At 48.5% G+C, this 71106-nt stretch overlaps 2 protein-coding genes and 1 non-coding gene across 5 annotated transcripts; 1 reads left to right on the top strand and 2 right to left on the bottom strand.

The window, feature by feature from the left end:
* Nucleotides 1–32506: 32506 nt before the first annotated feature.
* Nucleotides 32507–49257, bottom strand: LOC140351122 (uncharacterized). Of its 2 annotated transcripts, XM_072436823.1 has the most exons (10): nucleotides 48966–49255; nucleotides 44891–44988; nucleotides 44080–44677; nucleotides 41906–42100; nucleotides 41462–41768; nucleotides 39552–39625; nucleotides 37907–37988; nucleotides 37711–37820; nucleotides 33584–34170; nucleotides 32507–33541 (listed from the first exon to the last, which is right to left on the bottom strand). In XM_072436823.1, the coding sequence occupies exons 1-10, from the start codon at nucleotides 49173–49175 to the stop codon at nucleotides 33352–33354; spliced, it is 2451 nt and encodes an 816-aa protein (XP_072292924.1). In that variant the 5' UTR covers nucleotides 49176–49255; the 3' UTR covers nucleotides 32507–33351. The 2 variants fall into 2 exon arrangements, with proteins under 2 accessions (XP_072292924.1, XP_072292925.1); XM_072436824.1 differs by lacking the exon at nucleotides 32507–33541 and having other exon boundaries at nucleotides 34002–34183; nucleotides 48966–49257.
* Nucleotides 49258–52553: 3296 nt separating this feature from the next.
* On the bottom strand, nucleotides 52554–68683 carry fam98a (family with sequence similarity 98 member A). 2 transcript variants are annotated; one of them, XM_072436825.1, is made up of 9 exons: nucleotides 68549–68683; nucleotides 65814–65962; nucleotides 62150–62284; nucleotides 59057–59247; nucleotides 58083–58163; nucleotides 57027–57143; nucleotides 55703–55870; nucleotides 54846–55235; nucleotides 52554–54342 (listed from the first exon to the last, which is right to left on the bottom strand). In XM_072436825.1, the coding sequence occupies exons 1-9, from the start codon at nucleotides 68584–68586 to the stop codon at nucleotides 53998–54000; spliced, it is 1614 nt and encodes a 537-aa protein (XP_072292926.1). In that variant the 5' UTR covers nucleotides 68587–68683; the 3' UTR covers nucleotides 52554–53997. The 2 variants fall into 2 exon arrangements, with proteins under 2 accessions (XP_072292926.1, XP_072292927.1); XM_072436826.1 differs by having other exon boundaries at nucleotides 52554–54339.
* Nucleotides 68684–69224: 541 nt separating this feature from the next.
* trnai-uau (transfer RNA isoleucine (anticodon UAU)) lies at nucleotides 69225–69317 on the top strand. The gene is given in 2 exon segments: nucleotides 69225–69262; nucleotides 69282–69317. It is a non-coding gene; the product is annotated as a tRNA-Ile (tRNA).
* Nucleotides 69318–71106: the final 1789 nt, after the last annotated feature.

Here is a 71106-nt window from a genome sequence, read left to right as displayed (position 1 = left end):
AGGAAGAAGACGCATTAGTCGACCACAAACGAGAGTTTCACAAGCTCCAAATCAGAGCCAAGAAACTCCATGAATTTACTTTAGAACAAACTCTAATACATCTAATGTCTAATACATCTAATGTCTAATACATCTAATGTCTAATATGTCTAATGTCTAATGTCTAATATGTCTAATGTCTAATATATCTAATGTCTAATATATCTAATGTCTAATGTCTAATACATCTAATGTCTAATACATCTAATGTCTAATATGTCTAATGTCTAATATGTCTAATGTCTAATATATCTAATGTCTAATATATCTAATGTCTAATATATCTAATGTCTAATGTCTAATATATCTAATGTCTAATACATCTAATGTCTAATATATCTAATGTCTAATGTCTAATATATCTAATGTCTAATATATCTAATGTCTAATGTCTAATATATCTAATGTCTAATACATCTAATGTCTAATACATCTAATGTCTAATATATCTAATGTCTAATACATCTAATGTCTAATATATCTAATGTCTAATATATCTAATGTCTAATACATCTAATGTCTAATGTCTAATACATCTAATGTCTAATACATCTAATGTCTAATATGTCTAATGTCTAATATGTCTAATGTCTAATATATCTAATGTCTAATATATCTAATGTCTAATATATCTAATGTCTAATGTCTAATATATCTAATGTCTAATACATCTAATGTCTAATATATCTAATGTCTAATGTCTAATATGTCTAATGTCTAATATGTCTAATGTCTAATATGTCTAATGTCTAATATATCTAATGTCTAATATATCTAATGTCTAATATATCTAATGTCTAATGTCTAATATATCTAATGTCTAATACATCTAATGTCTAATACATCTAATGTCTAATACATCTAATGTCTAATACATCTAATGTCTAATATGTCTAATGTCTAATGTCTAATACATCTAATGTCTAATACATCTAATGTCTAATATGTCTAATGTCTAATATGTCTAATGTCTAATATATCTAATGTCTAATATATCTAATGTCTAATATATCTAATGTCTAATGTCTAATATATCTAATGTCTAATACATCTAATGTCTAATATATCTAATGTCTAATGTCTAATATATCTAATGTCTAATATATCTAATGTCTAATGTCTAATACATCTAATGTCTAATACATCTAATGTCTAATATGTCTAATGTCTAATATGTCTAATGTCTAATATATCTAATGTCTAATATATCTAATGTCTAATATATCTAATGTCTAATGTCTAATATATCTAATGTCTAATACATCTAATGTCTAATATATCTAATGTCTAATGTCTAATACATCTAATGTCTAATATATCTAATGTCTAATGTCTAATATATCTAATGTCTAATATATCTAATGTCTAATACATCTAATGTCTAATACATCTAATGTCTAATATATCTAATGTCTAATGTCTAATATATCTAATGTCTAATATATCTAATGTCTAATACATCTAATGTCTAATACATCTGATGTCTAATACATCTAATGTCTAATATATCTAATGTCTAATACATCTAATGTCTAATATATCTAATGTCTAATATATCTAATGTCTAATATATCTAATGTCTAATGTCTAATACATCTAATGTCTAATACATCTAATGTCTAATATATCTAATGTTTAATGTCTAATACATCTAATATCTAATATATCTAATGTCTAATGTCTAATACATCTAATGTCTAATATATCTAATGTCTAATATATCTAATGTCTAATATGTCTAATGTCTAATACATCTAGTGTCTAATATATCTAATGTCTAATACATCTAATGTCTAATATATCTAATGTCTAATATATCTAATGTCTAATATATCTAATGTCTAATGTCTAATACATCTAATGTCTAATACATCTAATGTCTAATACATCTAATGTCTAATATATCTAATGTCTAATGTCTAATATATCTAATGTCTAATGTCTAATATGTCTAATGTCTAATACATCTAATGTCTAATATGTCTAATGTCTAATATATCTAATGTCTAATGTCTAATATATCTAATGTCTAATGTCTAATATGTCTAATGTCTAATATATCTAATGTCTAATATATCTAATGTCTAATGTATCCAATGTCTAATGTCTAATATATCTAATGTCTAATGTCTAATATGTCTAATGTCTAATATATCTAATGTCTAATATGTCTAATGTCTAATATATCTAATGTCTAATGTCTAATATATCTAATGTCTAATGTCTAATATATCTAATGTCTAATACATCTAATGTCTAATATATCTAATGTCTAATGTCTAATATATCTAATGTCTAATATATCTAATGTCTAATGTCTAATATATCTAATGTCTAATACATCTGATGTCTAATACATCTAATGTCTAATACATCCAATGTCTGATATATCTAATGTCTAATACATCTAATGTCTAATATATCTAATGTCTAATACATCTAATGTCTAATATATCTAATGTCTAATATATCTAATGTCTAATATGTCTAATGTCTAATATATCTAGTGTCTAATATGTCTAATGTCTAATACATCTAATGTCTAATATGTCTAATGTCTAATATATCTAATGTCTAATATATCTAATGTCTAATGTCTAATATGTCTAATGTCTAATATATCTAATGTCTAATATATCTAATGTCTAATATATCTAATGTCTAATATATCTAATGTCTAATATATCTAATGTCTAATGTCTAATATATCTAATGTCTAATACATCTAATGTCTAATGTCTAATATATCTAATGTCTAATGTCTAATATATCTAATGTCTAATACATCTAATGTCTAATGTCTAATGTATCTAATGTCTAATACATCTAATGTTTAATATATCTAATGTCTAATATATCTAATGTCTAATATATCTAATGTCTAATACATCTAATGTCTAATATATCTAATGTCTAATATATCTAATGTCTAATACATCTAATGTCTAATATATCTAATGTCTAATACATCTAATGTCTAATACATCTAATGTCTAATATATCTAATGTCTAATATATCTAATGTCTAATATGTCTAATGTCTAATATATCTAATGTCTAATACATCTAATGTCTAATATATCTAATGTCTAATATATCTAATGTCTAATACATCTAATGTCTAATATATCTAATGTCTAATATATCTAATGTCTAATACATCTAATGTCTAATATATCTAATGTCTAATACATCTAATGTCTAATACATCTAATGTCTAATATATCTAATGTCTAATATATCTAATGTCTAATATGTCTAATGTCTAATATATCTAATGTCTAATACATCTAATGTCTAATATATCTAATGTCTAATATATCTAATGTCTAATATATCTAATGTCTAATACATCTAATGTCTAATATATCTAATGTCTAATGTCTAATATATCTAATGTCTAATACATCTAATGTCTAATATGTCTAATGTCTAATATATCTAATGTCTAATATATCTAATGTCTAATATATCTAATGTCTAATATATCTAATGTCTAATATGTCTAATGTCTAATATATCTAATGTCTAATGTCTAATACATCTAATGTCTAATGTCTAACCTTTAGCTCTGAACTGAACCTTTGATGGAAAATGCTTTGAGCCTCGTTATAAAATGAGATGAGCCTTTATTTGTCACACAATGGGGAAATTCCAGTGTTGTAACACAAGTAGATACAGAAGTAAAAGAACAGAAAACTTTCCGAAAACTTTCAGAAAACACTTTAAATAGAAAACCTCTTATAAAAAACCTCTTTATTCTTAATAAAAAGTAAAAAATTATAACAATAGTTAGCAGTTATATGGACGGAGAATATTGCACCAAGATGATTGACATTATCCTCTCCTTGAACCGACACCTTAACGTGGTGGAGGGGTTTGAGTGCCCGAATGATCCCGGGAGCTATGTTGTCGGGGGCTTCATGCCCCTGGTAGGGTCTCCCAAGGTAAACAGGTCCTAGGTGACGGGTCAGACAAAGATCGGTTCAGAAGCCTCTTATGACGACGACACGAACAAGGCCGTTTACGTCGCCCGGATCGGCGTCACCGGGGCCCCATCCTGGAGCCAGGCCTGGGATGGGTGCTCCATGGCGAGCGCCTGGTGGCCGGGTCTTACCCCACGGGGCCCGGCCGGGCACAGCCCGAAAGAGCGACGTGGGGCCGCTCTCCCGTGGGCCCACCACCCGCAGGAGGATCCATAAGGGGCCGGTGCAGAGAGATCTGGGCGGCAGTCGACGGCAGGGGCCTCGGCGATCAGATCTCCAGACACAGAGACTAACTCTGGGGACATGGAATGTCACCTCGCTGGGGGGGAAAGAGCCTGAGCTTGTGCGGGAGGTTGAGCGATACGACTAGATATAGTCGGCCTCACCTCCACGCACAGTTTGGGCTCTGGAACCCGTCTCCTCGAGAGGGGCTGGACGCTCCACTTCTCTGGTGTTGCCCGCGGGGAGAGGCGGCGGGCTGGTGTGGGCTTGCTGATAGCCCCTCAGCTCAGCCGCCACGTGTTGGAGTTTACCCCGGTGAACGAGAGGGTCGCGTCCCTTAGCCTTCGGGTGGGGGACAGGTCTCTCACTGTTGTGACGGCCTACGGGCCGAACAGCAGTGCAGAGTACCCGGCCTTCTTGGAGTCCTTGGGAGGGGTACTGGACAGTGCACCGACCGGGGACTCCGTTGTTCTACTGGGGGACTTCAACGCCCACGTGGGCAATGACAGTGACACCTGGAGAGGGGTGATCGGGAAGAACGGCTTCCCCGATCTGAACCCGAGCGGTGTTCAGTTATTGGACTTCTGTGCTAGCCACGGATTGTCCATAACGAACACCATGTTCAAGCACAAGGGTGTCCATCAGTGCACATGGCACCAGGACACCCTAGGCCGGAGGTCAATGATCGACTTTGTTGTCGTGTCATCAGACCTCCGGCCGCGTGTCTTGGACACTCGGGTGAAGAGAGGGGCAGAGTTGTCAACCGATCACCACCTGGTGGTGAGTTGGATCCGCTGGCGGAGGAGGAAGCCGGACAGACTTGGCAGACCCAAGCGCATTGTGAGGGTCTGTTGGGAACGTCTAGTGGAGCCCTCTGTCAGTAGGGTATTCAACTCGCACCTCCGGGATAGCTTCTCCCATGTCCCGGGGGAGGTTGGGGACATTGAGTCCGAGACCATGTTCTCCGCCTCCATTGTTGATGCGGCTGCTCGGAGTTGTGGTCGCAAGGTCTCCGGTGCCTGTCGTGGCGGCAACCCCCGAACCCGGTGGTGGACACCGGAAGTAAGGGATGCCGTCAGACTGAAGAAGGAGGCCTATCAGGCCACTCTGGCTTGTAGGTCTCCGGAGGTCATCGACGGGTATCGGCAGGCCAAGCGAGCCGCGGCTCGTGCTGTCGTGGAGGCAAAAACCCGGGCCTGGGAGGAGTTCGGGGAGGCCATGGAGGAGGACTATCGGTCGGCACCAAAGAAATTCTGGCAAACCGTCCGGCGCCTCAGGAGGGGGAAGCAGTGTCTCACCAACACCGTTTACGGTGCGGGTGGAGGCCTGCTGACCTCAACTGGGGATGTCGTTGGACGGTGGAAGGAATACTTTGAGGATCTCCTTAATCCCTCAGTCACGTCTTCCGAAGAGGAAGTGGAGACCGGGGACTCGGTGGCTGGCTCATCCATCACCCAAGCTGAAGTCACTGAGGTTGTTCGCAAACTCCTCGGTGGCAGGGCTCCGGGGGTGGATGAGATCCGCCCTGAGTACCTAAAGTATCTGGATGTTGTAGGACTGTCTTGGTTGACACGTCTCTGCAACATCGCGTGGCGTTCGGGGACCGTGCCTCTGGACTGGCAGACCGGGGTGGTGGTCCCTCTGTTCAAGAAGGGGGACCGGAGGGTGTGTTCCAACTACAGAGGGATCACACTCCTCAGCCTCCCGGGTAAGGTCTATTCCAAGGTACTGGAGAGGAGAATCCGACCGATAGTCGAACCTCGGATTCAGGAGGAGCAGAGTGGTTTTCGTCCCGGTCGTGGAACACTGGACCAGCTCTATACCCTCCATCGGGTGCTCGAGGGCTCATGGGAGTTTGCCCAACCAGTCCACATGTGCTTTGTGGATCTGGAGAAGGCTTTCGACCGTGTCCCTCGGGGTGTCCTTTGGGGGGTGCTCCGGGAGTACGGGGTCCAGGGCCCTTTGCTCAGGGCTGTCCGGTCCCTGTATGACCGGAGCAGGAGCTGTGTTCGCATTGCCGGCAGTAAGTCAGACCTGTTCCCAGTGCATGTTGGACTCCGCCAGGGCTGCCCTTTGTCACCGGTTCTGTTCATAATTTTTATGGACAGAATTTCTAGGCGCAGTCAGGGGTCGGAGGGTGTCCGGTTTGGGGACCACAGGATCTCATCTCTGCTGTTTGCAGACAATGTTGTCCTGATGGCTCCATCAAACCCGGACCTGCAACATGCACTGGGACGGTTTGCAGCCGAGTGTGAAGCGGCTGGGATGAGAATCAGCACCTCCAAATCCGAGGCCATGGTTCTCGACCGGAAAAAGGTGGCTTGCCCTTTCCAGGTGGGTGGGGTGTCCTTGCCCCAAGTGGAGGAGTTCAAGTATCTCGGGGTCTTGTTCACGAGTGAGGGAAGGATGGAGCATGAGATCGACAGGCGGATCGGTGCAGCGGCTGCAGTGATGCAGTCGCTGCATCGGACCGTTGTGGTAAAGAGGGAGCTGAGCCGAAAGGCAAAGCTCTCGATTTACCGGTCGGTCTACGTTCCTACCCTCACCTATGGTCATGAGCTTTGGGTAATGACCGAAAGAACAAGATCGCGGATACAAGCGGTCGAAATGAGTTTCCTCCGCCGTGTGGCTGGGCGCTCCCTTAGAGATAAGGTGAGGAGCTCGGCCACACGGGGGGAGCTCGGAGTAGAGCCGCTGCTCCTCCACGTCGAGAGGAGCCAGCTGAGGTGGCTCGGGCATCTGTTCCGGATGCCTCCTGGGCGCCTCCCTCGGGAGGTGTTTCAGGCATGTCCCACCGGGAAGAGGCCCCGGGGAAGACCCAGGACACGCTGGAGAGACTATGTCTCTCGGCTGGCCTGGGAACGCCTCGGGATCCCCCCGGAGGAGTTAGAGGAAGTGTCTGGGGAGAAGGAAGTCTGGGAGTCCCTGCTCAGACTGCTGCCCCCGCGACCCGGCCCCGGATAAAGCGGCAGGATGATTGACATTATGTCAGTATTGCACATGATTATGTCAGTATTGCACATGGGTATGACAGTATTGCACATGGGTATGTCAGTATTGCACACGGGTATGTCAGTATTGTACATGGGTATGTCAGTATTGCACATGGGTATGACAGTATTGCACATGGGTATGTCAGTATTGCACATGGTTATGTCAGTATTGCACACGGGTATGTCAGTATTGTACATGGGTATGTCAGTATTCCACACGGGTAAAACAGTATTGCACATGGGTATGTCAGTATTGCACATGGGTATGTCGGTATTGCACACGGGTATGTCAGTATTGTACATGGGCATGACAGTATTGCACACGGGTATGTCAGTATTGTACATGGGCATGACAGTATTGCACATGGGTATGTCAATATTGCACACGGGTATGTCGGTATTGCACAGGGGTATGACAGTATTGCACACGGGTCGGTCAGTATTGCACATGGGTATGACAGTATTGCACATGGGTATGTCAGTATTGCACATGGGTATGACAGTATTGCACAGGGGTATGTCAGTATTGCACACAGGTATGACAGTATTGCACATGGGTAAGTCAGTGTTGCACAGGGGTATGTCAGTATTGCACACGGGTATGACAGTATTGCACCTGGGTATGACAGTATTGCACATGGGTATGAAAGTATTGCACATGGGTATGTCAGTATTGCACACGGGTATGACAGTATTACACACGGGTAAGACAGCATTGCACATGGGTATGTCGGTATTGCACAGGGGTAAGTCAGTATTGCACACAGGTATGACAGTATTGCACATGGGTAAGTCAGTATTGCACAGGGGTATGTCAGTATTGCACACAGGTATGACAGTATTGCACACGGGTATGACAGTATTGCACCTGGGTATGACAGTATTGCACATGGGTATGACAGTATTGCACATGGGTATGACAGTATTGCACATGGGTATGTCAGTATTGCACATGGGTATGTCAGTATTGCACACGGGTATGTCAGTATTGTACATGGGTATGTCAGTATTGCACATGGGTATGACAGTATTGCACATGGGTATGTCAGTATTGCACACGGGTATGACAGTATTACACACGAGTAAGACAGCATTGCACATGGGTATGTCGGTATTACACAGGGGTATGACAGTATTGCACACGGGTCGGTCAGTATTGCACATGGGTATGACAGTATTGCACATGGGTATGACAGTATTGCACATGGGTATGTCAGTATTGCACACGGGTATGACAGTATTGCACATGGGTAAGACAGTATTGCACATGGGTATGTCAGTATTGCACATGGGTATGACAGTATTGCACACGGATATGTCAGTATTGCACAGGGGTATATCAGTATTGCACACAGGTATGACAGTATTGCACATGGGTAAGTCAGTATTGCACACGGGTATGTCAGTATTGCACACAGGTATGACAGTATTGCACACAGGTATGACAGTATTGCACCTGGGTATGACAGTATTGCACATGGGTATGACAGTATTGCACATGGGTATGACAGTATTGCACACGGGCATGACACTATTGCACAGGGGTATGACAGTATTGCACATGGGTATGACAGTATTGCACAAGGGTATGACAGTATTGCACACGGATATGACAGTATTGCACATGGGTAAGACAGTATTGCACATGGGTATGTCAGTATTGCACATGGGTATGACAGTATTGCACACGAATATGTCAGTATTGCACAGGGGTATATCAGTATTGCACACAGGTATGACAGTATTGCACATGGGTGAGTCAGTATTGCACACGGGTATGTCAGTATTGCACCTGGGTATGACAGTATTGCACATGGGTATGACAGTATTGCACATGGGTATGACAGTATTGCACACAGGCATGACAGTATTGCACATGGGTAAGACAGTATTGCACATGGGTATGTCAGTATTGCACATGGGTATGACAGTATTGCACACGGATATGTCAGTATTGCACAGGGGTATGTCAGTATTGCACACAGGTATGACAGTATTGCACATGGGTAAGTCAGTATTGCAAGGGGTATGTCAGTATTGCACACAGGTGTGAGAGTATTGCACACGGGTATGACAGTATTGCACCTGTGTATGAAAGTATTGCACCTGGGTATGACAGTATTGCACACAGGTATGACAGTATTGCACACGGGTATGACAGTATTGCACCTGGGTACATCAGTATTGCACATGAGTATATCAGTATTGCAAATGGGTATGGCAGTATTGCACATGAGTATGTCAGTATGGCACACAGGTATGACAGTATTGTACACGGGTATGACAGTATTGCACCTGGGTATGACAGTATTGCACTTTGGTATGACAGTATTGCACATGGGTATGACAGTATTGAACATGGGTATGACAGTATTGCACATGGGTATGACAGTATTGCACATGGTTATGTCAGTATTGCACATGGGTATGACAGTATTGCACATGATTATGTCAGTATTGCACATGGTTATGTCAGTATTGCACATGGGTATGACAGTATTGCACATGGGAATGACAGTATTGCACATGGGTATGACAGTATTGCACATGATTATGTCAGTATTGCACATGGGTATGACAGTATTGCACACGGGTATGACAGTATTGCACACGGGTATGACAGTATTGCACATGGGTATGACAGTATTGCACATGGATATGACAGTATTGCACATGGGTATGACATTATTGCACATTGGTATGTCAGTATTGCACAAGGGTACGTCAGTATTGCACATGGGTATGACAGTATTGCACATGGGTGCGTCAGTATTGCACATGGGTATGACAGTATTGCACATGGGTATGACAGTATTGCACACGGGTATGACAGTATTGCACATGGGTACGTCAGTATTGCACATGGGTATGACATTATTGCACATTGGTATGTCAGTATTGCACAAGGGTACTTCAGTATTGCACATGACAGTATTGCACATGGGTGCGTCAGTATTGCACATGGGTATGACAGTATTGCACATGGGTATGACAGTATTGCACACGGGTATGACAGTATTGCACATGGGTACGTCAGTATTGCACATGGGTATGACAGTATTGCACATGGGTATGACAGTATTGCACACGGGTATGACAGTATTGCACATGGGTACGTCAGTATTGCACATGGGCATGACAGTATTGCACATGGGTATGACAGTATTGCACACGGGTATGACAGTATTGCACATGGGTACGTCAGTATTGCACATGGGCATGACAGTATTGCACATGGGTATGACAGTATTGCACATGGGTATGAAAGTGTTTGTTGTAGAGTGTGTTAGCAGCAGAAGGACAGACTGTGAAACGTCTCCTTCACACATCGAGGGTGGATCAGTAACTGAAGCTGCTCTTCAGAGCGGACAGAGTGTCCTGCAGGGGGCGACACTCATGGTCCAGCAGAGATGTGAGTTTAGCCAGGACCCTTCTGTCCCCCACCTCCTGCACCGAGTCCAGAGGACAGTCCAGGACGGAGCTTTGTCCAGCTTCTTCCTCTCCCTCTGTGATGACCACACCTACAGGAGCTGATGCACCACAGAGTCAGAGAAGGTCTTCAGAAGCGACCCTGTCAGGAGCGGCCCTGTCAGGAGTGGCCCTGTCAGGAGTGGCCCTGTCAGGAGTGGCCCTGTCACTCCAAAAGACCTGAGTCTCCTCAGGAGGTTGAGCCGACTCTGGCTCTTCCTGTTCAGTCTGTGTTATGAGTCCAGTTTGTGGTTCAGATGAACACCAGGTCCTTGTGTGAGTCACTCTCTCAATGTCCCGTCCCTGGATGTTCACTGGTGAGGGGGCGTGGCCTGTCCCATCCCTGGATGTTAACTGGTGAGGGGGGCGTGGCCTGTCCTTGGTCTTCCCCGCGTTGTTGAGGAGGAGGTTCCACAAAGTCCTGCTCCAGTCCTCTGTCCTCTGTCCTCCACATCATCGTCTGTGATGAGTCCCATGATGGCAGAGTGGTCAGAGAACTTCTGCAGGACACAGCTGTCCATGTCTGAGGTCTGCAGTGTAGAGGGTGAAGCTCCCTCTGACCAACTGTGTTTATTTGGTTTATAAACGCTTTATTTTATCATCAATTTTTATTTCTTTGTTGTTTTGTTGCTACTCCAGAGTGACCGCTGCACAAGAGAGTGACCGCTGCACAAAGAGAGTGACCACTGCACAAAGAGAGTGACCGCTGCACAAAGAGAGTGACCACTGCACAAAGAGAGTGACCACTGCACAAAGAGAGTGACCGCTGCACAAAGAGAGTGACCACTGCACAAAGAGAGTGACCACTGCACAAGAGAGTGACCACTGCACAAAGAGAGTGACCACTGCACAAGAGAGTGACCACTGCACAAAGAGAGTGACCACTGCACAAGAGAGTGACCGCTGCACAAGAGAGTGACCGCTGCATAAAGAGAGTGACCGCTGCATAAAGAGAGTGACCACTGCACAAAGAGAGTGACCACTGCACAAAGAGAGTGACCGCTGCACAAAGAGAGTGACCACTGCACAAAGAGAGTGACCACTGCACAAGAGAGTGACCACTGCACAAAGAGAGTGACCGCTGCACAAAGAGTGTGACCGCTGCACAAGAGAGTGACCACTGCACAAGAGAGTGACCGCTGCACAAGAGAGTGACCGCTGCATAAAGAGAGTGACCACTCAGTTTGATCTGACCACTTTGATTGTCGTAGAAATGTTAAATATTAACTCTTTATTGCTCTGAGCAAACGAGCGACAACGAGAGGTCAAAGTCTGAGCGGAGCAACGGCCAATCACGTGTGAGCAGAGGCGGGGCCTGGGGGGTGATTGACAGCTGAAGAGAGCGGCGTTTACTTGAGTACTTTTACTTCACTATATCTGTGAACTGGACTGAAAAGTAAAAGTATTAATATTCAGACATATCAACTTAAATGTAAAGGCCTTTTTTATTTGGGCTTTTTTCCCATTTGTTTAAAATCTGTGAATTTCTTGAATCCAAAATCCTCTAAATGTTTTGTCTAAAATGTGGACAAAATAAAGACGTTCAAACTGTCCATTTATCACATTTAAACGTCCCAAATATGAGACGTTTTGACCGTTTTGACACATTTCTGTAGAAAACATGACGAAAAACACAGGAACAGGAAGTGGGAGCTGACGGAGCGTTCTGATTGGCTGATCATGTGACTGTGTTTGTGGTGATCATGTGACTGTGTTTGTGGTGATCACGTGACTGTGTTTGTGGTGATCATGTGACTGTGTTTGTGGTGATCATGTGACTGTGTTTGTGGTGATCATGTGACTGTGTTTGTGGTGATCATGTGACTGTGTTTGTGGTGATCACGTGACTGTGTTTGTGGTGATCATGTGACTGTGTTTGTGGTGATCACGTGACTGTGTTTGTGGTGATCATGTGACTGTGTTTGTGGTGATCACGTGACTGTGTTTGTGGTGATCACGTGACTGTGTTTGTGGTGATCACGTGACTGTGTTTGTGGTGATCATGTGACTGTGTTTGTGGTGATCACGTGACTGTGTTTGTGGTGATCACGTGACTGTGTTTGTGGTGATCATGTGACTGTGTTTGTGGTGATCACGTGACTGTGTTTGTGGTGATCACGTGACTGTGTTTGTGGTGATCACGTGACTGTGTTTGTGGTGATCATGTGACTGTGTTTGTGGTGATCATGTGACTGTGTTTGTGGTGATCACGTGACTGTGTTTGTGGTGATCATGTGACTGTGTTTGTGGTGATCATGTGACTGTGTTTGTGGTGATCACGTGACTGTTTGTGGTGATCACGTGACTGTGTTTGTGGTGATCACGTGACTGTGTTTGTGGTGATCACGTGACTGTGTTTGTGGTGATCATGTGACTGTGTTTGTGGTGATCACGTGACTGTTTGTGGTGATCACGTGACTGTGTTTGTGGTGATCATGTGACTGTGTTTGTGGTGATCACGTGACTGTTTGTGGTGATCACGTGACTGTGTTTGTGGTGATCACGTGACTGTGTTTGTGGTGATCACGTGACTGTGTTTGTGGTGATCATGTGACTGTGTTTGTGGTGATCACGTGACTGTGTTTGTGGTGATCACGTGACTGTGTTTGTGGTGATCACGTGACTGTGTTTGTGGTGATCACGTGACTGTGTTTGTGGTGATCACGTGACTGTGTTTGTGGTGATCACGTGACTGTGTTTGTGGTGATCACGTGACTGTGTTTGTGGTGATCACGTGACTGTGTTTGTGGTGATCACGTGACTGTGTTTGTGGTGATCACGTGACTGTGTTTGTGGTGATCACGTGACTGTGTTTGTGGTGATCACGTGACTGTGTTTGTGGTGATCACGTGACTGTGTTTGTGGTGATCACGTGACTGTGTTTGTGGTGATCACGTGACTGTGTTTGTGGTGATCACGTGACTGTGTTTGTGGTGATCACGTGACTGTGTTTGTGGTGATCATGTGACTGTGTTTGTGGTGATCACGTGACTGTTTGTGGTGATCACGTGACTGTGTTTGTGGTGATCACGTGACTGTGTTTGTGGTGATCACGTGACTGTGTTTGTGGTGATCATGTGACTGTGTTTGTGGTGATCACGTGACTGTTTGTGGTGATCACGTGACTGTGTTTGTGGTGATCACGTGACTGTGTTTGTGGTGATCACGTGACTGTGTTTGTGGTGATCATGTGACTGTGTTTGTGGTGATCACGTGACTGTGTTTGTGGTGATCATGTGACTGTGTTTGTGGTGATCACGTGACTGTGTTTGTGGTGATCATGTGACTGTGTTTGTGGTGATCACGTGACTGTGTTTGTGGTGATCATGTGACTGTGTTTGTGGTGATCATGTGACTGTGTTTGTGGTGATCACGTGACTGTGTTTGTGGTGATCATGTGACTGTGTTTGTGGTGATCATGTGACTGTGTTTGTGGTGATCATGTGACTGTGTTTGTGGTGATCACGTGACTGTGTTTGTGGTGATCACGTGACTGTTTGTGGTGATCACGTGACTGTGTTTGTGGTGATCATGTGACTGTGTTTGTGGTGATCACGTGACTGTGTTTGTGGTGATCACGTGACTGTGTTTGTGGTGATCACGTGACTGTGTTTGTGGTGATCACGTGACTGTGTTTGTGGTGATCACGTGACTGTGTTTGTGGTTGTTTGTGGTGATCATGTGACTGTGTTTGTGGTGATCACGTGACTGTTTGTGGTGATCATGTGACTGTGTTTGTGGTGATCACGTGACTGTGTTTGTGGTGATCATGTGACTGTGTTTGTGGTGATCACGTGACTGTTTGTGGTGATCATGTGACTGTGTTTGTGGTGATCACGTGACTGTGTTTGTGGTGATCACGTGACTGTGTTTGTGGTGATCATGTGACTGTGTTTGTGGTGATCACGTGACTGTGTTTGTGGTGATCATGTGACTGTGTTTGTGGTGATCACGTGACTGTTTGTGGTGATCACGTGACTGTGTTTGTGGTGATCACGTGACTGTGTTTGTGGTGATCATGTGACTGTGTTTGTGGTGATCATGTGACTGTGTTTGTGGTGATCATGTGACTGTGTTTGTGGTGATCATGTGACTGTGTTTGTGGTGATCATGTGACTGTTTGTGGTGATCACGTGACTGTGTTTGTGGTGATCATGTGACTGTGTTTGTGGTGATCATGTGACTGTGTTTGTGGTGATCACGTGACTGTGTTTGTGGTGATCACGTGACTGTGTTTGTGGTGATCACGTGACTGTGTTTGTGGTGATCACGTGACTGTGTTTGTGGTGATCACGTGACTGTGTTTGTGGTGATCACGTGACTGTGTTTGTGGTGATCACGTGACTGTGTTTGTGGTGATCATGTGACTGTGTTTGTGGTGATCATGTGACTGTGTTTGTGGTGATCACGTGACTGTGTTTGTGGTGATCATGTGACTGTGTTTGTGGTGATCACGTGACTGTGTTTGTGGTGATCACGTGACTGTGTTTGTGGTGATCACGTGACTGTGTTTGTGGTGATCACGTGACTGTGTTTGTGGTGATCACGTGACTGTGTTTGTGGTGATCACGTGACTGTGTTTGTGGTGATCACGTGACTGTGTTTGTGGTGATCACGTGACTGTGTTTGTGGTGATCACGTGACTGTGTTTGTGGTGATCACGTGACTGTGTTTGTGGTGATCATGTGACTGTGTTTGTGGTGATCACGTGACTGTGTTTGTGGTGATCACGTGACTGTGTTTGTGGTGATCACGTGACTGTGTTTGTGGTGATCACGTGACTGTTTGTGGTGATCACGTGACTGTGTTTGTGGTGATCACGTGACTGTGTTTGTGGTGATCATGTGACTGTGTTTGTGGTGATCATGTGACTGTGTTTGTGGTGATCATGTGACTGTGTTTGTGGTGATCATGTGACTGTGTTTGTGGTGATCATGTGACTGTTTGTGGTGATCACGTGACTGTGTTTGTGGTGATCATGTGACTGTGTTTGTGGTGATCATGTGACTGTGTTTGTGGTGATCACGTGACTGTGTTTGTGGTGATCACGTGACTGTGTTTGTGGTGATCACGTGACTGTGTTTGTGGTGATCACGTGACTGTGTTTGTGGTGATCATGTGACTGTGTTTGTGGTGATCACGTGACTGTGTTTGTGGTGATCACGTGACTGTGTTTGTGGTGATCATGTGACTGTGTTTGTGGTGATCATGTGACTGTGTTTGTGGTGATCACGTGACTGTGTTTGTGGTGATCACGTGACTGTGTTTGTGGTGATCATGTGACTGTGTTTGTGGTGATCACGTGACTGTGTTTGTGGTGATCACGTGACTGTGTTTGTGGTGATCACGTGACTGTGTTTGTGGTGATCACGTGACTGTGTTTGTGGTGATCACGTGACTGTGTTTGTGGTGATCACGTGACTGTTTGTGGTGATCACGTGACTGTGTTTGTGGTGATCATGTGACTGTGTTTGTGGTGATCACGTGACTGTGTTTGTGGTGATCACGTGACTGTGTTTGTGGTGATCATGTGACTGTGTTTGTGGTGATCATGTGACTGTGTTTGTGGTGATCACGTGACTGTGTTTGTGGTGATCACGTGACTGTGTTTGTGGTGATCATGTGACTGTGTTTGTGGTGATCACGTGACTGTGTTTGTGGTGATCACGTGACTGTGTTTGTGGTGATCACGTGACTGTGTTTGTGGTGATCATGTGACTGTGTTTGTGGTGATCATGTGACTGTGTTTGTGGTGATCACGTGACTGTGTTTGTGGTGATCACGTGACTGTGTTTGTGGTGATCATGTGACTGTGTTTGTGGTGATCATGTGACTGTGTTTGTGGTGATCATGTGACTGTGTTTGTGGTGATCACGTGACTGTGTTTGTGGTGATCATGTGACTGTGTTTGTGGTGATCACGTGACTGTTTGTGGTGATCACGTGACTGTGTTTGTGGTGATCACGTGACTGTGTTTGTGGTGATCACGTGACTGTGTTTGTGGTGATCATGTGACTGTGTTTGTGGTGATCACGTGACTGTGTTTGTGGTGATCACGTGACTGTGTTTGTGGTGATCATGTGACTGTGTTTGTGGTGATCATGTGACTGTGTTTGTGGTGATCACGTGACTGTTTGTGGTGATCACGTGACTGTGTTTGTGGTGATCACGTGACTGTGTTTGTGGTGATCACGTGACTGTGTTTGTGGTGATCACGTGACTGTGTTTGTGGTGATCACGTGACTGTGTTTGTGGTGATCACGTGACTGTGTTTGTGGTGATCACGTGACTGTGTTTGTGGTGATCACGTGACTGTGTTTGTGGTGATCACGTGACTGTGTTTGTGGTGATCATGTGACTGTGTTTGTGGTGATCACGTGACTGTGTTTGTGGTGATCATGTGACTGTGTTTGTGGTGATCACGTGACTGTGTTTGTGGTGATCACGTGACTGTGTTTGTGGTGATCACGTGACTGTGTTTGTGGTGATCATGTGACTGTGTTTGTGGTGATCACGTGACTGTTTGTGGTGATCATGTGACTGTGGGAAACTCCAGTCCAGTTGACTCTTCAGTTAGAGACAGCGCCCTCTGCTGGGAAAGTGATCGAACGTCCATCAGGAGGCCACTCCCCTCAGGCAGGAGGCCACTCCCCTCAGGCAGGAGGCCACGCCCCTCAGGCAGGAGGCCACTCCCCTCAGGCAGGAGGCCACGCCCCTCAGGCCAGAGGCCACTCCCCTCAGGCAGGAGGCCACGCCCCTCAGGCAGGAGGCCACTCCCCTCAGGCAGGAGGCCACGCCCCTCAGGCAGGAGGCCACGCCCCTCAGGCCGGAGGCCACTCCCCTCAGGTAGGAGGCCACGCCCCTCAGGTAGGAGGCTACTCCCCTCAGGCAGGAGGCCACGCCCCTCAGGCATGAGGCCACGCCCCTCAGGCCGGAGGCCACTCCCCTCAGGCAGGAGGCCACGCCCCTCAGGCCGGAGGCCACTCCCCTCAGGTAGGAGGCCACTCCCCTCAGGTAGGAGGCCACTCCCCTCAGGTAGGAGGCTACTCCCCTCAGGCAGGAGGCCACGCCCCTCAGGCATGAGGCCACGCCCCTCAGGCCGGAGGCCACTCCCCTCAGGCAGGAGGCCACGCCCCTCAGGCCGGAGGCCACTCCCCTCAGGTAGGAGGCCACTCCCCTCAGGTAGGAGGCCACTCCCCTCAGGTAGGAGGCTACTCCCCTCAGGCAGGAGGCCACGCCCCTCAGGCATGAGGCCACGCCCCTCAGGCCGGAGGCCACTCCCCTCAGGCAGGAGGCCACGCCCCTCAGGCTGGAGGCCACTCCCCTCAGGTAGGAGGCCACTCCCCTCAGGTAGGAGGCCACTCCCCTCAGGCAGGAGGCCACGCCCCTCAGGCCGGAGGCCACTCCCCTCAGGTAGGAGGCCACTCCCCTCAGGTAGGAGGCCACTCCCCTCAGGTAGGAGGCCACTCTGTCACTTCTTATTGTATTACATAACTTTATTATGTTCATGTCATGCCTATTTCTAACCTTGTTCTAACTTTATTTACATATTTTTTATATCTGCAGCGGTTCATGGTTCATGGTTCATGGTTCATTGTTTGTTGTTTGTTGTTTGTTGTTCATTGTTAGTTGTTTGTGTTGCACCAGGACAAGTTCCTGTTTGTGAAGTTTATTCATGACAAATGGCATAAAACCTGATTGTTCTGAGCTCCTTTAAACAACAGCTCCCTCTGGTGGAGCGTTTAAGGCCCCGCGACGCGACACAAAGGGCCAAACGTAAAGGGTTGGCACTAGGTCATATAGGGAATTGGACTGGAGGAAGTGACGACATGGCGAGGACGACATGGCGAGGACGACATGGCGAGGACGACATGGCGAGGACGACATGGCGGGAGCCGGGCGGAAGTAAACAGGTGGTCGACTGTAGTAAACATGGCGAACGGTCCCGCTAATTCTGCTGATCCATCAATAATTTCACTCTTTTCACTCTTGGGTCCAAACCTGAAGTTTACGATGCATTTGATGTGTACAAGGGTTAGGGTAACCTTAACCCTAACCCTAACCCAGGGTAACCCTAACCCTACTAACCCTAACCCTACTAACCCTAACCCTAACCCTAACCTTAACCTTAACCTTAACCCTAACCCTAACCCAGGGTAACCCTGACCTTAACCTTAACCCTAAGTTTTAGGTTTACTTCGTTGTGTTAAAATTTGTTTATACCGTGACTTTGTTTGAGCAGAAGTGAAGTAAACTCATCCCAAAACAAACTGAAACTGTAAAAAACATGTTAAACTGGAGATAATAAAACTGCTGCAGGAATCGAACCCACGAAGTCTCCGACCATCGGGACAGGAAGTCCCTCCACCTGACGAGACAGGAAGTCCCTCTCTCACCACCAGGTGTAGCAGAGCCGGGAACCGCACTTCACAATCGTCACTTCCTGTCCAACTCCCTATATGACCTCGTGCCAACCAAAGGTAAAGTCCCCGCGACGCGACCCAAAGGGCCAAAGGTAAAGTCCCCGCGACCCAAAGGGCCAAAGGTAAAGTCCCCGCGACCCAAAGGGCCAAAGGTAAAGTCCCCGCGACGCGACCCAAAGGGCCAAAGGTAAAGTCCCCGCGACCCAAAGGGCCAAAGGTAAAGTCCCCGCGACCCAAAGGGCCAAAGGTAAAGTCCCCGCGACGCGACCCAAAGGGCCAAAGGTAAAGTCCCCGCGACCCAAAGGGCCAAAGGTAAAGTCCCCGCGACCCAAAGGGCCAAAGGTAAAGTCCCTGCGACGCGACCCAAAGGGCCAAAGGTAAAGTCCCCGCGACCCAAAGGGCCAAAGGTAAAGTCCCCGCGACCCAAAGGGCCAAAGGTAAAGTCCCCGCGACCCAAAGGGCCAAAGGTAAAGTCCCCGCGACCCAAAGGGCCAAAGGTAAAGTCCCCGCGACCCAAAGGGCCAAAGGTAAAGTCCCCGCGACGCGACCCAAAGGGCCAAAGGTAAAGTCCCCGCGACCCAAAGGGCCAAATGTAAAGTCCCCGCGACCCAAAGGGCCAAAGGTAAAGTCCCCACGACGAGACCCAAAGGGCCAAAGGTAAAGTCCCCGCGACCCAAAGGTAAAGTCCCCGCGACCCAAAGGGCCAAAGGTAAAGTCCCCGCGATGCGACCCAAAGGGCCAAAGGTAAAGTCCCCGCGACGCGACCCAAAGGGCCAAAGGTAAAGTCCCCGCGACCCAAAGGGCCAAAGGTAAAGTCCCCGCAACCCAAAGGGCCAAAGGTAAAGTCCCCACGACCCAAAGGGCCAAAGGTAAAGTCCCCGCGATGAGACCCAAAGGGCCAAAGATAAAGTCCCCGCGACCCAAAGGGCCAAAGGTAAAGTCCCCGCGACCCAAAGGTAAAGTCCCCGCGACCCAAAGGGCCAAAGGTAAAGTCCCCGCGACGAGACCCAAAGGGCCAAAGGTAAAGTCCCCGCGACGAGACCCAAAGGGCCAAAGGTAAAGTCCCCACGACGAGACCCAAAGGGCCAAAGGTAAAGTCCCCGCGACCCAAAGGTAAAGTCCCCGCGACCCAAAGGGCCAAAGGTAAAGTCCCCGCGACCCAAAGGGCCAAAGGTAAAGTCCCCGCGACGCGACCCAAAGGGCCAAAGGTAAAGTCCCTGCGACCCAAAGGGCCAAAGGTAAAGTCCCCGCGACCCAAAGGGCCAAAGGTAAAGTCCCCGCGACCCAAAGGGCCAAAGGTAAAGTCCCCGCGACCCAAAGGGCCAAAGGTAAAGTCCCCGCGACCCAAAGGGCCAAAGGTAAAGTCCCCGCGACCCAAAGGGCCAAAGGTAAAGTCCCCGCGACCCAAAGGGCCAAAGGTAAAGTCCCCGCGACGCGACCCAAAGGGCCAAAGGTAAAGTCCCCGCGACCCAAAGGGCCAAATGTAAAGTCCCCGCGACCCAAAGGGCCAAAGGTAAAGTCCCCACGACGAGACCCAAAGGGCCAAAGGTAAAGTCCCCGCGACCCAAAGGTAAAGTCCCCGCGACCCAAAGGGCCAAAGGTAAAGTCCCCGCGATGCGACCCAAAGGGCCAAAGGTAAAGTCCCCGCGACGCGACCCAAAGGGCCAAAGGTAAAGTCCCCGCGACCCAAAGGGCCAAAGGTAAAGTCCCCGCAACCCAAAGGGCCAAAGGTAAAGTCCCCACGACCCAAAGGGCCAAAGGTAAAGTCCCCGCGATGAGACCCAAAGGGCCAAAGATAAAGTCCCCGCGACCCAAAGGGCCAAAGGTAAAGTCCCCGCGACCCAAAGGTAAAGTCCCCGCGACCCAAAGGGCCAAAGGTAAAGTCCCCGCGACGAGACCCAAAGGGCCAAAGGTAAAGTCCCCGCGACGAGACCCAAAGGGCCAAAGGTAAAGTCCCCACGACGAGACCCAAAGGGCCAAAGGTAAAGTCCCCGCGACCCAAAGGTAAAGTCCCCGCGACCCAAAGGGCCAAAGGTAAAGTCCCCGCGACCCAAAGGGCCAAAGGTAAAGTCCCCGCGACGCGACCCAAAGGGCCAAAGGTAAAGTCCCTGCGACCCAAAGGGTCAAAGGTAAAGTCCCCGCGACCCAAAGGGCCAAAGGTAAAGTCCCCGCGACCCAAAGGGCCAAAGGTAAAGTCCCCACGACGAGACCCAAAGGGCCAAAGGTAAAGTCCCCGCGACCCAAAGGTAAAGTCCCCGCGACCCAAAGGGCCAAAGGTAAAGTCCCCGCGATGCGACCCAAAGGGCCAAAGGTAAAGTCCCCGTGACGCGACCCAAAGGGCCAAAGGTAAAGTCCCCGCGACCCAAAGGGCCAAAGGTAAAGTCCCCGCAACCCAAAGGGCCAAAGGTAAAGTCCCCACGACCCAAAGGGCCAAAGGTAAAGTCCCCGCGATGAGACCCAAAGGGCCAAAGATAAAGTCCCCGCGACCCAAAGGGCCAAAGGTAAAGTCCCCGCGACCCAAAGGGCCAAAGGTAAAGTCCCCGCGACCCAAAGGGCCAAAGGTAAAGTCCCCGCGACGAGACCCAAAGGGCCAAAGGTAAAGTCCCCGCGACGAGACCCAAAGGGCCAAAGGTAAAGTCCCCACGACGAGACCCAAAGGGCCAAAGATAAAGTCCCCGCGACCCAAAGGGCCAAAGGTAAAGTCCCCGCGACCCAAAGGGCCAAAGGTAAAGTCCCCGCGACCCAAAGGGCCAAAGGTAAAGTCCCCGCGACGAGACCCAAAGGGCCAAAGGTAAAGTCCCCGCGACGAGACCCAAAGGGCCAAAGGTAAAGTCCCCACGACGAGACCCAAAGGGCCAAAGGTAAAGTCCCCGCGACCCAAAGGTAAAGTCCCCGCGACCCAAAGGGCCAAAGGTAAAGTCCCCGCGACCCAAAGGGCCAAAGGTAAAGTCCCCGCGACGCGACCCAAAGGGCCAAAGGTAAAGTCCCTGCGACCCAAAGGGCCAAAGGTAAAGTCCCCGCGACCCAAAGGGCCAAAGGTAAAGTCCCCGCGACCCAAAGGGCCAAAGGTAAAGTCCCCGCGACCCAAAGGGCCAAAGGTAAAGTCCCCGCGACCCAAAGGGCAAAAGGTAAAGTCCCCGCGACCCAAAGGGCCAAAGGTAAAGTCCCCGCGACGAGACCCAAAGGGCCAAAGGTATAAAGTCCCTGCGACGAGACCCAAAGGGCCAAAGGTAAAGTCCCCGCGACGCGACCCAAAGGGCCAAAGGTAAAGTCCCCGCAACCCAAAGGGCCAAAGGTAAAGTCCCCGCGACGAGACCCAACGGGCCAAAGGTAAAGTCCCCGCGACCCAAAGGGCCAAAGGTAAAGTCCCCGCGACGAGACCCAAAGGGCCAAAGGTAAAGTCCCCGCGACGAGATCCAAAGGGCCAAAGGTAAAGTCCCCGCGACCCAAAGGGCCAAAGGTAAAGTCCCCGCGATGCGACCCAAAGGGCCAAAGGTAAAGTCCCCGCGACCCAAAGGGCCAAAGGTAAAGTCCCAGCGATGCGACCCAAAGGGCCAAAGGTAAAGTCCCCGCGACCCAAAGGGCCAAAGGTAAAGTCCCAGCGACGCGACCCAAAGGGCCAAAGGTAAAGTTCCCGCGACCCAAAGGGCCAAAGGTAAAGTCCCCGCGACCCAAAGGGCCAAAGGTAAAGTCCCCGCGACCCAAAGGGCCAAAGGTAAAGTACCCGCGACGAGACCCAAAGGGCCAAAGGTAAAGTCCCCGCGACGAGACCCAAAGGGCCAAAGGTAAAGTCCCCGCGACGAGACCCAAAGGGCCAAAGGTAAAGTCCCCGCAACCCAAAGGGCCAAAGGTAAAGTCCATCCATCCATCCATCTTCTGCCGCTTTATCCGGGGCCGGGTCGCGGGGGCAGCAGTCTGAGCAGGGACTCCAAGACTTCCTCCTCCCCAGACACTTCCTCTAACTCCTCCGGGGGGGATCCCGAGGCGTTCCCAGGCCAGCCGAGAGACATAGTCTCTCCAGCGTGTCCTGGGTCTTCCCCGGGGCCTCTTCCCGGTGGGACATGCCTGAAACACCTCCCGTGGGAGGCGCCCAGGAGGCATCCGAAACAGATGCCCAAGCCACCTTAGCTGGCTCCTCTCGACGTGGAGGAGCAGCGGCTCTACTCCGAGCTCCCCCCGTGTGGCCGAGCTCCTCACCTTATCTCTTAAGGGAGCGCCCAGCCACACGGCGGAGGAAACTCATTTCGACCGCTTGTATCCGCGATCTTGTTCTTTCGGTCACTACCCAAAGCTCATGACCATAGGTGAGGGTAGGAACGTAGACCGACCGGTAAATAGAGAGCTTTGCCTTTCGGCTCAGCTCCCTCTTTACCACAACGGTCCGATGCAGCGACTGCATCACTGCAGCCGCTGCACCGATCCGCCTGTCGATCTCACGCTCCATCCTTCCCTCACTCATGAAGAAGACCCCGAGATACTTGAACTCCTCCACTTGGGGCAAGGACACCCCACCCACCTGGAGAGGGCAAGCCACCTTTTTCCGGTCGAGAACCATGGCCTCGGATTTGGAGCTGATTCTCATCCCAGCCGCTTCACACTCGGCTGCAAACCGTCCCAGTGCATGCTGCAGGTCCGGGTTTGATGGAGCCATCAGGACAACATCGTCTGCAAACAGCAGAGATGAGATCCTGTGGTCCCCAAACCGGACACCCTCCAACCCCCGACTGCGCCTAGAAATTCTGTCCATAAAAATTATGAACAGAACCGGTGACAAAGGGCAGCCCTGGCGGAGTCCAACATGCACTGGGAACAGGTCTGACTTACTGCCGGCAATGCGAACACAGCTCCTGCTCCGGTCATACAGGGACCGGACAGCCCTGAGCAAAGGGCCCTGGACCCCGTACTCCCGAAGCACCCCCCAAAGGACACCCCGAGGGACACGGTCGAAAGCCTTCTCCAGATCCACAAAGCACATGTGGACTGGTTGGGCAAACTCCCATGAACCCTCGAGCACCCGATGGAGGGTATAGAGCTGGTCCAGTGTTCCACGACCGGGACGAAAACCACTCTGCTCCTCCTGAATCCGAGGTTCGACTATCGGTCGGATTCTACTCTCCAGTACCTTGGAATATACCTTACCGGGGAGGCTGAGGAGTGTGATCCCTCTGTAGTTGGAACACACCCTCCGGTCCCCCTTCTTGAACAGAGGGACCACCCCCCGGTCTGCCAGTCCAGAGGCACGGTCCCCGAACGCCACGCGATGTTGCAGAGACGTGTCAACCAAGACAGTCCTACAACATCCAGATACTTTAGGTACTCAGGGCGGATCTCATCCACCCCCGGAGCCCTGCCACCGAGGAGTTTGCGAACAACCTCAGTGACTTCAGCTTGGGTGATGGATGAGCCAGCCTCCGAGTCCCCGGTCTCTACTTCCTCTTCGGAAGACGTGACTGAGGGATTAAGGAGGTCCTCAAAGTATTCCTTCCACCGTCCGACGACATCCCCAACGGTGTTGGTGAGACACTGCTTCCCCCTCCTGAGGCGCCGGACGGTTTGCCAGAATTTCTTTGGTGCCGACCGATAGTCCTCCTCCATGGCCTCCCCGAACTCCTCCCAGGCCCGGGTTTTTGCCTCTGCGACAGCACGAGCCGCGGCTCGCTTGGCCTGCCGATACCCGTCGATGACCTCCGGAGACCTACAAGCCAGAGTGGCCTGATAGGCCTCCTTCTTCAGTCTGATGACATCCCTTACTTCCGGTGTCCACCACCGAGTTCGGGGGTTGCCGCCACGACAGGCACCGGAGACCTTGCGACCACAGCTCCGAGCAGCCGCATCAACAACGGAGGCGGAGAACATGGTCCACTCGGACTCAATGTCCCCAGCCTCCCCCGGGACATGGGAGAAGCTCTCCCGGAGGTGCGAGTTGAATACCCTACTGACAGAGGGCTCCACTAGACGTTCCCAACAGACCCTCACAATGCGCTTGGGTCTGCCAAGTCTGTCCGGCTTCCCCCTCCGCCAGCGGATCCAACTCACCACCAGGTGGTGATCGGTTGACAACTCTTCCCCTCTCTTCACCCGAGTGTCCAAGACACGCGGCCGGAGGTCTGATGACACGACAACTAAGTCGATCATTGACCTCCGGCCTAGGGTGTCCTGGTGCCACGTGCACTGATGGACACCCTTGTGCTTGAACATGGTGTTCGTTATGGACAATCCGTGGCTAGCACAGAAGTCCAATAACTGAACACCGCTCGGGTTCAGATCGGGGAAGCCGTTCTTCCCGATCACCCCTCTCCTGGTGTCACTGTCATTGCCCACGTGGGCGTTGAAGTCCCCCAGTAGAACAACGGAGTCCCCGGTCGGTGCACTGTCCAGTACCCCTCCCAAGGACTCCAAGAAGGCCGGGTACTCTGCACTGCTGTTCGGCCCGTAGGCCGCCACAACAGTGATAGACCTGTCCCCCACCCGAAGGCGGAGGGACGCGACCCTCTCGTTCACCGGGGTAAACTCCAACACGTGGCAGCTGAGCTGAGGGGCTATCAGCAAGCCCACACCAGCCCGCCGCCTCTCCCCGCGGGCAACACCAGAGAAGTGGAGCGTCCAGCCCCTCTCGAGGAGATGGGTTCCAGAGCCCAAACTGTGCGTGGAGGTGAGGCCGACTATATCTAGTCGGTATCGCTCAACCTCCCGCACAAGCTCAGGCTCTTTCCCCCCCAGCGAGGTGACATTCCATGTCCCCAGAGTTAGTCTCTGTGTCTGGAGATCTGATCGCCGAGGCCCCTGCCGTCGACTGCCGCCCAGATCTCTCTGCACCGGCCCCTTATGGATCCTCCTGCGGGTGGGGGGCCCACGGGAGGGCGGCCCTACGTCGCTCTTTCGGGCTGTGCCCGGCCGGGCCCCGTGGGGTAAGACCCGGCCACCAGGCGCTCGCCATGGAGCACCCATCCCAGGCCTGGCTCCAGGATGGGGCCCCGGTGACGCCGATCCGGGCGACGTAAACTGCCTTGTTCGTGTTGTCATCATAGGGGGCTTCTGAACCGATCTTTGTCTGAGGTAAAGTCCCCGCGACCCAAAGGGCCAAAGGTAAAGTCCCCGCGACCCAAAGGGCCAAAGGTAAAGTCCCCGCGACCCAAAGGGCCAAAGGTAAAGTCCCCGCGACCCAAAGGGCCAAAGGTAAAATCTGATGTGTTTGATTAAGAAAAGTGTTTGTGACTTTGAATCTTTTCCTGGAGAAAGTGAGAACAGGCCTGGTGTCTGGCACCCCCTGGTGTTGGGTCAGTGCATTACGCTCAAGAATCCACACGTCACAAACGTTTCAATCACTTTATTGAAAACACAACGGAACAAAACAATTGTTAATTCACATTTGGACAAACGTAAAATAAACTTTATTAATCAAGTAAAAAGACTAAATGTTTCTGGACTTACCTGAAACTCAAGATGAACCAAAATGTGCTTCAAATTTATCCAGGACAAAATTCAAAATGTCACAATTTCAAACAATTTTATTTGGAAGAGAATTCATTTCATCAGATTTAAAAACTGGTGAATTTCTAACTCAATTCTAAAGTTTAATTGTTTTTATTCTAAATTCATGAGGGAGTTTTTTTTCCAGTTAAAAAATAAAGAAAATAAATCTAAATTCACTTTGGAAATTCAGATTTTCTCCAGAATCTAAATTGAGTGAAAATTGACAAATAAATTTCACAGCAAAAAATCAAAGATGTTGACTATTTAAAATGTGATTTTTTAATACATTTTTCACAGCAACAGGAAATGAAACGTTTTTCAGTTTAAAAAAATGAATTCCAGGTGAAACAAACTTCGGATCTGTGGCAGAGTGGACGACACATGTGCGCTCCATGCTGTGAGGTCCAATCAGCTCTCGACTTTGCTGCGTGTCTTTCCCTCGCTCGTCCCCACGTCACAACAAATGATCCTTCAAAATAAATCTGATGCAACGTTAAACACTGAGAAATAAAAACTCTAAAAACACTTTTCCCTCTAAAGTTACACATGCCCTGGGGCAGACGGTCACAAAGTGACTGCATTTCTGCGCCAAAACTGTTTTCTCAGAATCTCAATATTTCTGTAACACAAGCTGAAAATAAGAAAATGTTACTTTGAAAATTATGTCCAAAAAACATTCAAATCACACATTTTTTCATCATATTTAGAATTTTAAAACTGGAAACATTTTCACCCTTAAAAAAAAAACATGTTTGATTTTCTTTTTAAATATTTAATGCAGATTTTCTAAATTCAGTACAATTCATATTGAATATTTAAAAGATTTCTTTTCAAACTGAGAAAAACATCTAAAAATTGTCTTCAGGAAAATTCACTGACAAAATTGGAATAAAAACAATTTAAACATGATTTTTCATCTGCATTTAAAATTCTAAATCTGTCATAAAATAGATTTCCAAACGAGACGATGTCGATTCAGACGAACGTTTGTAAAAAGAGAACAGACATTTTACATTTAACACATTTAGAGGAATTATTTACTCAGAATCTAAATATTTTGTCTCGGAGCCAAAAAAGTGTCACAAACTGAAAATAAGAAAATGTGAAAGTGGAAAACAAATGACTTTTACATTTTACAGTTTCCTCGACCGAAATTAACAGATTAAAAATTGCATTTCTCGTGTAGAAGAATTCACACATGAAAATATTTGAATATTTGATCAAATTAACTGACTATGGACAGAGGGGCGGGGCAGGGTTGTGGGTGGGGCGGGGCAGGGTTGTGGGTGGGGCGGGGCAGGGTTGTGGGCGGGGTGGGGCAGGGTTGTGGGTGGGGCGGGGCAGGGTTGTGGGTGGGGCGGGGCAGGGTTGTGGGCGGGGTGGGGCAGGGTTGTGGGCGGGGCAGGGTTGTGGGTGGGGCGGGGCAGGGTTGTGGGCGGGGTGGGGCAGGGTTGTGGGCGGGGCAGGGTTGTGGGTGGGGCGGGGCAGGGTTGTGGGCGGGGTGGGGCAGGGTTGTGGGCGGGGCAGGGTTGTGGGTGGGGCGGGGCAGGGTTGTGGGCGGGGTGGGGCAGGGTTGTGGGTGGGGCGGGGCAGGGTTGTGGGCGGGGTGGGGCAGGGTTGTGGGCAGGGCAGGGTTGTGGGTGGGGCGGGGCAGGGTTGTGGGTGGGGCGGGGCAGGGTTGTGGGCGGGGTGGGGCAGGGTTGTGGGCGGGGCAGGGTTGTGGGTGGGGCGGGGCAGGGTTGTGGGCGGGGTGGGGCAGGGTTGTGGGCGGGGCAGGGTTGTGGGCGGGGCAGGGTTGTGGGCGGGGTGGGGCAGGGTTGTGGGCGGGGCAGGGTTGTGGGTGGGGCGGGGCAGGGTTGTGGGCGGTCCCTCTTGTTCGCTTCTAATTTGGAACCATACATTTATGGAAGTGTCGACGGAGCCATTTTATTTTGTGCCACGGCTCCTGAAACTGCTGCTGCTATTTGACCACGTTTTAGCGCTGTTTTAGACCGCGCCGGGTTAAGGTCAGGGTTAAGGTCAGGGTCGGGGTTAAGGTCAGGGTTAGGGTCAGGGTTAACCATGAGGCTCTATGGCAGTGCCGCGGTTCCTGAAACTGCGGGGCCATTGGACGGCGCCGCGGCTCTGCAGCCACGGCCTTAATTTATATCAGACAAAACAAGAATCTGGAGTTACAATTGATGAAATATAAAAATGCTTCTTATGCTGAAGGAAACAATAATAAAGTTGTTAAAAACAGGGCGTGGCATGGACAGAATCTGCTGCATTTAGGTCATGTTCTGGGACACGACAGGTTTAGACGAGATCATTGATGTCGACAAAGAGGTTTTGACTTATAAATGGATCAATCATAACGAATCGTACTTTGAATTATCAGATGATTAACGGATCGTTACGTGGACGATTCACGCTGTAAAATATGTCACGTGTTTTACGACTCGGACGAATCACAAATGAAAACAACTCTTAAAGTGTAGTTGAATTTAACATTAAATAGTTTCCACTTTATTATTTGCAGATGTTTCTTTTTGACATTATATTTATCACAATCAGAGAAACAAAGAGGTTTTGGATTAGGATTAAATTTATGTTTAGGAATAATTTGTTGAAGATTAAGGCTTTAAAATGTTGAGTTTAGGCGATACATTATTGAACTGTGAGGTTAGAATTAGGTTTACAAATAATTCATTAAAATAAGAAAGAAAATACTTTATAGAGAAAAAAACCGGAAACTTTCCGATAATGACAAAGGAATATGTTAATACTTTTACTTCAATAGATGTTATAATGAGATACTTTTACTCTGGTGTCTGTATTTGAACCGACACCTTAACGTGGTGGAGGGGTTTGAGCGCCCGAATGATCCCAGGAGCCACAGCCCCTGACAACCCGGTTCCTGGGCAGGGTCTCCCAAAGCAAACAGGTCCGAGGGGTCAGACCAAGAGCGGTTCAGAAGCTCCTTATGATGAGCTCAATGTCACCGGGGCGCCATCCTGGAGCCAGGCCCGGGGTGGGTTTTTCCCCACGGGGCCCGAACCAGCGACGTGGGGCCACCCTCCCGTGGGCCCACCACCCGCAGGAGGATCCATAAGGGGCCGGTGCAGAGAGATCTGGGCGGCAGTCGACGGCAGGGGCCTTGACGACCAGATCTCGTTAACGTCACCTCGCTGGGGGAAGGAGCCCGTGCTTGTGCGGGAGGTCGAGCGGCATCGACTAAATATAGTGGGCGTCGCCTCCCGCACAGTTTGGGCTCTGGAACCATCTCCTCCAGAGGGACTGGACGCTCCACTTCTCTGGTGCTGCCCGCGGGGAGAGGCGGGGCTGGTGTGGGCGGGGCTGGTGTGGGCGGGGCATATAGCCCCCTCAGCTCAGCCTCCATGTGTTAGAGTTCACCCCGGTGTCCCTTCACCTTCAGGTGGGGGACATGTCTCTCACTGTTGTGGCGGCCTACAGGCCGAACAGCAGTGCAGAGGACCAGACATTCTTGGAGTCCTTGGGAGGGGAACTGGCCAGTGCACCGACCGGGGACTCTGCTGTTCTACTGGGGGACTTCAACGCCCACAATGCACTTGGGTCTGCACCCGAGCGGTGTTCAGTTATTGGACTTCGGTGATTGTCCATCAGGTCACATGACACCAGGACACAGGAGGTCAATGATCCACTTTGTTGTCGTGTCCTCTGACCTCTGACCTCATGTCTTGGACACTCGGGTGAAGAGAGGGGTGGAGCTGTAGAGCACCACCTGGTGGTGAGTTGGATCCGCTGGCGGAGGAGGAAGCCGGACAGACTTGGCAGACCCAAGTGCATTGTGGGGGTCTGTTGGGAACGTCTTGAGGAGCCCTCTGTCAGGAGGGTCTTCAACTCACACCTCCAGGAGAGCTCCTCCCATGTCCCGGGGGACACTGGGGACATTGAGTCCATGTTCTCCGCCTCCATTGTTGATGCGGCTGCTCAGAGCTGTGGTCACATGGTCTCCGGTGCCTGTTGCCGCGACAACCCCCGAACCCGGTGGTGGACACTGGAAGTAAGGGTCAGACTGAAGAAGGAGGTCTATCAGGCCACTCTGACCTGTAGGTCTCCTGAGGTCATTGACCGGTATAGGCAGGCCAAGCAGGACGCAGCTCGTGCTGTCGCAGAGGCAAAAACCCGGGGCTGGGACGACTTAAGGCCATTGAAGAGGAGCCATGGGGGAGGACTATCGGTCGGCCCCAGGGAAATTCTGACAAACGTCCGGTGCCTCAGGAGGGGGAAGCAGTGCCTCACCAACACTTTACAGTGCGGGTGGAGGGATGTCTTCGGACGGTGGAAGGACTTCGAGGATCTCCTTAATCCCACTGTCACGTCTTCTGAAGAGGAAGTAGAGACTTGAGGACTCTGAGGCCGACTCGTCCAAGCTGAAGTCACTGAGGTTGTTGGCCCCTCAGTGGCTCCGGGGGTGGATGAGATCCTGAGGACCTAAAGTCTCTGGATGTTGTAGGACTGTCTTGGCTGACACATCTCTTCAACATCGCGTGGCGGTCGGGGACCGTGCCTCTGGACTGGCAGACCGGGGTGGTGGTCCCTCTGTTCAAGAAGGGGGACCGGAGGGTGTGTTCCAACTACAGAGGGATCACACTCCTCAGCCTCCCATAAGGTCTATTCCAGGTCCTGGAGGAGAATCTGACCCATAGAACCTCAGATTCAGGAGGAGCAGGTTTAGGTCCTGGTGGTGCAACATTGGAACAGCTCTAGACTCTCCACCAGGGGGCGCCAGGGCTCATGGGAGTTTGCACAGTCACATGTGCTTTGTGGATCTGGAGAACACTCGTGTCCCTCGGGGTGTCCTTTGGGGGTGCTCCGGGAGTACAGGGTCCAGGGCCCTTTGCTCAGGGCTGTCCGGTCCCTGTCTGACAGGAGCAGGAGCTGTGTTCACTGCAGTGAGTCAGACCGGTTCCCAGTGAGGGACTCCTCAGGGCTGCGCTTTGTCACCGGTTCTGTTCATAGTTATTATGGACAGAATTTCTAGGCGCAGTCAGGGGTCAGAGGGTGTGGTCAGGGGTCAGAGGGTGTAGTCAGGGGTCAGAAAGTGTCCGGTTTGGGGACCACAGGATCTCATCTCTGCCGTTTGCAGACGATGTTGTCCTGACGGCTCCATCAAACCTGGACCTGCATCTGCATCGACTGTTGAGGTGAAGGAGCTGAGTCCAAAGACAAAGCTCTGGATTTACCGCTCACTCTACGTTCTGACCTCACCTATGGTCATGAGCTTTGGGTAATGACCCAAAGGAAATGAGTTTCCTCGGGTGGCTGGGAGCTCCCTTAGAGATAGGGGGAGGAGCTCAGTCACACGGGGGGAGCTCAGAGTAGAGCCGCTGCTCCTCCAGCTGAGGTGCCTCCTGGGCGCCTCCCTGGGGAGGTGTTTTGGGCATGTCCCACCGGGAAGAGGCCCCGGGGAAGACCCAGGACACGCTGGAGGGACTATGTCTTTCGGCTGGCCTGGGAACGCCTCGGGAGGAGGAGTTGGGTGAGGTGTCTGGGGAGAGGGAAGTCTGGGAGTCCCTGCTTAGACTGCTGACCCCGCGACCCGGCCCTGGGTAATCAGAAGATGGATGGATATCTGTACTTTACTTCACTAAAGTACAGAGCGTTACTGCAGCAAAGGAAAGAGAACTGAACCGGCAAACCTCTGGTCTGAGGGTGAACTCTGAAGACCAAGATCAAACCCAGGGCCAAAGTCCAGATCAAGACCATTAATAGTTTTGAAAAAACAATTTTAAAAATGGAGATTCTTTTTTTTTGAAGGTGATTTTTTTTTTTTTTAAAGAACAAAATAAAAATAATAATAATTGAATGTCAACATTAAACCTTAAGTCTCTCGGGTCCAACACTCTTCAAAACATTTTCACAAACAAAAACAAGCTTCACCTTTTTTCACATCTGTATTTGAATAAAAAAGCTACACATTATTAACACTGTCAAACATGCGGCCCACGGGCCGTATCCGGCCCTCCTGAAGTTTTAATTCGGCCCACCCAACATCTTTAATTCACATTGATTCATTTCCAATAGATTTATAGCGTTTTTATCGCTAGAAATACAAGAAATACAAGCACTAGAGTTTATGTGGAAAGAGACTTTAAACCAAACAACGATGAAAAGAACATTTGGAAAGAAGCAGCAGAAACACGGCATCAGGTTTAAACACTTCAGCTCAAGTTAAAAGGACGGAATCCACAATCCTGAGCTGGATTTCAGAAATTAACTTCATTTCAATGGATCCAAGAAAATAAAACGAGTCAAAACTACTTTTGGGTTTATCCTCCGTAATTCAACCCGTTTTACAGAAATACCAAACATTTGTACAAAAAATTACATTTCTATATTTACAGTCAAAGAAACAGTAAAAACAAAGATGGAATGGTTCAGTTTAGTGCAGTTTTCTGGAGATGGTTAAAGGAGTTGCGGGTGAATAAAAGGCTAATGGGCTAACGCTAGCACGGGCTAACGCTAGCTCGGGTTGAAGTGTTTTCAAGCTTGACTGTGGAACTCGTCACCTTATTGCTTACCCTTGAATGTTCCTTGGAGTGGCATTAAACCCTTTTATCGTTACGGACACGAGCAGTTGACGCCACCAGGCCAAGGTTGCAGATCAGATCTGTGGAGCGGCGAGCTGCTGGGAGTACCTGGATGAAGTGTATGAACTTTAATGTTTTCTGGCACTTGTGAAACTTAAAACACCAAACTGAACCAAACCACTTCAGCCAAAGCTCATTTCTTACTCTTTTTCTTCTTTTTATTACTTTTCTTCTTCTTTTTGTGAGTTTTTTTCTCTCTCTCATCATCACTGCTGCTGCTGCTCAGACTGCTCTTGCTCCTCGCTCGGCTCTTGCTCCTCGCTCGGCTCTTGCTCCTCGCTCGGCTCTTGCTCCTCGCTCGGCTCTTGCTCCTCGCTCTGCTCCTCGCTCTGCTCCTCGCTCTGCTCCTCGCTCTGCTCCTTGACCTGCTCCTCGCTCTGCTCTTGGCCCTGCTCTTACTCCTCGCTCTGCTCTGACTGATGTCCTCTTGCTCTCGGATACTGCCGTGCTGCTGTTGCCTTCGCGCGCTCTGATTGGCTGGTTCAGCCCCACATGACACGGTGATGAGCATACGTTCGGTCAGCAGTTTCTCCTTCAGGTAAACGTTTGTAGCATTTGTAGCGGTCGTAGCATTCTTAGGGGTCATTGAGGTCGTAGCGATCGTAGCGTTTGTGGCATTTGAGGACATTTTCTTTTTGGTCTCTTTCCTCTCGCGCTGGTTGCGTTTCTTCAAATCCTTGGAGACCTTCTTGGAGACCTTCTTGGAGACCTTCTTTGAGTCCTTCTTCGAGTTCGTTTTACCGCCGCATGGACGATTGTGCCCTGGACAATTGTTCCCTGGACGATTGTTCCCTGGACGATTGTTCCCTGGACGATTGTTCCCTGGACGATTGTTCCCTGGACGATCGTTCTCTGGACAATCGTTCCCTGGACGATGGTCACCTCGACGATCGTTCCCTGGACAATCGTTCCCTGGACGATGGTCCCCTCGACGATCGTTCTCTGGACGCTTCTGTAGGAAAACGCTACAATTTAGACAAGAGATTAATATAAGGTTCAGGCACAGATGAAGTTTCTCACTCATTTCCTTTCCTTCTAGTATTCTTCCTGCCTCCTTGTTGAGAGTTCTTTCTGAATTCCTTCCTGAACTTTAACTTTCCCTTCACATAAAACTGTTCGCACAGATTTTGCATCACTCTAGAGGATATGCACCGGACGCCACAGTGAGAAATGAGCAGAAGAGGCAAACTCGTCAGAGTTGGTCAAAGTACTGCTTTTCATGAGTAAAAGTACAGGTGGTCGGGTGCTCGAGGGTTCATGGGAGTTTCGACCGTGTCCCTCGGGGTGTGCTTTGGGGGGTGCTCCGGGAGTACGGGGTCCGGGGCCCTTTGCTTAGGGCTGTCCAGTCCCCGTTTGAACAGAGCAGGAGCTGTGTTCACTGCAGTAAGTCAGACCTGTTCCCAGTGCATGAGGGACTCCTCAGGGCTGCGCTTTGCCACCGGTTCTGTTCATTCATTGTTTATATGGACAGAACTACTAGGTGCGGTCAGGGGTCGTAGGGCTCGGTCAGGGATCAGAGAGTCCGGTTTTGGGGACAGGATCTCATCTCTACTGTTTGCAGACAATGTTGTCCTGATGGCTCCATCAAACATGCACTGGGACGGTGTGCAGCCGAGTGTGAAGCGTCTGGGATGAGGATCAGCTCCAAATCCGAGGCCATGGTTCTCAACCGGAAAAAGATGCCTTGCCCTCTCCCACTCATCGACTGGGGCTGAATAAGAATGCATTCACACACTGGGAACTAGGACAAAGCTCTTTATGGAATAGTTTAATGGTCTTCATCTCCAGTGGGGTGGCATTAAGGCTGGCAAGGGCTTGTTCAGAGGTGGCATTAAGGCTGGCAAGGGCTTGTTCAGAGGTGGTATTAAGGCTGGCAAGGGCTTGTTCAGAGGTGGTATTAAGGCTGGCATGGGCTTGTTCAGAGGTGGTATTAAGGCTGGCAAGGGCTTGTTCAGAGGTGGCATTAAGGCTGGCAAGGGCTTGTTCAGAGGTGGCATTAAGACTGGCAAAGGCTTTTTCGGCTGTGGCATTGGCCGCCCTGGCTCCAGCCCTGGCTCCGCCGCTGGTAATGAGGCTCTACTTGTTTTCTCTCACTTTTAAACTTGCAGGTAGATTCATAAACACGGGGGTTAAGATTCAACCTTCCGGTTGTTTATAATGGAATTTTGAATCCCTGGAGAGGTCCGTTACACAGTAAGGAGAGAGAGTGAGCCAGGGACAATAGGAGGCTGATGGCCCATTAAAGAACTGATCGGAAACAAAGAGGCTAGTGAGGTATCTGGCCCAAAGGAATGTGCTTCCTTTACTAGTATTCGGACACTCAGGGCCCCTCGATTTATGCTACGATGACAAGAGGCTGCAGAGATGTCCATGTAAGAGTTAGAGAAGGCCATATATAGCACTCTTCCAACATCTGGTAAGTGTATAGAGGTCAAAGTGCAGTCCAAGGGGGGTTTCTACCTTTGTGAAGGAGAAGTATAAAGTCTACTGTAACGCTAAATCGAGGAGACTCCTGATTGGACCCCGCTGGAGCTCCCAGGCAAGTGTCGACTGTTGTATTGATGCTGTAGTCTGTGAATAAAAGTGTCAAGCGAGTTCTTCCTCTGCTACACAACCACCCCGAACAACACCTTTAGGAGACTACACTAGTTTGATAGAAAACAAAGAGGTTTAGTTTCTGGTGAAACCAGTAACACCTTTTCATCAAGAGGTCCCGCCCGGTGGGCAGGGCCAACCATGTGTAGGATAAATATCTGAGTATCTGAGTTCCAGGTCTTGATTCGCAGAGTGAGAATGACTCTTGGATGAAAGTCCAGATGATACGACTGAATATTTTTCTACAATGGACCCCTCCTGGACGAATGAGGGATTACACCGACAACAACCCTGTGCGTTCTGACTTTTGAACTTAAAAAGGTCCCATATCATGCAAAATCCACTTTTCAGAGATGAACAGATGGACAGGGCCTTCCCCGGCAATGAGTCATCACTTCCCTGTTTCAGCCCATCCTCCAGGAAGCACTCTGTACCTGGACCACGCCCCCCTCCCCCCCGAGAGGAGTGAGAGGAGACACTTCTTTTGTTTACTCACCGTGTCTTCTTGGACAAAATGTGTTTTCGGTTGTAAATGTCTCTAGACTGTTTAGTTTGCCGAAAGAGGACACAGTACGTGGAAGGTGTCTGGAGTTTACACACCCTCTCACTGAGACTACAACACGGGGTGGGCGGGGCACACACGCTCTCACTGAGACTGCAACACGGGGTGGGCGGGGCACACACGCTCTCACTGAGACTACAACACGGGGTGGGCGGGGCACACACGCTCTCACTGAGACTACAACACGGGGTGGGCGGGGCACACACGCTCTCACTGAGACTGCAACACGGGGTGGGCGGGGCACACACGCTCTCACTGAGACTGCAACACGGGGTGGGCGGGGCACACACGCTCTCACTGAGACTACAACACGGGGTGGGCGGGGCACACACGCTCTCACTGAGACTACAACACGGGGTGGGCGGGGCACACACGCTCTCACTGAGACTGCAACACGGGGTGGGCGGGGCACACACGCTCTCACTGAGACTACAACACAAGGTGGGCGGGGCACACACGGTCTCACTGAGACTACAACACGGGGTGGGCGGGGCACACGCTCTCACTGAGACTACAACACGGGGTGGGCGGGGCACACGCTCTCACTGAGACTACAACACGGGGTGGGCGGGGCACACACGCTCTCACTGAGACTACAACACGGGGTGGGCGGGGCACACACGCTCTCACTGAGACTACAACACGGGGTGGGCGGGGCACACACGCTCTCACTGAGACTACAACACGGGGTGGGCGGGGCACACGCTCTCACTGAGACTACAACACGGGGTGGGCGGGGCACACACGCTCTCACTGAGACTACAACACGGGGTGGGCGGGGCACACACGCTCTCACTGAGACTACAACACGGGGTGGGCGGGGCACACACGCTCTCACTGAGACTACAACACGGGGTGGGCGGGGCACACACGCTCTCACTGAGACTACAACACGGGGTGGGCGGGGCACACACGCTCTCACTGAGACTACAACACGGGGTGGGCGGGGCACACACGCTCTCACTGAGACTACAACACGGGGTGGGCGGGGCACACACGCTCTCACTGAGACTACAACACGGGGTGGGCGGGGCACACACGCTCTCACTGAGACTACAACACGGGGTGGGCGGGGCACACACGCTCTCACTGAGACTACAACACGGGGTGGGCGGGGCACACACGCTCTCACTGAGACTACAACACGGGGTGAGAAGTATTTCCTCTGTTCTTGTGTTTTCATACAATTGCCCTCAAATAGTAGAAAAGTGCAGTACTTTTACCACCTCTGACATAAGACAAAATGGAGACTGGATTTAATGAGGCAAAACTTGCAGGAGTGTAAACGTCAGGCGCATACCCTCCGTAAGTAGCACTGCAAGAACTAATACTTACTCGGCTGGCTCGATGAGCAGCTGCGTGTTTCTCTGCCGTGTTCAAATCTCCAATAAACTCCTCACATTTGTGGCAATAAAAGCCCATCACTGGAGTCAGGAATCCAAGACCTACAAAACATGGGACATTTACACCAGATATAATGAACTGAATGTAAAGTATATCTTTAACTACACGGTTAATATTCAGATCTTACCGTCTTGTTTCAGTAATACCTCCAACTCCTTCATTAGAAACTCGATCTTGGTTTTACGCGCCTTTTTGTCTCCTGCATTCACCTGCAGATCCAAATCAAAGGGTCAATCCTGTACGTTAGCTGGTATTCTCTAGTGAAGCGTTAGCTGGTATTCTCTAGTGAAGCGTTAGCTGGTATTCTCTAGTGAAGCGTTAGCTGGTATTCTCTAGTGAAGCGTTAGCTGGTATTCTCTGGTGAAGCGTTAGCTGGTATTCTCTAGTGAAGCGTTAGCTGGTATTCTCTAGTGAAGCGTTAGCTGGTATTCTCTAGTGAAGCGTTAGCTGGTATTCTCTGGTGAAGCGTTAGCTGGTATTCTCTGGTGAAGCGTTAGCTGGTATTCTCTAGTGAAGCGTTAGCTGGTATTCTCTGGTGAAGCGTTAGCTGGTATTCTCTAGTGAAGCGTTAGCTGGTATTCTCTAGTGAAGCGTTAGCTGGTATTCTCTGGTGAAGCGTTAGCTGGTATTCTCTAGTGAAGCGTTAGCTGGTAGAGCGTTAGCTGGTATTCTCTGGTGAAGCGTTAGCTGGTATTCTCTGGTGAAGCGTTAGCTGGTATTCTCTGGTGAAGCGTTAGCTGGTATTCTCTAGTGAAGCGTTAGCTGGTATTCTCTGGTGAAGCGTTAGCTGGTATTCTCTGGTGAAGCGTTAGCTGGTATTCTCTAGTGAAGCGTTAGCTGGTAGAGCATTAGCTGGTATTCTCTAGTGAAGCGTTAGCTGGTAGAGCGTTAGCTGGTATTCTCTAGTGAAGCGTTAGCTGGTAGAGCGTTAGCTGGTATTCTCTAGTGAAGCGTTAGCTGGTAGAGCGTTAGCTGGTAGAGCGTTAGCTGGTATTCTCTAGTGAAGCGTTAGCTGGTAGAGCGTTAGCTGGTATTCTCTGGTGAAGCGTTAGCTGGTATTCTCTAGTGAAGCGTTAGCTGGTATTCTCTGGTGAAGCGTTAGCTGGTATTCTCTAGTGAAGCGTTAGCTGGTATTCTCTAGTGAAGCGTTAGCTGGTATTCTCTAGTGAAGCGTTAGCTGGTTTTCTCTAGTGAAGCGTTAGCTGGTATTCTCTGGTGAAGCGTTAGCTGGTATTCTCTAGTGAAGCGTTAGCTGGTATTCTCTAGTGAAGCGTTAGCTGGTAGAGCGTTAGCTGGTATTCTCTGGTGAAGCGTTAGCTGGTATTCTCTGGTGAAGCGTTAGCTGGTATTCTCTAGTGAAGCGTTAGCTGGTATTCTCTGGTGAAGCGTTAGCTGGTATTCTCTAGTGAAGCGTTAGCTGGTAGAGCATTAGCTGGTATTCTCTAGTGAAGCGTTAGCTGGTAGAGCGTTAGCTGGTATTCTCTAGTGAAGCGTTAGCTGGTAGAGCGTTAGCTGGTATTCTCTAGTGAAGCGTTAGCTGGTAGAGCGTTAGCTGGTAGAGCGTTAGCTGGTATTCTCTAGTGAAGCGTTAGCTGGTAGAGCGTTAGCTGGTATTCTCTGGTGAAGCGTTAGCTGGTATTCTCTGGTGAAGCGTTAGCTGGTATTCTCTAGTGAAGCGTTAGCTGGTAGAGCGTTAGCTGGTATTCTCTGGTGAAGCGTTAGCTGGTATTCTCTGGTGAAGCGTTAGCTGGTATTCTCTGGTGAAGCGTTACCTTCTTGTCCGAGGACTGAGACGAGACGCTGTCTTCCCTGTCGCTCGTCTCCTGCGCGCGCTTCTCCTTTGTCGCTGCAGAAAGAGAAAGTTTAGTTTTGGATTAGAACCTCTAAAACAAGCTCTGAATCTAGAAATGCTGGACTAAAGTTCACCTCCAGCAGCAGATCAAAGTGTCTCTAAAGGGGAAGTATATATCTATATATATATAGATCTATATATATATATATATATAGATCTATATGTATAGATGGATAGATCTATATGTAAGACGGCAGGCGGGAGGGGGGTGGAGAGGAGGGTGAGGGGGGATGATGACGCGTGCCTGTGGTTATGACGCGGTCTTGCCCCACCGCCCGTCAGTTTGGAGATTGGAGGAAAGGAGATAGTCTGTACTAAAGCTAAACACTGCGGGAATCAATCAAAAAACACTCTGGACAAATATGAAGCACAAATAGCAATGTAAGAAGGTTAAAAGCTCTGAAAAGTCGATTTTGCATGTTATGGGACCTTTAAATATGTATTTTGGGGCGTTTGAAGTGCCCGTCGTCGCGCCCTGCCATCTGTGGGTGGAAAACCAGCCTTAAACAAACATCGACCTGAAGACAACTCCCCTGAGAAACCCTGGCTCTTATTATTATTTGGTAACGTTAAATGTTTTTGTGCGTAATCCAACTCTCTTATTGTGATAAACAAAGTAAAAATTTAAGCGGCAATTTTCAAAATGAGCTGCAGGGGGCGTTCTAACGCCAGAGTCACTGCTTTAACGTCTCTGTACAGCAACGGCTGTAACGCCTCTGTACAGTAACGGCTGTAACATCTCTACAGAGACTTTACAGAGACGTTACAGCCGTTACTGTACAAAGTAACGGCTGTAACGTCTCTGCAAAGTAACGGCTGTAACGTCTCTGCACAGTAACGGCTGTAACGTCTCTGCACAGTAAAGGCTGTAACGTCTCTGCACAGTAAAGGCTGTAACGTCTCTGCACAGTAAAGGCTGTAACGTCTCTGCAAAGTAACGGCTGTAACGTCTCTGCAAAGTAACGGCTGTAACGTCTCTGCAAAGTAACGGCTGTAACGTCTCTGTACAGTAACGGCTTTAACGTCTCTGAACAGTAACGGCTTTAACGTCTCTGTACAGTAACGGCTGTAACGTCTCTGTAAAGTAACGGCTGTAAAGTCTCTGTACAGTAACGGCTGTAAAGTCTCTGTACAGTAACGGCTGTAACGTCTCTGTACAGTAACGGCTGTAACGTCTCTGTACAGTAACGGCTGTAACGTCTCTGTAAAGTAACGGCTGTAACGTCTCTGTAAAGTAACGGCTGTAACGTCTCTGTACAGTAACGGCTGTAACGTCTCTGTACAGTAACGGCTGTAACGTCTCTGTACAGTAACGGCTGTATAGTAACGGCTGTAACGTCTCTGTATAGTAACGGCTGTAACGTCTCTGTATAGTAACGGCTGTAACGTCTCTGTACAGTAACGGCTGTAACGTCTCTATAGTAACGGCTGTAACGTCTCTGTAAAGGAACGGCTGTAACGTCTCTAACGTCTCTGTATAGTAACGGCTGTAACGTCTCTGTAAAGGAACGGCTGTAACGTCTCTGTACAGTAACGGCTGTAACGTCTCTGTACAGTAACGGCTGTATAGTAACGGCTGTAACGTCTCTGTATAGTAACGGCTGTAACGTCTCTGTATAGTAACGGCTGTAACGTCTCTGTACAGTAACGGCTGTAACGTCTCTATAGTAACGGCTGTAACGTCTCTGTAAAGGAACGGCTGTAACGTCTCTAACGTCTCTGTATAGTAACGGCTGTAACGTCTCTGTAAAGGAACGGCTGTAACGTCTCTGTACAGTAACGGCTGTAACGTCTCAGCAGGTCAAGATGAAGCGGTAAATGAAACGTTACCTTTGATGAGCGACTGCAGAGACTCAAGCGCATGGCGGACGCTGGGATCGTTCAGAGCGGGAAGTGCGCCGCTCGCAGCAGCAGGGGGCGCCGCGAGCTGCGGCTTTACGGCCTGCTCGCTGTTCGAACCTACGCTTTTCAGAATGTTCTTGAGCTTATCGAACTCGTTGCTGTCGAGATTGGGGTAGGGCTGCGAGGGCGCGGCCTGTGCGGCGGCGTTAGCGACCGCGGGCGTCAGCTCTTCGCTTCCGTACAAAAATGACTCCTCGTCTTCAACTTCATCGGCTTTGAGTTGTACCAGATCTTCCTAAAGGACGGCAAAGATTTGGCAATCGACCGTGAGAATGGACATTAAAACACGTACGATGAGTCGTTAGAGCGGCAACTGAACTTATTTTAATAATCAGACTTTTTAAATAGATCATGGACCATTAAGTCCCTCACCTGCGATTGGCTTTGAATCCAGGAGAAGTCTGAGCCGCTGCGTTCGTGAGGCAGCAGCGAGTCGTTGTCCGAAAACATGAAGATGGACTGGTCTGAGGCCGGTCCAGGGGCCAGAGGATGCGCAGGGGCCAGAGGATGCGCAGGAGCAGATGGTTTGAGGGCAGATTTAAGAGCAGATTTGAGAGGCGCCAGATGCTGAAAAGAGAAAATCATGAATAAAATAAAGACTATTTCAAAATGTTTTCTGTTGAAAGCTGCACATTTCGGTCGGGGGAGGAGCTTGGTGTTATTGCCTTATTTGGTTTGATGCAATATCCATGGAAACGGGTGTGGACCTGGTTCAATGGACTTCAGCCTCGCTCAAAAAGACCCAAAGACTTTGAGTGGAAAAAGCACTAAATAAAATAAAAGACGTTTAATGTTGAGGGCGAGTATTGAGGTACTCATGGCTCTGAAGTGACGTCACACACAGACTGCTACTGCCACCTTGAGGACAAAAGGTGCATGTTCAGGGCCGAGCCAGAAAAGTCTCAAAACAAAGAATTCTTTCGTTGTCCAGAACTGTGTTCCTGTGGTCAGAGGAAACAGTTTTAAGGAGCCTCATTTCCAACTGTCCGGGTGTTAAATTTAACGATCAGACAAAGTCTGTGCTCTAGAAAGCTTTGAGGGCGTGTCCGATGCAGAGGGCGTGTCCGATGCAGGGGGCGTGTCCGATGCAGGGGGCGTGTCCGATGCAGGGGGCGTGTCCGATGCAGGGGGCGTGTCCAATGCAGAGGGCGTGTCCAATGCAGAGGGCTCGTGGACGATTAAGACTTAAGTTTGTCTTTTCAGTGTCTCTATCGACCCTTTGACTTTTCACTTTGATCTGGTTTTCATGACTAACATCATGTGACGTCTGCACCATGTGACGTCTGCACCATGTGACGTCTGCACCATGTGACGTCTGCACCATGTGACGTCTGCACCATGTGACGTCTGCACCATGTGACGTCTGCACCATGTGACGTCTGCACCATGTGACGTCTGCACCATGTGACCACAGAGATGTCACGTGACCGAAATCCATACTTTTATTCTCTTGAGCAATAGTTTGAAAAATTAAAAGATCAGTTGAAAACATTCTAACCATCAGTCTCTTTGGGGCGTGGCACAACCTCTGGGTCATTGAGTCATAAGTCTCACCTGCCATGAGTCTCACCTGCCATGAGTCTCACCTGCCATAAGTCTCACCTGCCATGAGTCTCACCTGCCATGAGTCTCACCTGCCATGAGTCTCACCTGCCATAAATCTCACCTGCCATAAGTCTCACCTGCCATAAATCTCACCTGCCATGAGTCTCACCTGCCATGAGTCTCCCCTGCCATGAGTCTCCCCTGCCATAAGTCTCCCCTGCCATAAGTCTCCCCTGCCATAAGTCTCCCCTGTCATAAGTCTCCCCTGCCATAAGTCTCCCCTGCCATAAGTCTCCCCTGCCATAAGTCTCACCTGTCATAAGTCTTCCCTGCCATAAGTCTCACCTGTCATAAGTCTCCCCTGCCATAAGTCTCACCTGCCATAAGTCTCCCCTGCCATAAGTCTCCCCTGCCATAAGTCTCACCTGTCATAAGTCTTCCCTGCCATAAGTCTCACCTGTCATAAGTCTCCCCTGCCATAAGTCTCACCTGTCATAAGTCTCCCCTGCCATAAGTCTCCCCTGCCATAAGTCTCCCCTGCCATAAGTCTCACCTGTCATAAGTCTTCCCTGCCATAAGTCTCACCTGTCATAAGTCTCACCTGCCATAAGTCTCACCTGCCATAAGTCTCACCTGCCATAAGTCTCCCCTGCCATAAGTCTCCCCTGCCATAAGTCTCCCCTGCCATAAGTCTCACCTGCCATAAGTCTCCCCTGCCATAAGTCTCACCTGTCATAAGTCTCCCCTGCCATAAGTCTCACCTGCCATAAGTCTCCCCTGCCATAAGTCTCCCCTGTCATAAGTCTCCCCTGCCATAAGTCTCCCCTGCCATAAGTCTCACCTGTCATAAGTCTCCCCTGCCATAAGTCTCACCTGCCATAAGTCTCCCCTGCCATAAGTCTCCCCTGTCATAAGTCTCCCCTGCCATAAGTCTCCCCTGCCATAAGTCTCACCTGCCATAAGTCTCCCCTGCCATAAGTCTCACCTGCCATAAGTCTCACCTGTGCAGTGAGGATGGAGTCTTTGAGCGAGGGCATCCTGCTCTCCAGCTCTTTACTCTGGATCACCATCTTCAGCCGCTCGATCAGACTGCTCTCCGCCGACACTGCGGCGTTGGCCTCGGCTCCGTTCAGTCCTTGCTCCTCCTTCACTGTGACTCCTCCTCCTCCTGAGTATTTGTGCTTCGGAGATGGACTTTTGTTCTTCTTCCTGTCTCTGTGGCGACTCCTTTCGCTGCTGTGGCTCCTCGACCTGGACTTCCTGGAGCGACTTTTCGTCCGACTTTTCGTCTTGCCGCGACTGGAGCTTCGGCTGCGACTTCGCCCGCGGCTCTTGCTTCTCGGTCGGCTCTTGGCTCTGCCCCGACTCCGGCTGCGCTCGTCTCGACTCCGGCTGCCGCTCCGCGCACGACTTCTTCCGCGACTTTTGGCCCTGCTCCTGCCGGGACTCCGCCCTCGGCTCCCCCCCTGGACTTCTGGGCCGCACTTGACGGCGTCTTTCAGAGCCTCGGCCAAGTTGAACTCCATGTTTCCTTTGAGGTAATCGGGCAGAGGCTCGTTGGCGGCGAGACATCGAAGAAACTCCTCGCCGGCTTTATCACTGGAGAACGGAAAATAAGAAACAGTTAGAGAAACAAGTGTGTTCAAGGAGGTGAAATATTGACCTTGGCAGCAGCAAATTATCAGTTTATTTTACGGTGCGTGGGAATTTATCTAAACGATGGTCATTTTCACCGGCCTTGACGTGACCCTCATCTTCTACGACCTCCACAATCCCTCTAAGACCAGCTGTATGACTCTGACAGGGCCGTACCTGTCGGAGGCTTCGGAGAGGGGCTTCCAGCACGCGGCGGGCGAAGCTTCAGGCCGAATGGGCCGAGTGCTGCCCATCGGAGCAGGACCGGCCCCGGGCTGAGGGTGTCAAAGGGTCAACACAGGTTTAAATACACATCAGTACTTTTTCTCCAATGAAACAGAAACTCACATTTTCCCAAACACAAGAGTGATTTTAATCAACAAAACTAAAGGTCATCAACATTGACCTTATGAAACACAGCACACATTGTAATACTGTGAAACACATGTTTGATGCACATTCAGGCCCCTTTTGCTTTAACCCGACCCAACATTTTTCAAGTGGATCGGTCGGTAAATTCTTTTTTTTACTTTGAAGGCAAAAAATATAAATTGTCGCCATTTTTTTATTCTGCCAGTGACCCGCAGTGACTCCGCAGTGACCCACAGTGACTCCGCAGTGACTCCGCAGTGACTCCGCAGTGACTCCGCAGTGACTCCGCAGTGACCCGCAGTGACTCCGCAGTGACCCGCAGTGACTCCGCAGTGACTCCGCAGTGACTCCGCAGTGACCCAGTGACTCCGCAGTGACTCCACAGTGACTCCGCAGTGACTCCGCAGTGACTCCGCAGTGACTCCGCAGTGACTCCGCAGTGACTCCGCAGTGACTCCGCAGTGACCCCGCAGTGACCCCGCAGTGACCCCGCAGTGACTCCGCAGTGACCCCGCAGTGACCCGCAGTGACTCCGCAGTGACCCCGCAGTGACCCGCAGTGACTCCGCAGTGACTCCGCAGTGACTCCGCAGTGACCACCAGGCGTCGGGCTTCAACAGTCAATGAGACGTTGTCCTTCATGTTAAGTCTCTTTTCTGGGCTTTAAAATGTTACTAGGGAGTTCCAGTGACACGATGACTCAACAGTCGGTAAGTTTGGGTCGGTCGGGTTACGGCAGCTCCGCCTCATGTCTATGGACCACGGTCTGCACCACTTTCCAACAATGTACGAGATATTATTTGGGCAAATCTAACCCATTATTTATGAAGTCGCCGGGTTTCACACAAGAGTCAGAATGGTTTGAGAGCAGAGGGACATTCAGCGTTTGTGTTTCATATTTTAGTATGAGGCGTGTTCAGGGAGAATGAGGGAGACCAGAGAACAAAAAGATCATAAAACGAGCCACACTTTTTCAATTGCATATGAAGTTTTGAAGATATATCACAAATAAAACACCTAAATAAAAACATTAAACAGCGTTTCTAAGGAGACATTTTACTGTGGATTCCTTTGAGGGGAAAAAGAAAGTCAACGGTGTAAATGTTAAATTATGATTAAAGCATTTTACAGTTAATAATTTCAGCAACGTCACAGATCAATAAACGAATCCAGAGTCTTCTTTGTCCTCCTCATAATCAGAGGAACACATTTATTCACTTGAGTGCTCCTCCCACAGAGACATGCTCCTCCCACAGAGACATGCTCCTCCCACAGAGACATGCTCCTCCCACAGAGACATGCTCCTCCCACAGAGACATGCTCCTCCCACAGAGACATAAACATAGCTCCTCCCACACCAAACTGTCCAAATGTTTGTGCCTAAATTGTGGACAAAATGAAGACGTTTAAACTGCTCTGTCCATTTGTCACATTTAAACGTCCCAAATATGAGACGTTTGGGCCGTTTTGACACAGAAAAGACTAATTTCTGTAGAAAATCAGATTAAAAACTCATTTGAGAGGAAACGACAGCAGAAGTTTCACATCATTAAGTTTAAGATTCATCTACAGCCTCAGCACATTCGGGTCAGAAGAACAGATCAGGCCAAAAACGACGCGCTGCGCCTCAAAGCTAACGCTAAAGCTTGAACGGCTCATGGCTATTCAAGATAAAACATTTGTTTTATTGATAAAATCCACAAAAGTCTATCAAGGTTCAGCGTCTTCTGCCGACGTGTCCAAGCGTCTGAAACAAGAACACTTCACTAAACATTACATACATATAAAACACACTGAAATGTGTGCCAGACGTGTTTCATGTTTTAATATGTAATTACTATGTTATAACTATGTAAGAACCCCTGTGCGGCGCCCGACTGATCTGAAAGAAGCATTTTAGTATTTGAGATTATTTCAACAGGATTAATGTTATATATTCATCTTGTAATTATTAAGATTCTATTGTTAAAAAACATTCATTCGCCTCTCCACAGATCTGACCTGTCACTTTGGCCTGATTATAGGTCACAATATAACTGTAAAGGCTAAGAAATGATCATCGGGATATTTTTGGAAGAAAAGTGACAGTTTTTTAAACAAATTAAGTATTTTTATTAAATTAAAGACATTTTCAAAATTGAGTTTTTCCTTCTCTCAAAAAAGTGACACTAAGTGTTTCTTTAAATGTCAAATTAATCATTCACAAAGTTAGATTTAATCACATTTGAAACCGTAAAGCTAACAAACATTAGCTAGCTAACAAACATTTGCATGCTAAAAAACATTAGCATGCTAACAGCGCTACACTTAGCTAGAGAAAACGCTGCGGTCTGGTTTGCGCCTGAACAGAAGCGTTCACATTCAAACAGATTTACTTCACGACAAAAACAAGACACGCCCTTCGTCCATCCCAGAAAAGTGTCTCGTTACTTCTTTATTCGCAGAGGAAGACATTTCTATAAGAGCTGTAGAAACGTAAAAGAAATGAAGAACTTACCGAGCAGAAGAAACGCTTCAAATCCACAGGAAATGAAAACTTGGCGAGTGTTTTTCCAAAATATCTGCTTCTACGGCGTAAAGACTCTAAACGTTCTTAACAAGTAGTTTTCATTTAATAAGACCAAAAACAGCCTTAAGTGCAAAACGGCGACGCAAAAAAAAATGTTCTCGAAGTTTGAGTAAAAAAAAGCTTGATTTTACTTGACATTTATTTTCTTCTTTTCAGTTTCCATTTGACAAAACGTCTTGAATCGAGCAGATTCTTTGTCAAATAATAATAAAAAGCTCACATTTAAAGCTCACACGGGACATTGACGTGTTTAAGATCGTCCTCGTCATACGTGTGGAAAACACATCATAACACGGCACAAAAGGAAATGTTAGGAGTCAATTATGGGTTGAAATTTAAACCAAACACAAGTAAAGTGAGTTTCCTAGTCTTGTTTCTATGACGACGGTAAAGGAAACCTGGAGACGTGTTTGTCACCGGACACACGCTAAACACGCTAAAAACACGCCAGGAATCCAACATTTGACCCGTTTGTGTTTCACAGTCACTTTTAATCTGTGATGACTTAAAAAGAGCATTTTATGTCGTGTTTGTGAAGTATTAAAGTGTCTGAAACGTTCAAATGTGATAAATATATTCAGACGGATGGAAACACTTTTCATTTTAGAACGAGCAGTAAATTCTACCGTCGGATCAAGAAAGATTCAAATTTAAATCAAATTCCCCTGAAATGAAAATGCTGAAAAAACAAAGACAATTTAGTAAAAGTCCAGTTAAAACATTTGTGTCGCTTTGACAATGTGATCAAACTCTGAAAAGCAGTTTAATTTCAACATTTAACACAACGTGAGAAATGTTTAAAGTGAAAATAAGTGCACATTTTTACAACTTAAAACATATAATCAATGATTGTAACTAAACTCAATTAACATAGTATTAAATTTAAGGTTTTTACAAATAAAAATGTTGGATAAATGTGCAAAAATGTGGTACTTACGAGCAAATTTGATTTACACCAGTGTGAATTCTTAAAGTATTTATTTCTCTCAAATAAATAAGAAAATAAATGTATAAAGTTACTTGGCTAAACATAATGGAGCATTTAGACTTGTGTAAATATGTACATAATGTCATTTAAATGAATGTAATTGTATTTCCTGTCAGAGAAGAAAGTTTAAATTAAAAATAATAATGTATAAACCATAATAAACAGTGAAAGCGTTAGGGAAAGGCTGAGAGCTAACGCTGCTAGCATGCTAACGGTGATAGCATGCTAACGCTGCTAGCTTGTGCAGACGCTCGTTGCGGCGCCGTTGACTCGGTAACGTCTCCTCCGGCCCGCGTCACGTTACAGTCCGATAATGTTACGTACTCTGAGCAGCGGAGCGGTCGGTGGAGGCGGCCGGTTGAACGGCAGCGGCGGCGGGTGAAAGGGATGCGCAGGCCGGGCTCCCGTGGGCATCATCCCCAGCAGAGGAGCACCGGGAGGCGGCCTGAAATACATGTGCGCCACGGCGTGAAGGCTGTACGGAGGCGGCCCGGGAGCGTGCCCGGGAGGCACGGCTTTACCGGGAGGAAACATGCCGCGGTGAAGTTAGTTTCACGTTGGACATTTGTCTCCGCAACTCGAGCGGGAGCTTCCTCTGAGTGTGCCCCGCCTGCAGGAGCTCGGTGCGGGGAGCTGCGTGGAAGAGCCGCTTGGTGCGCCAGTTAGGGACCGTCTCTAAAGTACCGTTTGTTTAAAAATGTGTTATCTTAAAACATAATAACCATATTTATATATATTTTAAAACAGCAACATTGAGCATGAATCCAAGTTGCTAATCCTAGATAACATAGTCCTTTTAGGCTGAAAAATTTACCCTTTGTAGATTCTTAAAGAATATTTTTCGTCAAAAATCAAGGATTCTTTTCAATAGCTCCTAAATCAGCTAACATAGTCATACCCAAGTTATTATAGTAGTTGTGGTCTCCAGGTATCACGCTGTTGTGGAAACGATACTGTAACAATGACAGAGAAATGAGGGGAAATATAACCAAGTTGTCTTGTCCAAAAGTGATTCTTTATTTTAGCCGTGCACAGCCACAATGCTCTCTCTCCCTGACAGTCGTCTTCTGTCCCTCTTGCTCTGACCAGAACAAAGATTGAGTTCAACTTATTAAGGCACAACAGGTGCCACATATGCACAAAATCAGTCTAAATATATTGCAGAAAAACACACTCAAGGTTCTACCACATGCGAGACGTCCTTGGATCTGCAGCTTCAGTCTGTTTCACAGTCTGCAGAGCAACAATGACCCGGATGTTACACACATAAGACCTAAATTTTATGGAATCAGGCAAAGACATTCCATTTTTACATCACAACGCACACCTTTTACTTTTCAATTTGACCCTTTGTAGATTTTTAAGGAATATTTTTCTTCAAAAATCAAGGATTCTTTTCCATAGCTCCTAAGTCAGGTAATCTGGAAAGTCAAACCCAAGTTCTTATAGTAGTTTGAGTCTCCAAGTTTTGTCGATCCCAAACTCTTAGCGGGGGATCACTCGGCTCGTGCGTAGATGAAGAACGCAGCTAGCTGTGAGAACTAATGTCAATTGCAGGACACATTGATCATTGACACGTAGAGCGGTCCCCGGGCTCAGTTCCGGGTCCCCCGCCGTTCGTCCCCCCGCAGTTCGGGCGCGGCTGCCGGTGAACCTTCCTGAGGTTGATCGAGCTGCCCGTGTTACGCCGGGTTCCGCTGGGCCCGGGGGTCTTCCGGGCTGGCCCTGGTGCACGGAGGCCGTGAGCCTGCCCAATGCGCAGGGAGACTTCAAAAGGCCCTGCGCGCACACAAGCGGCCACGCCAGGCCCCCCAGCGGCCCCGCTGCATTCAACTACGACCTCAGATCAGACAAGACTACCCTAGGCATATTATCCTCATCCTCAGTGCGCCCCAATCGCGTTGCATCGCCAGGGATGCAGCATAGGGGCTGGAGCCGCGGGGGAGCCTTGGTCAGGGCCGGGACCCAGCAGAGGAGCCCGAGTGTGGGCTCCCTTTCTCCCTCTCTGCATCACTGCAGCTGCTTCACCGATCCGCCTGTCAATCTCACACTCCATCCTTCCCTCACTCATGAACAAGACCCTGAGATACTTGAACTTCTCCACTTGGTGAAGCACTGCTTCCCCCTCCTGAGGCGCTGGACCGTTTGCCAGGATTTCTTTGGGGCCGACCGATAGTCCTCCTCCATGGCCTCCCAGCCCCGAGTTTTTGCCTCTGCGACAGCACAATCTGCTGCTCGCTTGGCCTGCCGATCCTGTCGATGACCTCAGGAGACCTACGAGCCAGAGTGGCCTGATAGGCCTCCTTCTTCAGTCTGATGACATCCCTTACTTCCGGTGTCCACCACCGAGTTCGGGGGTTGCCGCCACGACAGGCACCGGAGACCTTGCGACCACAGCTCCGAGCAGCCGCATCAACAACGGAGGCGGAGAACATGGTCCACTCGGACTCAATGTCCCCAGCCTCCCCCGGGACATGGGAGAAGCTCTCCCGGAGGTGCGAGTTGAATACCCTACTGACAGAGGGCTCCACTAGACGTTCCCAACAGACCCTCACAATGCGCTTGGGTCTGCCAAGTCTGTCCGGCTTCCCCCTCCGCCAGCGGATCCAACTCACCACCAGGTGGTGATCGGTTGACAACTCTTCCCCTCTCTTCACCCGAGTGTCCAAGACACGCGGCCGGAGGTCTGATGACACGACAACAAAGTCGATCATTGACCTCCGGCCTAGGGTGTCCTGGTGCCATGTGCACTGATGGACCTTGTGCTTGAACATGCTGAACACCGCTCGGGTGCAGATCGGGGCTCCGCCCCTCTCCAGGTGTCACTGTCATTATCCACGTGGGCGTTGAAGTCCCCCAGTAGAACAGCAGAGTCCCCGGTCGGTGCACTGGCCAGTTCCCCTCCCAAGGACTCCAAGAAGGCCGGGTCCTCTGCACTGCTGTTCGGCCTGTAGGCCGCCACAACAGTGAGAGACATGTCCCCCACCTGAAGGCGAAGGGACGCGACCCTCTCGTCCACCGGGGTGAACTCCAACACGTGGCGGCTGAGCTGAGGGGCTGTAAGGATTAGCAACTTGGATTCATGCTCAATGTTGCTGTCTTTTTTTTTTAATATATTTTTATTTTTTAAGATAACATTTTTAAACAAACGGTACTTTAGAGACAGTCCCTAACTGGCGCACCAACAGGCCGGAGGGGGTACTACACGCGGTCTGCAGACGGAGGGGCACTTCCGGGAGCAGTGTGGCGCTACTGGCATCTACAGGCCGGAGGGGGTACTACAAGCGCAAAGTGCCACGAACATCTTTTTACAGAGGGTAAATTATAATACAAATAATAGAGCTGTTCAGAGTCTAAAACACGTACGCAAAGACCTTTCATAACAAAGACAGTGGCATTTAGAATCAACTTTTATATTGATCAATAATTGTAAATTCTCTATCTAGAAGCCTTCAGTCGCCCTATTTCTATTGCACGGTGGCAAAAGCGGTTAGCGCTCTTGCCTCCCAAGGAGATAATGTCGGTCCAGACCCACGTCACATGATCTCTGTGGGCGGAGTCTGCATGTTCTCCCTGTGTTACCGTGGGTTCTCTCCAGGTTCTCTGGCTCCTCCCACTGTCCAATCACATGATGTGTGAGGTCAGACTGGCAACTCTAAATTGGCCCTAGTGACTGAACGTGAGAGTGAATGATTGTAATGTCTGTGTTTGCCCTGCCTTATTTAAGCCTCTTTTTACTTGACATTTCACATCATCATCCGTCCTCTTACATCTGTTCACTGTTGTAAGTAAAGGTCTGTATGGAACATCTCCAGCAGGATGTGGCACGAGGAAGAAAAGTGGTTTTCACATTTCAACACAACAATATAGTATTTTCAAAGGCCTGAATGAAACATCAGTCTCGACAAAGAGTTAAAGTCAGTGTGGACTTTATTGCTCATTCACACGCTCCATGCATCTACATCCAAAATTAAGCATTCAATTCTTCAAGAACTTCACAAGAAACGTCTTTAAATAACAAACAAAAAAATAATCCAGTCTGTTTGGGTCTTTTGAACTAAAATAAGACCGGGACCTGTTCAAACCCCTCATTTCACGACACCAAAGCACAAAAGGATTTAGAAACTTATCAAACGAAATCTCACGTTAAGGCTCATTTTGAGGTATGAAAAACGGTCCAATTTTATAAAAGTAATATTTGGCAAACGGTAATAGACTTTGAACCGATGAGACGGTGACAAAAGAGCAAAGTTTAGTGTTGTATTATTATGAGATTATTTATTGCTAAAAGAAACCGTTTGTAAATGGCAAAAGTTGGAGAAGCAGCGCCGGCCGGTCCTGGACACATCTGTGGTCAGAACTTAGTATGTTTATGTTTAGTCCAGTTTTATTCATGTTTCGTGTGAAGAAAAGGTTTTTGTTGGTACTAAACCCAAAACAGGACTAAACAGACTAGAACAGGACAAACGCCACGTCAGGACTAAAAGAAGAACCAAATAATGACAAGTTTAGTCCTGATTTATACGGCCAGGTTTATATCTTCACTTAGTCCTATTTTTCTCTGGTTTAGCTCCGGTTTTGCTCTAGATTTGCGTTGGTTTAGCTGTTTTGCTCTAGATTAGCTCCAGATTAGCTTCTGTTTTGCTCTAGATTAGCTCCAGATTTGCTCTGGGTTTAGCTCTGGTTCTGCTCTAGTTTAGCCCCGGTTTTGCTCGGGTTTAGCTCCGGTTAAGTCCTGTAATAGTCCACATTTTGGTTTTGTCCTGGTTTAGTTTCTTGACTCTTTTATCCGTGCATCTGCTCCTCAAAAATAGAAACACATCGACACTAACTCTTCGTCTCTTTTGACCACATACTGTACATTTCAAGTTTCCCTTTGCCAAGCCCCAAACTCAAACTAAATAATTATTGCACTAAAGCAAACTGGAGGTAAACGAGAACTTTGAAACTGTGGGACGTTTTATCCCTTTTTGTGCATAAACGAGAGAAACGAGGGACGGGCTCGGCAAAGGGCGAGTTCCATCGTCCGGCGAGGGTTTACGAGTTTTATTCATGGTAAACCGTTTATCGTTTTCCAGAGTAATCGTTGTATTCGGAAGACAAAAAAACTATGTATTTTAAAATAACTCTTTCCATTTTTGCCATTTTGTCTTTCGTATTTGTCGCGTTCGTTTTGAGCCTTTTTACCGTCGTTTTCCTCGTCTGAACCTTTGACACGCGAGCGGGTTCAGACGAGGAAAAGTCAGAGACGTTTCGCCAGCAGAAGAACCACAGCTCGGTTCAGTTCCTGGGCCGCTCTAGCCCCGCCCCTGCCCCAGTAGAACCGCTGTGATTGGAGCTGATGGTTCCTGGTTCCTCAGCTGGTGTACTGGCGTCCCTGGTTGAACCCGGCCTGGTTGTACTGTTGTCCTCCGTGTTGGAAGAACTGCTCAAACTGTCCTCCTCCTCCACCTCCCTGCTGTCCTCCGCCTCTCCCTCCCCAGCCGCCTCCCCCGGCTCCTCCTCCTCCTCTGGGGCCCCTCCCTCTGCCTCCTCGGCCCCTCCCACCTCCTCCACCTCCTCCTCCTCGCTCGTTCTGGTGACCTCCGGAGCGATCGGCCTGGTATCCGTTGCTGTTGAAGCCCTGCTCGTGGTGCTGTGGCTGGGGGCCGCTGTAGCCTCCTCGGGCCCCCGCGTCCTGGTGGTGGGACTGACTGTACTGCTGCGAAAAGAATAAAACATCCATTAAAACAATATCTGTGTCTGTGTGTGCGGGAAGGAGGCGACAGAAAGTGGGAGTAAACCACAGAATGATGACCACAGGATTTGTTTAATAGAAGATGATTGACACTTGATAGTTCCTCACACACGTCTTTTCTGGAGACACTTCTAGACCAATTACCAAGTGTGTGTGAGAAAAGCCGTCTTAAAAACACTCTGGAGGTTTAATGCTAGTCTGCTTAACGACCCCTTAATGATACAAAGTCAAACGACATTGAAATTTAGGAGGAAATTGGCAATGGTGGAACTTCTCCACCGATCCTCTGGGATGCTAAAGCAGTTTTGAGAGGTCAAATTATTTCCATCACCTCGGCCAAAAAAGAAACAAAGACCGAAAAAAAACGGAATGATCTGCAGGACAAAGAATCCAACGCAGGGAATTTAAAAGAGACAATAATGATTTATTACATAATATTATATATGTCATTCATAAACAAGTCTTACCTGGTTGTATCCGCCTCTGCCTCGGCCTCCTCTTCGGTCTCCTCCTCTGTCTCCTCCTCTGTCTCCTCCTCTGTCTCCTCCTCTGTCTCCTCCTCTGTCTCCTCCTCTGTCTCCTCCTCTGTCTCCTCCTCTGCCTCCTCCTCTGCCTCCTCCTCTGCCTCCGTGATGCTCCCCCCGGCCTCCTCGGTCTACCCCATAACCTCCACCCTGGTAGCCGCCGCCTCCTCCTCCGCCCTGGTACCCGCCCCCGCCCTGGTACCCTCCTCTGCCCCCCCCGTAGTGCCCTCCCTGGGGTGCGTCTTGTCTCTTTTGCCACGAGGGCATCTCTGGAGGCGGGGCTTCAATTTCACAGGGGCGTCCCCCTCTGTCCGGGACGCAACCCATCAACACCTGGAACAGAACAAGGTCTGTGTGAGGTTTCTCTCTGGGTGTGGTCTTGGTGTGGTCTGGGTGGGGTCAGGGTGTGGTCTGGGTGAGGTCTCTCCGGGTGAGGTCAGGGTGAGGTCTCTCTGGGTGACGTCAGGGTGGGGTCCGGGTGAGGTCCGGGTGAGGTCCAGGTGAGGTACGGTCTGGGTTGGGTCTGGGTGGGGTCCGGGTGAGGTCCGGGTGGGGTCCGGGTACGGTCTGGGTGGGGTCCTTGTGTGGTCTGGGTGGGGTCTGGGTGGGGTCCGGGTGAGGTCCGGGTACGGTCTGGGTGGGGTCCTTGTGTGGTCAGGGTGGGGTCTGGATGAGGTCTGGGTGGGGTCCGGGTGAGGTCCGGGTGAGGTCTGGGTGGGGTCCTTGTGTGGTCAGGGTGAGGTCCGGGTGAGGTCCGGGTGAGGTCTGGGTGGGGTCTGGGTGGGGTCCGGGTGAGGTACCTTGTTGATGGCACATGAGGTCTTCTCTCGGATCTTGCCGCTGCTCGTTCGGAGGATCTTGGAGAAGTCCTGTCTCGCTGCCAGAAGGTGAGCCACAGATGTTCCACTTTTGGTCGCCAGGACGACGCGCAGAGGCTGGTACACTTTAGACAGCTTCTCAGAGTGAGTCTGCAAAGACAGGAAACATGCTAGAATACACCAAGAGCTTCCTGTAAAAGCCTGACAGTAGCTCCTTTGTTAGCACACTTTAGCTCACTTTAGCTCACTTTAGCTCTGTAGTGTTTGTGCTCTCAGAATCACCATTTAATCAAATTTAAAGGTCCCATAACATGCAAAATCGACTTTTCAGAGCTTTTAACCGTCTTACATTGCTATTTGTGCTTCATTAATGTCCAGAGTGTTTTTTTGATTGATTCCCGCAGTGTTTAGCTTTATTACAGACTATCTCCTTTCCTCCAATCAACAAACTGACGGGGGGTGTTCACAGGACCGCGTCACCATCCCCCCTCACCCTCCTCCCTCTCCACCCGCCTCCTTCCCCCCGGCTCCGCGCTGCTGCAGGCTCGTCTCCCAATACAAGCCCCGGAGTTTTTCTGCTTCGATTTACGAGGAAACACGGCTCAAAGAGGCCCAAAACTTCATTAATGATATCGCACTCTTTACTATTATCACAATGGTGAAGGTATCGATCTATATAGATAGATATAGATAGATATATCTGTTCTGCGCACGCTGTAGAATAAACACCAGATTTATTTCGGCTCAAAGTAGTGTTGATCTGAAGTTCTATTGTTTCTCACTCAGTCGCGCGGCAGGAGCGGCGCAGCGCGCAGCAGACAGCTGTGGGGCTACGTCACGGGTGGGCGGGGCACACACGCTCTGAGACTACGTCACGGGTGGGCGGGGCACACACGCTCTGAGACTACGTCACGGGTTGGGCGGGGGAGCCAGATCGCTCTTCGCAAGGGTGGGGGCGAATATCAAACCAAGCCGTCTGCATTTCCGGGTTGGTGAGGGGGTCCAAGGTCTGGGTGATATTTCTTAACTATTATGTTAAGGGTGTTGCACAACACTTATTGTTATCAATGATACACTTAGGATAGACTACGAAACGTGAAAAAAAGCATGATATGGCACCTTTAAAGTTCTGTTTCACGTTTATGAGACTCAAAAACCCTGACGCTCGTTCTTGCTTTATTAAAAAGGTGATTTGGAGCTCGTACAGCAGCAAACGCTAATGGTCATCAGCCTCCTATTGTACCTGGCTCACTCCCTCTCCCCTCTCTGAGGACCTGAGTAGCATCTGAAGTGACCGCTGCTGTACCTTGGCTTTGCTTGACCATCCGAACGACTGCACGGTGACGTCCAGACGCTTCAGCAGCATCTTCCTCCGGACCTCGTACTCGTTCACCAAGGCCTGGTTTATGGCCTCGATCTTCTCCTGGTGTGAGGGACACAAGGAGACCAGTGAGACTGTGGTGGAGGAGACTGTGGTGGAGACTGTGTGGGGTCAGCGGTTGCAGCTCTGTGTGTGGTCAGCGGTTGCAGCTCTGTGTGTGGTCAGCGGTTGCAGCTCTGTGTGTGGTCAGCGGTTGCAGCTCTGTGTGTGGTCAGCGGTTGCAGCAGCTCTGTGTGTGGTCAGCGGTTGCAGCAGCTCTGTGTGTGGTCAGCGGTTGCAGCAGCTCTGTGTGTGGTCAGCGGTTGCAGCAGCTCTGTGTGTGGTCAGCGGTTGCAGCTCTGTGTGTGGTCAGCGGTTGCAGCTCTGTGTGTGGTCAGCGGTTGCAGCTCTGTGTGTGGTCAGCGGTTGCAGCTCTGTGTGTGGTCAGCGGTTGCAGCTCTGTGTGGGGTCAGCGGTTGCAGCTCTGTGTGGGGTCAGCGGTTGCAGCTCTGTGTGGGGTCAGCGGTTGCAGCTCTGTGTGTGGTCAGCGGTTGCAGCTCTGTGTGGGGTCAGCAGTTGCAGCTCTGTGTGTGGTCAGCGGTTGCAGCTCTGTGTGTGGTCAGCGGTTGCAGCTCTGTGTGGGGTCAGCGGTTGCAGCTCTGTGTGTGGTCAGCGGTTGCAGCTCTGTGTGGGGTCAGCGGTTGCAGCTCTGTGTGGGGTCAGCGGTTGCAGCTCTGTGTGTGGTCAGCGGTTGCAGCTCTGTGTGGGGTCAGCGGTTGCAGCTCTGTGTGTGGTCAGCGGTTGCAGCTCTGTGTGTGGTCAGCGGTTGCAGCTCTGTGTGGGGTCAGCGGTTGCAGCTCTGTGTGTGGTCAGCGGTTGCAGCTCTGTGTGGGGTCAGCGGTTGCAGCTCTGTGTGGGGTCAGCGGTTGCAGCTCTGTGTGTGGTCAGCGGTTGCAGCTCTGTGTGGGGTCAGCGGTTGCAGCTCTGTGTGGGGTCACTCACTAAATGCAGGGGGCCCAGGGGCCTCTTCAGGAGCGGGTCGCCCACATGACCCGGAGGGACTCGAATCAACGCCTCCTTCAGCTGCAGAAGAAGACACAGAGGACACGCCTTAGTTTAGTGCCTCTAGAACCAGAAGACACAAACACACTCCACGTTCCACAGAGGAGGAGGAGCAGGAGGAGGAGAAGCAAGAGCAGGAGGAGGAGCAGCAGCAGGAGGAGCAGCAGCAGGAGGAGCAGCAGCAGGAGGAGCAGCAGCAGGAGGAGGAGCAGCAGGAGGAGGAGGAGCAGGAGGATGAGGAGGAGCAGGAGGAGCAGGAGGAGGAGGAGCAGGAGGAGGAGCAGCAGCAGGAGCAGCAGCAGCAGGAGGAGCAGCAGGAGGACGAGGAGGAGGAGGAGCAAGAGCAGCAGGAGCAGGAGGAGCAGCAGCAGGAGGAGCAGCAGCAGGAGAAGGAGCAGCAGGAGGAGCAGCAGGAGGACGAGGAGGAGCAAGAGCAGCAGGAGCAGGAGGAGCAGCAGGAGGAGGAGGAGCAGCAGGAGGAGGAGGAGCAGGAGGATGAGGAGGAGCAGGAGGAGCAGCAGCAGGAGGAGGAGCAGGAGGAGGAGCAGCAGCAGGAGCAGCAGCAGCAGGAGGAGCAGCAGCAGGAGGAGGAGCAGCAGGAGGACGAGGAGGAGGAGGAGCAAGAGCAGCAGGAGCAGGAGGAGCAGCAGCAGGAGGAGCAGCAGCAGGAGAAGGAGCAGCAGGAGGAGCAGCAGGAGGACGAGGAGGAGCAAGAGCAGCAGGAGCAGGAGGAGCAGCAGCAGGAGGAGCAGCAGGAGGACGAGGAGGAGGAGGAGCAAGAGCAGCAGGAGCAGGAGGAGCAGCAGCAGGAGGAGCAGCAGCAGGAGGAGGAGCAGCAGGAGGAGCAGCAGGAGGACGAGGAGGAGCAAGAGCAGCAGGAGCAGGAGGAGCAGCAGCAGGAGGAGCAGCAGCACCTTCTTCTCAATGCCGGTGAAGAACTGGAACATGGTGATGTTGGCTGGAGGCTTGGACATGCCCAGAGTCACACAGACGCTCTTCAGCTCCAGGAAGGCGGGGCTTCCATCCAGAGCTTTGTCTGTGGCTCCGCCCTGAGGACAGTTGACCAGGGCCATGCGGGAGGCCTCCAGCTCCGAGATGAGGAACGCTGCGGAGAACATCACACGTCTCATCACCTGACATGACCCGCAGAGTGGAACCCAGAGGAACCCTGAGAGGAACCCAGAGTGGAGCCCAGAGTGGAACCAAGACGCACCGCAGAGTGGAACCGAGAGAGGAACCCAGAGTGGAACTGAGTGGAACCTAGAGTGGAACCCAGAGTGGAACCGAGAGTGGAACCGAGACGCACCACAGAGTGGAACCGAGAGTGGAACCGAGACGCACCACAGAGTGGAACCCAAAGTGGAACCCAGAGTGGAACCGAGAAAGGAACTGAGAGTGGAACCGAGAGAGGAACCGAGAGAGGATCTCCGAAGTCTATCAGTATAAATATAAGTCGAACCCCGGCCAAAACTATGAAAAAAACGGTGCGACTTATAGTCCGGAAACTACGGTAAATATTCAAATGTTTAACCAAATAAAAGGTGCAATACAGTGACTGAAGCCTTTAGGAAGATATTATTTATAGTGTTTAATAATGTTTCATTTCTGTTTAGGTCATTCTTATCTCAGCCGCTTTATGACCCTCCCATACTTTACGTGTTTGTATTCCATTACAAGGCGTGTGTTTGCCTCATGCCTCTCTCTGCTCTCGTCTCTCGTGAGTCAGCAGTTTGTGAGAAAACAAAACTCCTGCTCCACTGACCAAAGGAGTCTGTTTATGTCCAGAGCGAGCGGTCAGCGGTCAGGGAGTGGCCCTAAACCAATCAAAACAAGCCGTTTGACCAGCGCGACACGACAAGTGTGACACATGATCAGGATCAACTATTCAAACAACTCTGTGCCACAAATACTAAACCAGAAATCAACTAAACAACTAAATATCCCCGCAAAGGCAAATAAATGTATGGAACGTAAATATTGAACCCAAAAAGTCATGTTCCAGCTACAAAAAGTCAATATAGTGATGATCGTGACACGGCTGTTACTATAGAACAAAAGAGACTAGGCACAACCCTGGCTGACTCCTCTTTACAGGGTTTTTATCATTAAATGTTTGAAATGTGTTTATCACTTTAAATAAATAAGTCCAGCTATAGAATCAAATCCTTCTCAGCGTCCAGACTTATTCTTCCATCTTTGTTTAGTTGTGTTTGTCTCATTGTGTGTAAAGATGGTCTTATGTCGTCTTGTGTGTCTCATTGTGTGTAAAGATGGTCTTATGTCCTCTTGTGTGTGTCTCATTGTGTGTAAAGATGGTCTTATGTCCTCTTGTGTGTCTCATTGTGTGTAAAGATGGTCTTATGTCGTCTTGTGTGTCTCATTGTGTGTAAAGATGGTCTTATATCGTCTTGTGTGTGTCTCATTGTGTGTAAAGATGGTCTTATGTCCTCTTGTGTGTGTCTCATTGTGTGTAAAGATGGTCTTATGTCCTCTTGTGTGTGTCTCATTGTGTGTAAAGATGGTCTTATGTCGTCTTGTGTGTGTCTCATTGTGTGTAAAGATGGTCTTATGTCGTCTTGTGTGTGTCTCATTGTGTGTAAAGATGGTCTTATGTCGTCTTGTGTGTGTCTCATTGTGTGTAAAGATGGTCTTATGTCGTCTTGTGTGTCTCATTGTGTGTAAAGATGGTCTTATGTCGTCTTGTGTGTCTCATTGTGTGTAAAGATGGTCTTATGTCCTCTTGTGTGTCTCATTGTGTGTAAAGATGGTCTTATATCGTCTTGTGTGTGTCTCATTGTGTGTAAAGATGGTCTTATGTCCTCTTGTGTGTGTCTCATTGTGTGTAAAGATGGTCTTATGTCCTCTTGTGTGTGTCTCATTGTGTGTAAAGATGGTCTTATGTCCTCTTGTGTGTGTCTCATTGTGTGTAAAGATGGTCTTATGTCGTCTTGTGTGTGTCTCATTGTGTGTAAAGATGGTCTTATGTCGTCTTGTGTGTCTCATTGTGTGTAAAGATGGTCTTATGTCCTCTTGTGTGTGTCTCATTGTGTGTAAAGATGGTCTTATGTCCTCTTGTGTGTGTCTCATTGTGTGTAAAGATGGTCTTATGTCGTCTTGTGTGTGTCTCATTGTGTGTAAAGATGGTCTTATGTCGTCTTGTGTGTGTCTCATTGTGTGTAAAGATGGTCTTATGTCGTCTTGTGTGTGTCTCATTGTGTGTAAAGATGGTCTTATGTCGTCTTGTGTGTCTCATTGTGTGTAAAGATGGTCTTATGTCCTCTTGTGTGTCTCATTGTGTGTAAAGATGGTCTTATGTCCTCTTGTGTGTGTCTCATTGTGTGTAAAGATGGTCTTATGTCGTCTTGTGTGTGTCTCATTGTGTGTAAAGATGGTCTTATGTCGTCTTGTGTGTCTCATTGTGTGTAAAGATGGTCTTATGTCGTCTTGTGTGTCTCATTGTGTGTAAAGATGGTCTTATATCGTCTTGTGTGTGTCTCATTGTGTGTAAAGATGGTCTTATGTCGTCTTGTGTGTGTCTCATTGTGTGTAAAGATGGTCTTATGTCGTCTTGTGTGTGTCTCATTGTGTGTAAAGATGGTCTTATGTCGTCTTGTGTGTGTCTCATTGTGTGTAAAGATGGTCTTATGTCGTCTTGTGTGTCTCATTGTGTGTAAAGATGGTCTTATGTCGTCTTGTGTGTGTCTCATTGTGTGTAAAGATGGTCTTATGTCCTCTTGTGTGTCTCATTGTGTGTAAAGATGGTCTTATGTCGTCTTGTGTCTCTTTGTGTGTAAAGATGGTCTTATGTCGTCTTGTGTGTGTCTCATTGTGTGTAAAGATGGTCTTATGTCCTCTTGTGTGTCTCATTGTGTGTAAAGATGGTCTTATGTCGTCTTGTGTTTGTCATTTGCTCATGAATCCTGTCTGATCTTTGTGGTCTATATGAGGCACAGTCCTTCTGGCCTCAGGGGCGAGCCTTTCACTGGGAGGGGAGGAGTTTGACTCACAGAGCAGCAGCAGACAGTGGTTCTTCTGGAGGAACCTCTGGCTGAGGGTTCCTGTGGTGAGGACTGGATAGGGACAGTTGAGTTCAGACAGAAGTCCACTCATGTCCAGCTGGAACCCTTCAGCTTCACTGGGACCTGACCAGGACAAACGCAATATATGATGACAATATCACCATAAACCACATCGAGATGACTCCACGACATCGAGGCGACTCCACGACATCGAGACGACATCGAGACGACTCGACGACATCGAGACAACTCGACGACATCGAGACAACTCGACGACATCGAGACGACATCGAGACGACTCCACGACATCGAGACGACTCCACGACATCGAGACGACTCCACGACATTGAGACGACTCGACATCGAGACGACTCAACATTGAGATGACTCGACATCGAGACGACTCAACATCGAGACAACTCCACGACATCGAGACGACTCCACGACATCGAGACGCCATCGAGACGACTCCACGACATCGAGACGACATCGAGACGACTCCACGATATCGAGACGACTCCACGACATCGAGACAACTCCACGACATCGAGACGACTCCACGACATCGAGACAACTCCACGACATCGAGACAACTCCACGACATCGAGACGACATCGAGACGACTCGACATCGAGACAACATCGAGACGACTCCACGACATCGAGACAACTCCACGACATCGAGACAACTCCACGACATCGAGACGACATCGAGACGACATCGAGACGACTCGACATCGAGACAACATCGAGACGACTCCACGACATCGAGACGACATCGAGACGACATCGAGACGACTCGACATCGAGACGACATTGAGACGACTCCACGACATCGAGACGACATCGAGACGACTCCACGACATCGAGACGACATCGAGACGACATCGAGACGACTCAACGACATCGAGACGACTCCACGACATCGAGACGACTCAACGACATCGAGACGACTCCACGACATCGAGACGACTCCACGACATCGAGACGACTCGACATCGAGACAACTCCACGACATCGAGACGACATGGAGACGACTCCACGACATGGAGACGACTCCACGACATCGAGACGACTCCACGACATCGAGACGACATCGAGACGACATCGAGACGACTCGATGACATCGAGACGACATCGAGACGACATCGAGACGACTCGACGACGACATCGAGACGACTCCACGACATCGAGACGACTCCACGACATTGAGACGACATCGATGATATCAAGACGACTCCACGACATCGAGACGACATCGACGACATCGAGACGACTCCACGACATCGAGACGACGTCGAGACGACTCGACGACATCGAGACGACATCGAGACGACTCCACGACATCGAGACGACTCCACGACATCGAGACGACTCCACGACATCGAGACGACTCCACGACATTGAGACGACATCGATGATATCAAGACGACTCCACGACATCGAGACGACATCGAGACGACTCGACGACATCAAGACGACATCGAGACGACATCGAGACGACATCGAGACGACTCGACGACATCGAGACGACATCGAGACGACATCGAGACGACATCGAGACGACTCCACGACATCGAGACGATATCGAGACGACATCGAGACGACTCGACGACATGGAGACGACTCGACGACATCGACACGACTCGACGACATCGAGACAACATCGAGACGACATTGAGACGACTCGACGACATCGACACGACTCGACGACATCGAGACGACTCCACGACATCGAGACGACTCCACGACATCGAGACGACATCGAGACGACTCGACGACATCGAGACGACATCGAGACAACTCGACGACATCTCGACGACTCGACGACATCGAGACGACTCGACATCGAGACGACTCGATGACATCGAGACGACTCGACGACATCGAGACGACATCGAGACGACTCGACATCGAGACGACATCGAGATGACTCGACGACATCGATGACATCGAGACGACTCGACGACATCGAGACGACATCGAGACGACTCGATGACATCGAGACGACATCGAGACGACTCGATGACATCGAGACGACATCGAGATGACATCGAGACGACATCGAGACGACTCGACGACATCGAGACGACATCGAGACGACTCGATGACATCGAGACGACATCGAGACGACTCGATGACATCGAGACGACATCGAGATGACATCGAGACGACATCGAGACGACTCGACGACATCGAGACGACATCGAGACGACTCGACGACATCGAGACGACATCGAGACGACTCGACGACATCGAGACGACATCGAGACGACTCGACGACATCGAGACGACATCGAGACGACTCGATGACATCGAGACGACATCGAGACGACTCGATGACATCGAGACGACATCGAGACGACTCGACGACATCGAGGCGTGTGTATTGTGCCTCTCACAGGTGGTTGCGTGCACGTTCTGTGTGTGTGTGTGTTCTGTGTGTGTTGTGTGTGTGTGTGTGTGTTCTGTGTGTGTTGTGTGTGTTCTGTGTGTGTTGTGTGTTCTGTGTGTGTTGTGTGTTCTGTGTGTGTTGTGTGTTCTGTGTGTGTGTGTTCTGTGTGTGTGTTGTGTCTTCTGTGTGTGTGTTGTGTCTTCTGTGTGTGTGTTGTTTGTGTGTTCTGTGTGTGTGTTCTCTGTGTGTGTGTTCTGTGTGTGTGTTGTGTCTTCTGTGTGTGTGTTGTTTGTGTGTTCTGTGTGTGTGTTCTCTGTGTGTGTGTTCTGTGTGTGTGTTGTGTCTTCTGTGTGTGTGTTGTGTCTTCTGTGTGTGTGTTGTTTGTGTGTTCTGTGTGTGTGTTCTCTGTGTGTGTGTTCTGTGTGTGTGTTGTGTCTTCTGTGTGTGTGTTGTTTGTGTGTTCTGTGTGTGTGTTCTCTGTGTGTGTGTTCTGTGTGTGTGTTGTGTCTTCTGTGTGTGTGTTGTGTGTTCTGTGTGTGTGTTGTGTGTTCTGTGCGTGTGTGTTCTGTGTGTGTGTGTTCTGTGTGTGTGTTGTGTCTTCTGTGTGTGTGTTGTTTGTGTGTTCTGTGTGTGTGTTCTCTGTGTGTGTGTTCTCTGTGTGTGTGTTCTGTGTGTGTGTGTTCTGTGTGTGTGTGTTCTGTGTGTGTTCTGTGTGTGTTCTGTGTGTGTGTTCTCTGTGTGTGTGTTCTCTGTGTGTGTGTTCTGTGTGTGTGTGTTCTGTGTGTGTGTGTTCTGTGTGTGTGTTCTGTGTGTGTGTTGTGTGTTCTGTGTGTGTGTTGTGTGTTCTGTGTGTGTGTTCTGTGTGTGTGTGTTCTGTGTGTGTGTGTGTTCTGTGTGTGTGTGTTCTGTGTGTGTGTTGTGTGTGTTCTGTGTGTGTGTTGTGTGTGTGTTCTGTGTGTGTGTTCTCTGTGTGTGTGTTCTGTGTGTGTGTGTGTTCTGTGTGTGTGTGTTCTGTGTGCGTGTGTGTTCTGTGTGTGTGTGTTCTGTGTGCGTGTGTTCTGTGTGTGTTCTGTGTGTGTGTGTTCTGTGTGCGTGTGTTCTGTGTGTGTGTGTGTTCTGTGTGTGTTCTGTGTGTGTTCTGTGTGTGTTCGGTGTGTGTGTGTTCGGTGTGTGTGTGTGTGTTCTGTGTGTGTGTGTGTTCTGTGTGTGTGTGTGTTCTGTGTGTGTGTGTGTTCTGTGTGTGTGTTGTGCGTCTCACAGTTGGTTGCGTGCACGTTCTCCTCGAGCTTGCAGTAGAGCCTGAGCTCCGACACGAGCCACGCACACAGTTTAGTGAACTCAGGTGAGGCGGCCCCGCCCGAGGAGGCGGAGTCCAGGGAGCCGTCCTCCAGGAGCGGGCCCTGGTATCTGCACAGGGAGAACACACGGGACCATCAATCATATGCACACAACACACACCCACCTACCCACCCACCCACACAACACACACCCACCCACACAACACACACACAAACACAACACACATCACAACAAACACACACCCACCCACACAACACACACACAAACACAACACACATCACAAACACAACACACATCACAACACACACACACCCACCCACACAACACACACACAAACACAACACACATCACAACACACACACACCCACCCACACAACACAACACACATCACAACACACCACACACACACAAACACAACAACACACACATCACACACAACAGCAAAAAACTGATGAGACTGAAATGTGATGAGGCTGAAATGTGATGAGACTGAAATGTGATGAGACTGAAATGTGATGAGACTGAAATGTGATGAGGCTGAAATGTGATGAGGCTGAAATGTGACGAGACTGAAATGTGATGAGACTGAAATGTGATGAGGCTGAAATGTGACGAGACTGAAATGTGATGAGACTGAAATGTGATGAGGCTGAAATGTGATGAGACTGAAATGTGATGAGACTGAAATGTGATGAGGCTGAAATGTGATGAGGCTGAAATGTGACGAGACTGAAATGTGATGAGACTGAAATGTGATGAGACTGAAATGTGATGAGGCTGAAATGTGATGAGACTGAAATGTGATGAGACTGAAATGTGATGAGGCTGAAATGTGATGAGGCTGAAATGTGACGAGGCTGAAATGTGACGAGACTGAAATGTGATGAGACTGAAATGTGATGAGACTGAAATGTGATGAGACTGAAATGTGATGAGACTGAAATGTGATGAGACTGAAATGTGACGAGACTGAAATGTGACGAGGCTGAAATGTGACGAGACTGAAATGTGACGAGACTGAAATGTGACGAGGCTGAAATGTGACGAGACTGAAATGTGACGAGGCTGAAATGTGACGAGACTGAAATGTGACGAGGCTGAAATGTGACGAGGCTGAAATGTGACGAGACTGAAATGTGACGAGGCTGAAATGTGATGAGACTGAAATGTGATGAGGCTGAAATGTGACGAGGCTGAAATGTGATGAGACTGAAATGTGATGAGGCTGAAATGTGATGAGACTGAAATGTGATGAGGCTGAAATGTGATGAGGCTGAAATGTGATGAGACTGAAATGTGATGAGGCTGAAATGTGACGAGGCTGAAATGTGATGAGACTGAAATGTGATGAGGCTGAAATGTGATGAGACTGAAATGTGATGAGGCTGAAATGTGATGAGACTGAAATGTGATGAGGCTGAAATGTGATGAGACTGAAATGTGAAAATTAAAACAGAATAATTTGTGGTACAGTTTATTGTATTATTTTATAAACCTTTTAACCAGGACAACGTAAAGACATTAAAGATTCACTCTCACAGACTTTTATGTTCTACAACAAGTTCTACGTCTGTGAATAAAATGTACAAAAGTGTAAAGTATTTGTGACACATTAAAAACTCCTTTTTTATAACCAAATAATAAAGTTTGAAGCAGCTCCGATGTCATAATCCCAGTTACTCCAGTGAACTGTGTAAACAACAAGAGTCAAACTGTGTAAACAACTGTAAACAACAACATTCTAACTGTGTAAACAACAACATTCTAACTGTGTAAACAACAACATTCTAACTGTGTAAACAACATTCTAACTGTTTAAACAACAACATTCTAACTGTGTAAACAACATTCTAACTGTGTAAACAACATTCTAACTGTGTAAACAACAACAATCTAACTGTGTAAACAATAATTGTGTATACAACAACGATCTAACTGTGTAAACAACAACGATCTAACTGTGTAAACAACAACAATCTAACTGTGTAAACAACAATCAAACTGTAAGCAACAACATTCTAACTATGTAAACAACAACATTCTAACTGTGTAAACAACAACATTCTAACTGTGTAAACAACAACATTCTAACTGTGTAAACAACATTCTAACTGTTTAAACAACAACATTCTAACTGTGTAAACAACATTCTAACTGTGTAAACAACATTCTAACTGTGTAAACAACAACAATCTAACTGTGTAAACAATAATTGTGTATACAACAACGATCTAACTGTGTAAACAACAACAATCTAACTGTGTAAACAACAACAATCTAACTGTGTAAACAACAATCAAACTGTAAGCAACAACATTCTAACTATGTAAACAACAACATTCTAACTATGTAAACAACAACATTCTTACTGTGTAAACAACAACATTCTAACGCTTATGACACTTTTAAAGGGTCTGAAGTGGTTATTTTGGGCATGACGTGTGATAAACTTGGCATGTTTTCCACGTCCACACACAGTTTAGTCCCATTAAACGTCCTAATGTCATTTTAAACACATTTAAACAGGTTTAAGTTCAGTTTTAAACAAATCTCTGCAGTTCGTGATTTGTCTCTAAGAAAAGAACAAAAAATGTCACTCGTGGACGTGACGTTTAGCGGCGCAGGTTTGGACTTTAGCCAACATTTAAACACGATTTCCCCCCAAACCCCGCGCCCCAAACCCCGCGCACTCACCCCAGGTCTTCCAGAGAAACTATGATGTCGTTCTCCATTGAAATATCGCGCTGTTACGCCGTAAAATGTCCAATTTGATGAGGTTTTTTGAGCCGGTGAAACGCAGAAACAGCAGCACGTTTGAGGCGCTCCTCTCACACGGGTCCGGGTGGAAACACGGCCATGCCAAAGGTTCCGCTCCGATGACGAAAGCGGATGTGATTCTGAAGATCTATTTTACGATTTCAATGTCAAATATGTAAGTTTAGTCAAATGCGATTGTTCCTTTTATGCTTATTATTGATATAAACACGTTCTCAAAATAAAAAATAATCTCTGGCGACTTTAAATACATTTTAAAAAGCAGGAAAAACAAGACGAACACGTTTGAAGTTATACAAAATAAGCGCTGAATGTTATTTTTCACGCTCATATTCAACATAATAACGCGTTTTCTTTTCAATTAATAAGTAATATTCAACTGGTAAAAAATAAATAAAATAAAAATATTCGTCATAAAATAGTTGGAAAACGAAAGTGTGCAAAAGTCTAACCGCTCCGTCACCGCCTCGATCGACGCTTTATCGAAATGCGTGAATATTTATGTGTTGTGACTGTCCCCACGCGCCCCGCCGCGTCCCGCCCGCGCGCGCTCAGTCCACGGGTCTTAAACCCTTTTGCGGCCCGGTGACAGTGAGCTCCAGTGGCGCAATCGGTTAGCGCGCGGTACTTATAAGGCAGTACGAGCAGAGCGATGCCGAGGTTGTGAGTTCGAGCCTCACCTGGAGCAGTCTTTTGCTGCGGTTGAACATCTCAAAAGCAACAATTATATTATTCTGTTATTTTGACAAAAGCCGGACGAGGATGACAATGTGCAATGACACCGCGCACAAAGCCAGAGCAGGAAGTGCGTTTTGGGGCTTCACATTTGCGGGTTTGTGGTCATTTTATGTCATTTTCTTTAATAACGCATTCTTAATAACGCAACATTTCAGAATCAGAAAAGGTTTATTGTCATTGTCACATGTGAAATCGCTTTGGTGCAACATAAAATAATGAAAAATGAAGAGTTTTAGAGGGAAATATTAAGCTGCGGTGAATTATATTTTAGTGTCACAAAGTCAAACAGTTTTTTCTCTTTTACATTGAGGTTTTTTGTATTGAAATATTGCCAATCAAAGGCTTTCTTTATCATGAAAATGTATAAATAAAGCGTTGTCTTTGTCTCTTATCTGTTTTAGAGTCAATTATAGATATAGATAGTTATAGTTATAAATCCCGATAGCAACTGCAAAAAATACAAAAACAATGACTTGAATTGTCGACAAGTCACAATTGTTCTGATTAAGTAACGTATAGACAATAAATAAATGTTTGTTTCTGCTGTTTATTGATCACAGCTCATGTTTGTTTGTTTCTGTTTATTACTATATTGTACATTTATAAAAGAGTTTGCAGGAAATGTGGCTTTTGTGTTTTTGTGTCACGCGTTCGACTTTATTGACTAAGAGTGAGTATATTTAAACATATTGTGTGCATATTTAGTGTGTTATGTTTTATGTTCTGCTGTAAAGAAGTAAAAGCTGCAGGATTTTAGTCGATTTGGATTTGTAATGGATCGTTTTTACCAGGAGAGGGCAGCATTTCCACACTTTTAACATGATTTTATTCTTAAACAGTTTTACTTGGTTTATCTCTTTATGATCCTCATTGTTCTGAAATGTCACTGGACTAAAATGTTTCTTCTGTTGAATGTTTCTGCAGCTGTGAACGATATTGTAGTTTATTAATGAGCAGTTTCCTCATTTATGGACCAGAGAAACGAGTGTAAATAAAACATTGGAAGTTCCATAAGTTCCTGAAAGTTTGAGTGGAACATGATGTGATTTTACTGGAGGAAGTGACATCACAGCGGCTTTGAACACATTTTATGCTTTAAAACGGTGATTTTCTGCGCTTACTTATTCACAAGTTTTCAAGTTTATCCACACAAATATCAGACACAGAAAGGTTTATTGTCAATGTCAATGAACAGGATAAAAAATAAAATAATATCACACCCTTGACCACAAGTTATACTTTTTGTGACCCTCAAATTCAATTTTGAGGCTGGAACATTTTATTCTTCTTCATCGTTTGTAACAGAAAAGCAAAACTGAGTGAGATTTCTGCTCTGAAAAGTCCATATTCTTAACCACAAAACGTTTAGAAAGAATTCTGTCTTTGAAAAACGTCAAAGTGCTTATTATTCACAGGGAGGGGCTTAGAGTCGGAGGAGGGGCTTAGAGTCGGAGGAGGGGCTTAGAGTCGGAGGAGGGGCTTAGAGTCGGAGGAGGGGCTTAGTGTTGGAGGAGGGGCCGAGTGTTGGAGGAGGGGCCGAGTGTTGGAGGAGGGGCTGAGTGTTGGAGGAGGGGCCGAGTGTTGGAGGAGGGGCTGAGTGTTGGAGGAGGGGCTGAGTGTTGGAGGAGGGGCTGAGTGTTGGAGGAGGGGCTGAGTGTTGGAGGAGGGGCTGAGTGTTGGAGGAGGGGCTTAGTGTTGGAGGAGGGGCCGAGTGTTGGAGGAGGGGCTGAGTGTTGGAG

The sequence above is a fragment of the Eucyclogobius newberryi genome, unplaced genomic scaffold (assembly GCF_026437365.1).
Source record: "Eucyclogobius newberryi isolate DKJ021-1_F unplaced genomic scaffold, fEucNew1.0.hap1 SCAF_8, whole genome shotgun sequence".
In the NCBI taxonomy this organism is placed as follows: Eukaryota; Metazoa; Chordata; class Actinopteri; order Gobiiformes; family Gobiidae; genus Eucyclogobius; species Eucyclogobius newberryi.
The sequence above is the reverse complement of the archived record's forward strand: the minus strand, read 5'-3'. Positions and strand labels throughout refer to the sequence as shown.

Excerpts from the sequence above, each read along its gene's own strand:
- LOC140351122 (XM_072436823.1), bottom strand. The coding sequence starts at position 49,175 with ATGTTTCCTCCCGGTAAAGCCGTGCCTCCCGGGCACGCTCCCGGGCCG. Across the intron at positions 41,769-41,905 it reads GGATTCAAAGCCAATCGCAG|GAAGATCTGGTACAACTCAA; the intron begins GTGAGGGACTTA and ends GCCGTCCTTTAG. Across the intron at positions 37,989-39,551 it reads CTCAGTCCTCGGACAAGAAG|GTGAATGCAGGAGACAAAAA; the intron begins GTAACGCTTCAC and ends TTGGATCTGCAG.
- fam98a (XM_072436825.1), bottom strand. The coding sequence starts at position 68,586 with ATGGAGAACGACATCATAGTTTCTCTGGAAGACCTGGG. Across the intron at positions 65,963-68,548 it reads GTTTCTCTGGAAGACCTGGG|ATACCAGGGCCCGCTCCTGG; the intron begins GTGAGTGCGCGG and ends CTCCCTGTGCAG. Across the intron at positions 59,248-62,149 it reads CCACTGTCTGCTGCTGCTCT|CGTTCCTCATCTCGGAGCTG; the intron begins GTGAGTCAAACT and ends TGTTCTCCGCAG.